A 72,089-nucleotide genomic window follows, 5' to 3' on the forward strand; every position below is an offset into this window, starting at 1 on the left:
ATCTTTTTTCTGTGTTTGCATAGGTTGTTAGCTATGCCTGGAATTCTTTCCCTCCTTGCCTCCATTTCTAGAAACATAAGTACCCATCAAACTATGGTTCTTTTGCCACTTTATTCAAAAAGCAAGTTCCCAGTGCAAATTCCCCATTCCAAATAGTTGTGTATTTATTTTGTATATAATCTATAATTAATCATCTATGACCATGTGTCTCTTCCTGTCCTTATATCATTCAGCCACTAGTGCTATTCCTGATGTGGGCCATGTCACTCCACTGTTTAGTTTCTTATTGCTTCCAGGACCAAATACAAAATGCTCTGTGTGGCATATTTGGCTATTCATAACCTCTTATCTTTCTAGGTCTTCTCGCACTTCATTAAATATAGTCTTATCCAGTAATACCTGTTTCCTGGCTTTTCTATGAAGAAGACACTCTATTTCTCAGCTCCAAGCATTTTTTCTGGCTGTCCCTCATGCCTGGTACACTATCCTAAAAGTGTACCAGCCCTTCATTCCTGGTATAAATTTAAGTTAGCCACAGTGATTTGATTTTGCTAGCATTTTATTTAAAATATTTTTGCACTGATATTCATCAAGGAAGTTGTTTATAAGTTTATTTCTCTGTTTTTGTTCTCCTGGTTTAGGTATCAAAAATATAATTCTGTCACCATCCTACCCTCCTTCTCCTATTCTGAATATGGTAGAAATCTGGTGTTATTTTATCTTGTGCCTATTTCCCTGAAGATTCTTGGGTCATGGCATGTTATTATGAGGAGAGAACTTAAGAACCATCTAGCTTGTGCTCCTATTTTTGAGATGAAAGAATTAAGGCCCAGAGAGGGGTACTTGGCCAAGGTCACAGAATTAGAAGTGTTTGGGTTAAAATTCAAACTAGTGCCCTAGTCTTCCAACTTATAGTTCACTTCATAGGATTACAGGATTTTCAAACTGTGAATGACTTCAGTGGTCATTTAGGCTAACTACCTCATTTTACAAATGAAGAACTGATGTCCTTGCAGCTATAGATGCTTTGATACTTACAATGCTGCTGTGCCATGACACTGTACTTTTGGGGTGACAAAATGAAAAGAATGAGTTTTGGTGCAATTAGATATTTAAGGAAAAGCAACAGAGTATTTGATTAAGGCTGACTACTGGTGTGAGTATGAGTAAGTCATTTAACACAATTGTTTCAATTTCTTCATTTTGAAAGCGAGAGAATTGGACTGTATGGTTTCATAGGTCCTTTCTAATTCTAAACAAATGAATTAAATTATCATTTATTTACATTTATCATATTTATTTTTAAAATTATAATATTTTTCTTTCCATTACAACCTTCAAGACAAACTTTCTTGCTTTTGTGTTCATGTAAAATGATCAAGGAGATGTCAATTGATTTTGTGATTTATTCACTTCCTCTCACCAAGGCAAAATGTTTCTTAAAGATTTCCTACACAAATACTCAACATAGGATATTGCCAACCTACACCTCATTTACCTCACAGCATGCTTCTTTTTATAGGACTTATTTGTGGAAACAAAGTAATTGTAATATATTTTGTCATGGATCCTATGAAGATTTATCATTTTGATGAACTCTATTGAAAATTGCTTTGATTGGAAAAGCTTTACATGATTTATTAGCCACCTTCAATCAGACCTTTATTGCCATAAAGAGAAGACAACCTTAGTTCAAAACCTACGGTATTTTGGAAAATATGCCCACAGATAGGAATGTAATTATTCAATAAGAGGATATTTTGATCCTAATTCAGTTCATTTGACAATTTATAAAGTTGTTGAATCATTGGGAAAATAATAGATTGTACTGCTAGTGGGCAGTTATTTCTCATCAGTGTTAGTTGTAGAAGTACTCAATTGCCCCACATCCTAGGGGTCTCGTGTATGTATTTTTCTGCACACTGACTTATTTGTTGTTTCAATTGTTAAAAATGACATAACCTGCATTCTTCTTAATATCCCATACCAACAAACAAACCTACATATATGCTACGTCAGTCAATGTTGCTTATACATACCTTTAACAGACTTGCAACCTAAATATTTGTGGAATGTGTTATTATTCTAAAGAATGAATAATTAGCTGTTTTAGTTTTGCAAAGGCCACAGAAAAGTCTTAACAATAAGCCAACTCAACAAATAGACCTGAGTATTACTTGTAGTGACAAGTTTGAGTGTCTAACCGGAGGCCATAACTGTCATAGTGTGACAATCTGTTGAAACTATTGATTTTCTTGAGGTAAGTTTAAACTATACATCAATGAGATGCCAAAAGTTGGTCTTTTAAGACAAGTTTCCAAAATATTCTTTTGCAATACAAAATGCTTTCCCATAGAAACATCTCCAACAATTTAAATTATGTGGAACGTTTTATTCCATGAATAAAAATGACCATTTTTCTATTCAATTTTGTCTGGTCAAACAGTCACTAAATATTTACTAGTCACTTGCCATGTTTTAGACACTGTACTAAGAGCTGGCGATATGAAGAAGGGCAGCTGGGTGATGCAGTACAAAGAATATAAGACATGGGATCAGCTGTAACTAAAATTCAAATCCAACCTCAGTCACTAGTTGTGCCACCCTAGTTAATTCTTGAACCCGAGTCTCAGTTTCATCATTTGAAAAATTGTAATAAAAATAAAACTTGCTTCCCAATGTTGTTATGTTGGCATAAAATGAAATAATGTAAAGTATCTTCCAAAACTGCAAAGCTTCAAGTAACGTGTGTGTGCATATATACATATACATACACACACATATATGTGTATATATATATATATAGATATGTGTGTATATACATATATACATATATGTACATATATATACATATCTATGTATATATATGATATGATAGCATCTGTACACTAAGATAGTCATGGTAAAAGATAGACACAGAATAGATGAATGATAACCTCAGGGGAATGTGCTATGAGACTGGTGGAGATGAAGAAAGGCCTTTTATCTAATGTGGGACTTCTATTAATTTTGAAAGAAACAAGGGAAACTAAGAACGGGAGATAAGGAAGGACAGCATTCTAGGCATAGGGCATAGCCAGCCCCTACTACAAAAATAGTAAAATTGAGTATCATGCAACTAGGCTAGTGTAGCTAGATTTGAGAGTGTGTGGAGGGAAGTCAATTATAAAAAAGATTAGAATGGTGGAAGGACACCAGACTTTGAAAATCTTTAAATGCCAAATAAGAACTTGACATTAGATCATGGAAATAATACAGTCACTGGAATTTATTGAGTAAGTAGAGTTGACATAGACAAACTTTTGATTAGAAAAATCACTCTGGCAGCTGAGCAGAGAATGGATTGATATAAAAAGACACTTGAGACAGAGGAGCCAAGAAATAGGTTCTTGCAATTATCCAGCTGAGAGGTGAAGGGACCTGTACTAGGGTGACATGGTAACTGGGTAATTTCAAAGAATCAGATGCAGACAAGTTAGTGTGATATTAGAAAGGATAATATTTGGCAATTGAAATTGTCAAGCACTCACAGATCCATGGAGGTGAGCGAGAGTTATGAATCAAATATGAAGCTGAGTTTTAAAGCCTGAGTTGGTTGTCGTCCTTCATTCTTGAAGAGGACAAAAGTGACATCCCCTTGTTAAAGTCCAGCTACAGTATGTCTCTCTGAGGCTGAGCAGATCACTATGAGCTCAGAATGTTCTACCTCAGGTCAGGCATAGATAGTCCATGTGAATCTTTGGGGTAGATTCTCTAATTTTGCACACCTCACATTTCTCTCGAGCTTCTTCAATTCTGCTTTGCTCATAGACCACAATACCTTCTTTGATGAGGGCACACCATGCTGTGTGATCCTGTGTCAGTGTTTCCCATACAATCAAATCCAAAGTACTTCAGACAGATGTTGAGGGCATCCTTGCATTGCTTTTTCTGACCACCATGACAGAACTGGCTTTGTGTGGGTTCTCCATAAAATTATCTTTTAGATAAGCACATGTTTGGCATTCGAACAATGTGGTGCATGGTAGCTGAGATATTATATGTCTTTGGTCCATGTGTCTTTGGTCCACAAACAGCCTTCAGGGCATCATAAAAGCACTTTGGATTGTTGCTACCAGTGCAAAACTGAATTTCATCTACCTTCTTTCTGAGCCAAAAATCCTGCATCTCTCTAAGTTTTGCTTGTACATGTGATGAACCCTGATAAGGCCAAATAAAAAATTTATGAAACCCTGGAGACCTTCATCATCAATATGCCAAAAGAAGACAAGCTTATAACGATGGGCTATTTTAATTCTAGAATAGGCACAGACTACCAGACATGGCAGGTAATTCTTAGGAGGAATGGAGTTGGAAATAGCAACAACAATGATCACTCACTACTGAAGACTTGTGCATCTCATTACTTCTTCACCAACACTGTCTTCTGTTTACCTAAATAAAATAAAACATTGTGGATGCATTTGCATGGCAAACATTGGCATTTAATAGACCATGTTATTGTAAGGAGAAGAGACAGACAGGATGTGAGAATGCTGAAAGGAATGTGTGGTACAGAGTGCTGTAACAATCATAGACTTATCCTCTCCAAGCCAAATATTCATATTTAACAAAACTGACAGCCCCAAGGCAAGATGATGACCAGAAGATGCAATGACAACAGATTAGAGCACTCCTGTGAGTGGGAACAATTCATTACTAACTTGGAGGGAAAGTTGAGTCAACACATGGTTGGCATCAATGGAACAGAAAAGCAGTGGGTAGGATTCAGAGATTTGGAGTACAGCACTGTATTTACTCATCTGGTCAGAACACTCACAAATATCAAGACTGGTTTGACAAAAATTGAGGAGAAATTCAGAAGCTGCTAAATGAAAAATGAGAACTCCACAGGGTTCATCAGCAGAATAGTTCATCTGTCTCTAAAACAGCAGCATTTAACTCCATCAGAAGTAATGTTCAAGTGAGCTTTAAAGCCTAGGTGACTGGGAAGATGGTGATACCTTCAATAGTAATGAGAAAATTGGTGCAAGGGGAAGGTTTGAGAGAAAGATAATGAGTTGTCTCATGTAAATGTCATCTGTTGAGAAGCCTATGGGAATTCCAGTTCAAAATTTCCAAAAGGTCATTGGTGATGAAGAACTGAGACTCCTAAACATCCCCCTCCATATGTAAATCAGTCCAACACCACAGGAAATTCCATAACAGTCATCCAAAATTATAAAATATTAAAATATTTGACTGATTTCAATATTAAAATATTATATAAAATTATATATTAACATGTTGATATATTAATCATATATTTATATTATGTATCATATATTAAAATACATGATTGTCTTCAATGTAATGTTTCCATTTTTAGCCTCATGTAATTTTAGTGACAATTCAAAGTAGTTGAGTTTTTTTCACCTTCTAATATCATTTAAGATCACTTGCCTTCAGTTAAAAAAAACACAACTAGGGGCAGCTAGAAAGTCACTTAACTCCAATTGTTCTCACAAAACAAACAAACAAACAAAAAACTGTAAATGAATATCCATAATGGGAGATAAATACATTGTCAAGCCCTGCCATTGCATGAGAAAAGATCAAAGATTACATTTTATTATTATTTATAGATATAATCATTGTACTGTTCTTGAGGGGAAATTTTCTAATAAAACGCTAACTCACATTCATGAAACACTTTAGGATGTGCAAAAAACTTACTTATATTACCCCATTTGACTCTTACAACTATCTGTGAGGTAAATGGCATTATCATCCCTCTTTTATAGTGAGGAAAATGCAGTTTAGAGAGGTTATTTATCCAGAAACACACAACTGATAAATGACTGAAGCAAGTATTGAAATTCTGTTTTCTTTGCTCCAAGACCACCATATCATATTTATATCAAGCACACCAACAATTATACCAAACAGTCTCTAATACAAAGACATCCCACTCTGCCATTCATGCAGTGGCTCATTAGTAGGATGTAGAGATGGAGAGCAAAGCTATAAAATTTGTGTTTATTTATTTAGTTGGCATTCCGCACTCCCATCACTGTTTCTCTCACAGCAATTGTCACAGTGCTTTCCATGTAGCTGGCAATTGGGAATTTTTTTTTCAACTGAATAGAATGACCCAAAACAGTGGCTATCAAATCCTACCTCTTTAACACTCTCTTGAGGTGACTCTATATGATTACTAATCCTAGAATATCAGGATATTAGAAGAACTGAAATTACAAAAATATCCAAGAAGGGATGAAAAAAAAAACACATGGGGGTGGGGAAAAGAGTAAGAGCAAATTACAATAAATTGACTTCAAGAGCATTATAAAATACTTTAGAAAATTAAGGATAGGAGTTGGAACTAAGTTGTTGGTTTAGGAATAGCCACTAAGGTTAACTCTCTCAATATTCCCCTATAAACAATTTAAAGAAATACCTCAAATCAAATTTTGTAGTGGCAGAGCCAACAAAAGCTCAGGATAAGAGTTTTTTTCTGGCCTAAGAAAATTTAAGAGGTTGGCAGGAAAAGTCTGTGAGACTCGGGTAGAGGCCTATCTGAAGACAACACACAAACAAGGACACTAGCCACAGAGGCAACCTATACCAACAGCTGTTATTTTGGGAGTGCTCAGCCCAGAGACAGTAAGGAGATAAGACAACTGGTCAGAAGGAGAATACAGGAGACACTTTGTTGGCACTGGATACAACTGGTGTTGATTGGAAACTCTAATATCCAAACACAATTCTGGGGCACAAATGCAAGAAGGAGAGGAGTGCTAGGGGTGAATCACAGGGGACAGGGCCTTAGGGCCAGCCCTTGCAGATGCAGGGGATAAAGGAGTATATGGTGGTAAATAACAGAACACTGACCAGGATAGCAGTTATCACACTTCTTCCAGGATTACACCACCTTGGAAGCACCAAAAACTTGCAGATGCCCAGAAATAGCTCTGAAAAAAGCAGCATGTAAAAGCCTGAAGTTTAGAAGAGTACCTCCCCATGCTTCCATGAGCAGAGAACACCTTTAACTTAAAGCTCAATTTAAAAAAAAAAGCCTGCAAAAATGATCAAAGAACAAAAATGAAGAACGTTACCATTAAAAACTATTATTGTGGCAGAAAACCAAGACATAAACTCAGAAAAAGACAACAATGTGAAAACAGCTATAAAAATGTCTCAAAGAAAAATGCTAGAGGTGGCATAACCAAGATAGCAGAGTGAACGCAGGAACTTGCTTGAGCTCTCTTTCAAAGCCCTCCAAATACTTTTAAGAATGACTATAAACAAATTCTAGAGCAGAAAAACCCACAAAAAGACTGATTGAAACAAATTTTCAGCCCAAGACAACTTGGAAGGTCAGCAGGAAAGGTCTGTTACACAAGAGTCAGAGAAGAGCGCAGTCCAACACAGCACACAGCAGAGCAGACTGGACAGTTGATATCTGCAATTCATGAGACCATTCTTCTTATTAGAGATGTTAGGAGCATATATAGACAGAGGACACATGTGTGAGTTGGGTATGAAGTGATGATATCTAAAAAGCAAAATTCAGGGGTGAGAAAGGAATGTACAGGGAGAAAAAGAAAGGGATACATAGAATGAGGTGAATTATTTCATATAAAAGAAGCAAGAAAAAGCTTTTGCATTGGAAGAGAAGGGGAAGGGGTTGAGGGGGAGTGAGTGAACCTTACTCTTATCAGAAATGGATTAAAGAGGGAATAGCATACACACTCAGTTAGGTATAGAAATTTCTCTTACTTACCCTACAGGAAAGTAAGAGGGGAAGGGGATAAGAGAAGGACAGGGGAGGGAGGATAAAAGAGAAGTCAGATTGGGCAGTAGTTAAAATCAAAACACTCCTGAAGAGGGACAGGGTGAAAGGATAGGGAGAATAGAATGAACAGAAGGAATAGGATGGAGGGAAACACAGTCTGCAATACTAACTGTGAAAAAAATGAAGCACATTTCTCTGATAAAGGTCTCATTTCTAAAACTTATAGAGAATTGAGTCAAATTTATGAAAATAAGAGCCATCCCCCAATTGATGGACATCCCCTCATCTTCTAATTCTTTACCTCCAGAAAAGACCTGCTATAAATATTTTGTACATACATTTTGAGATATAGACCTTGTAATGGTATTACTAGGCCAAAGGGTATGCATGCTTTTATAGCTCTTTGAGCATAGTTCCAAATTCCTCTGGATGAATCAGTTCTCACCTTCACCAATAGTGCATTAAAAGTCTTATTTTTCCCATGTTCCATAAAAAAAATGTCTTTTACCTTTTCCATCATACTAGCCAATGTAATAGGTGTGAGGTAGTATCTCAAAATTATTTTAATCTGCATTACTGCAATCAATAGTGATTTTTTTCATATAGCAATAGATAGCTTTGATTACTTCATTTCTAAATTGGTCATATCTTTTAATCATTTATTAGTTGAAGAATGACTTATTTTTTATAAATTTGACTCAGTTCTCTATATGTTTGAGAAATGAGGCTGTTACCAGAGAAATTTGCTACAATTTTATTTCACAGTTATTGTTGCTAACTGCATTTCGTTCCATCTTATTCCCACACATTTATTTAATTATCTCTCCTTTCATACTGTCCCTCCTCAGGAGAGTATTGCTTTTGACTACTGCTTCCCCAATCTGCCCTCCCTTCTATCACTGCCTCCCTTCTCTTATGTCCTTCCACACCTACTTTCCTGTAAGGTAAGTAAGATAGATTTCTATACCCAACTGAGTGTGTACGTTATTCCCTCTATGAGTCAATTCAGATGAGAGTAAGATTCACTCATTCCCACTCAATTCTCTCCTCTTCCCCTCCACTGTAGAAGTTTTTTCTTGCCTCAATTTTGTGAGATAATTTACCTCATTCTACATATTCCTTTCTCTTTCTCCTGGTACATTCCTCTCTCTCACCCCTTAATTTTATTTTGTAAATATCATCCCTTCATATTCTACCCAAACTTGTGCCCTCTGTCTATATATGCTCTTTCTAAATACCCTAATAATGACAATGGCCTTGTGAGTTACAAATATCATGTCCCCATGTAAGAATGCAAATTATTTAAACTTATTAAGCCCCTTATGTTTACCCTTTCCTGTTAACCTTTATATGGTTCTCTTAAGTCTTGTATTTGAAAATGAAATTTTCCATTCAGCTCTGGTCCTTTCATCAAGTATGCTTGAAAGTCCTCTATTTCACTGAATGACCATTTTTTCCCCTGAAGGATTATACTCAGTTTGGCTGGGTAGGTGATTCTTGGTTGTAATCCTATCTCCTTTGACCTCAAGAATATCATATTCCAAGACCTGTGGTCCCTTAACGTAGAAGCTGATATATCCTATGTTATTCTGATTATGTTTCTACAACACTTGAACTGTTTCTTTCTGGAAGGTTGCAATATTTTCTCCTCAACCTGGGAACTCTGGAATTTATCTTTAATATTCCTAGGAGTTTTCCTTTGGGGATCTCTTTCAGGAGGTGATCAGTGGATTCTTTCCATTTCTATTTTACCTTCTGGTTCTAGAATATCAGGGCAGTTTTCTCTGATAATTTCTTGAAAGATGATATCTAGGCTCTTTTTTTTTTTACCATGGCTTTCAGATAGTCCAATAATTTTAAATTCTCTCTCCTAGATCTATTTTCCAGGTAAGTTGTTTTTCCAGTGAGATTTTTCACATTGCCTTCTATTTTTTGATTTTTTTGATATTGTTTTTTACAATGTCTTGATTTCTCATGAAGCCACTAGTTTCCAATTGCTCCATTCCAATTATTTTAGAAAGCATTTTCTTTATTGAGGTTTTGGACTTCCGTTTCCATCTGGCAAATTCTGCTTTTTAAGGCATTCTTCTCCTCATTGGCTTTTTGGACCTCATTTGCTATTTGGGTTAGGCTATTTTTTTTCCCCTCCATGAGTCCTTTATTTTTTTTAACATATGTTTTTAAAACTTTGGGTTACAAATTTTCTCCCTTCCTCCCTCCCCACCCACCCTCATTGAAAAGGCAAGCATCTCAATACATGTTATAGATGTGTAGTCAGGCAAAACACTCCCACAGTAGTCCTGTTGTGAAAAACTAAGTATATTTCCCTTCATCCTATCCTAACTCCCATTTATTCTGTTCTCTCTTTTGACCCTGTCCCTCCTCAGAAGTATTTGCTTTTGATTATTCCTTCCCCCCAATCTGCCCTCCCCTCTATCAACCCCCTGCTCTCTTGTTTCCTTCCCCCATTATTTTCTTGTAGGATAAGATAGATTTCCATACCCCATTGTGTATGTTATTCCCTCCTTAAGCCAAAATCTATGAGAATAAGATTCACTAATTCCCTCTCACCTTCCCTCATTTCCCCTCCACTGTAAAAGGCTTTTCTTGTCTTTTTTCATATGAGATAATTTACCCCATTCTACTTCTCCCTTTCTCCTTCTCCCAGTATAATCTTCTCTCACCCCTTAATTTTATTTTCCAGATATCACCACTTCATCTTCAGCTCACCCTGTGCCCTCTTTCTATCTATCTGTCTATTCAAACATATAATTTTTTCCCCTAATACTGACAAAGGACCCATGAGTTACAAATATCACCTTTCCCTGAAGGAACGTAAACAGTTCCACCTTAATAAGTCTCTTATGATTTCTCTTTCCTGTTAACCTTTATATGCTTCTCTTAAGTCTTGTATTTGAAAATCAAATTTTCTATTCAACTCTGGTACTTTCATCAAGTATGCTTGAAAGTCCTCTATTTCACTGAATAACTATTTTTTCCCCTGAAGGATTATATTCAGTTTTGCTGGGTAGGTGATTCTTGGTTGTAATCCTATCTCCTTTGACCTCTGAAATATTGTATTCCATGCCTTGCAGTCCTTTAATTTAGAAGCTGCTAAATCTTGTGTTATCCTGGTTGTGTTTCCACAGTATTTGAATTGTTTCCTTCTGGCAGCTTGTAATATTTTCTCCTTCACCTGGGAACTCTGGAATTTGGCTACAATGTTCCTAGGAGTTTTCCTTTGGGCATCTCTTTCAGGAGGAGATTGGTGGATTCTTTCAATTTCTATTTTGCCCTCTGATTATAAAATATTAGGTCTGTTTCCCCTGATGATTTCTTGAAAGATGAAGTCTAGGCTTTTTTTGATCATGGCTTTCAGATAGTCCAATAATTTTTAAGTTCTGTCTCTTGGATGTATTTTCCAGGTTAGTTGTTTTTCCAATAAGACATTTCACATTCTGTTCTATTTTTTCATTCTTTTGGATTAGTGTTACAGTGCCTTGATTTCTCAAATTGTCACTAGCTTCCAATTTCTCCATTCTAATTTTTAAAGAAGTATTTTCTTCAGTAAGCTTTTGGTCTTCCTTTTCTATTTGGCCAATTTTGATTTTTGGGCGTTCTTCTCCACATTGTTTTTATGGACCTCTTTTGCCATTTGGGTTAGGCTATCACTTAAAGTGTTATTTTCTTCAGTATTTTTTGGGACTGCTTTAGCATCACTCTCAGTTTTTCCTCTACTTCTCTTACTTGCTTCTCAAAATCCTTTTTGAGCTCTTCCTTGTTCTGGGATCAATTCATATTTTTCTTGGAGGCTTTGGATGTAGGAGCTTTGGCTTTGTTGTCTTCTTCTGGTTGTATTTTGATCTTTTTCATTACCAAAGTAAGATAATACAGTCTGACTCTTTTTGCCCTGCTTGCTCATGATCCCAGGAAATTACTTGAGTTATAGTCTCTTTGTTAAGGTAGGAGTCTGTTTCCAGTGTGGAGAATGTACTGTCCCAAGTTGTAGGGGTTTTGTGAAAGTGTTTTCAGAGATACTTCTAGGGACCTGTAAATTTTCAGTTCTTCCAAGTTGGTATGATCAAAGGTGAGGTGTTTACTCCTTTCCTTGCCTGTGCTCTACTCTGTGAGTGACCACAAGCACTCTTTTCCATCTTGGAACTGTATTTCCCTACAGCCATTACAAGATCCACTAAGCCAGCGCTCCTCCTTGCCCCAGGATCGCCACACAGAACTGTGACCCAGACCCAAGCACAGGCAATGCATGAGAATCGTGCACCAGTAAAGAGATCCCTACAATGCCCTGTTGATCAGCCACTCAATTCCCCCTCAGTTTGTGGGCAGGAAGCTCAAGAGGTAGCAACCACCCCAGGCCTGAGCTTGGGAACTGTAGCTGAGACCACTTTGCTTCTCTCTCACACCGTAGACACAGAGTTTTCCCACTGACCTTCTAAGTTTTCTGTGATGTTCATGGGTTGAGAAGTCTGGAAACTGCCACAGCTGCCTGTGATTCAGTCCTCTGAGGCCTGCTCCAGGTTCGCTGAGGCCTGTGCACCAGTGCCAAACTGAGCTCCTCACACCCCCAGCATGACATACCTTTCTGATCAACCATCCAGGCTGTCTTTGTCTGGAAATTTGTTTCACTCTGGCTTTTTGTGGGTTCTGCTACTTTGGAATTTGTTTAGAGCCATTTTTATAGGTATTTGGAGGGGTTTGGGGGAGAGCTCAAGCAAGTCACTGCTTTTATGCCACCATCTTGGCTCTGCTCTCCTAGGCTATTTTTTAAGGTGTTATTTTCTTCAGTATTTTTTGGTGTCCACTTTAGCAAAGCTGTTGACTTGTTTTTTCATGATTTTCTTGTATCACTCACATTTCACTTCCCAGTTTTTCCTCTACTTCTCTTACTTGCTTCTCAAAATCCTTTTTGAGCTCTTCATGACCTGGGACTGATTCATACTTTTCTTGGTGGCTTTGGATGTAGTAGCTTTGACTTTGTTGTCTTCTTCTGGTTGTATATTTTGATCTTTGTCACCAAAGAAAGATTCTAAGGCTTGACTTTTTTTCAGTTTAGTCATGTTCCCAGCCAATTACTTGAGTTTTACGCTCTTTGTTAAGGTAGGGGTCTGCTTCCAGTGTGGAGAATGTACTGTCCCAAGCTTCAGGAGTTTTGTGCAGCCGTTTTCAGAGATATTTCTAGGGACCTATAAATTTTCAGTTCTTCAAAGGTGGTATGATCAGAGATGAGGTGTTTACTCCTTTCCTGGCCTGGGCACTAGTCTATGAGTGACTACAAACTCACTTTTCTACCTTGGAACTGTTAGGAGGATTCTCTCTGTACCACCACTACAAGCTACACTATGCCAGTGCTCTTCCTTGCCCCAGGACCGCCACCCTGAACTGCTATCCACATCCAAACATGGGCAAAGCAAGGGAATCCTACCTCTGCACCAGTAAAGAGATCCCTGCAGTCCTCCTCTGATCAGTTACTTGATTACTCCTCTTTCTGTGAGCCCAGAGCTCTGGAAGCAGCTACTGCCATAGGACTGTATCAGGACCATAAAAAAAGGTAAACAGGAAAGGAAAATAAAAACATGTTATTCAAAAAAGGTAAACTGTTTACATCCCTACATAGGAAAATGATACTTATAACTTTTGAGAACTGCATCATCATGATGACATTCAGAAGGTATATACATAGTCAGAGGAGGTGGGTTTAAGCTGACTTTGATATGATGATAAAAACCCTAATGAAGTGGTGAAATGGAACTACAATGAGAGAAGAGGAAAGGAGGAGCCCAAAAAGGATAAATTAGATTACATGGTGAGGTACAACATCATATTATCATAGAGGAAAAGAAGGAAGGGAGATGAGCATTATTTCAAGTTTACTCTCATCAGATTTGGTTCAAGGAGGAAATAACATACTCAGGTGTAGAAATTAAATTGCCATATAGGCAGTAGGAGGGGAAAGGGAAATGAAAAGAGAAGGGGAATAGAAGAGAGGAAAGACATATTTAGGAAAAAGAGAAAGAAAGGGAGGGGGCTGATAAAAGGGAGGGTAGATTAAGGAAGGTGGCAGCCAAAGGCAAAACTCTAGTGAGGAGGGAAAGGGAGAAAAAAAGGAAAAAAGGAAAAAAACAGGGAAGGAAGAAATAGGATAGAGAGAAGGACATAGATAGTAATCATAACCATGAATGTGAATGAGATAAACTGTCCCATGAAATGGAAACAGCAGAATGGATTAAAAACTATAATCCTACAATATATTGTTTAGAAGAAACACATTTGAAACATAGGGTAAAGGTAAAAGGCTGGAATAGAATATATTACGCTTTAGTTGAAGTTAAAAAAAAAGCAGGGGTAATAATCCTGATCTCAGACAAAGCAAAAGCAAAAATAGATCTAATTAAAAGAGATGAGGAAGAAAACCACATCATGCTAAAAGGAACCATACACAATAAAGTAATTTCATTACTAAGCTTGTATACACCAAGTGGTATAGCATCCAGATTCTTAGAGACGAAGTTCAAGGAGATATAGGAAGAAATAGATAGCAAAACTATACTAGTTGAGGACCTCAACCTTCCCCTCTCTGAACTAGATAAACCTAATGACAAAATAAACAAGAAAAAAGTTAAGGATATTAATACAATTTTAGGAAAGTTAGATATGGTATACCTCTGGAGACAACTTAATGGGGATAGAAAGGAACATACTTTTTTTCTCAGTGATAGATAGCACCTTCACAAAAATTGACCATGCACTAGGGCATAAAGCTTCACAATCCTATGCAGAAACTGAGCAATAGTAAATGCATCCTTTTCAGATCACGGTGCAATAAAAATCATATGTAATAAAGGGCCATGGAAAGATAAACTAAAAATTAATTGAAAACTAAATAATCTAATCTTAAGGAATGAGTGGGTCAAAAAACAAATCATAAAAACAATGAATAATTTCATCCAAGAGAATGAAAATAATTAGACAACATAAACCAAAACTTATGGGCTGCAGTGAAAGAACTTCTTAGTTTTATATCTCTTACGTGAATAAAATAGAAAAAGAGGAGATCAGTGAATTGGGCATGCAACTAAAAAAGCTGGAAAAAGAACATATTAAAATTCTCCAATTAAATACCAAATTAGAAATACTGAAAACCAAAGGAAAGATTAATAAAATTCAAATTAAGAAAATGAATGAACTAATAAATGAAACTAAGAGTTGGTTTTATTTAAAAAAATAGATAAACCTTTGGTTAATTTGATTTTAAAAAAGAAGAAAACCAAATTGCCAGCATTAAAAATGAAAAGGATAAATTCATCACAAATGAAGAGGTAATTAAAATAATAATTAAGAACTATTTTGCTTAACTGTATGCCAATAAATTTGACAGACTTAGGAAAATGAATGGATATTTACAAAAGTATAAATTGCCTAGATGAAAAGAAGAGGAAGTAAAATACTTAAATAACCACATCTAAGTAAATTGAGCAAACCATTGATGAACTCCCTAGGAAAATTCTCCAGGGCCAGATGAATTTACAAGCAAATTCTATCCAACATTTAAAGAACAATTAATTCCAATACTATATAGACTATCTGGAAAAAATAGATGAAGAAGGAGTCCTACCAAATTCTTTTTATGAAATAAATATGGTGCTGATACCTAAACCAGAAAGAGGCAAAACATAGAAAAAATTACATGGCAATTTCCCTAATGGAAATAGATGCAAAATTTTTAGATAAAATATTTGCAAATAGATTACAACAACTTATCATGAGAATAATACACTATGACCAGGTCAGATTTATACCACGAATGCAGAGCTGATTCAATATTGGGAAACCTATCAGCATACACGATCATATCAACAATAAAACTAACAGAAACCACATGATTATCTCAATAGATGCAGAAACAGTTTTTGACAAAATACAACACCCATTCCTATTGAAAACATTAGAGGGCATAGAAATTAATGGAGTCTTCCTTAAAATGATAAGTAGCATCTACCTAAAACCTTCAGCAAGCATTATATGTAATGTGTATAAGCTAGAAGCATTTCCAGTAAGATCATGGTGAAACAAGAATGTCCGTTATCACCAGTTTTATTTAGTATGGTACTAGAAACATCAGCTTTAGCAATAGGAAGAAAAAAGAATTCAAGGTATTCGAATACACAAAGAAGAAACAAAGTTATCACTGTTTGCTGATGATATGATGATATAGCTAGAGAATCCTAGAGAATCAAGTAAAAAACTTCTTGAAACAATAAACAACTTTAGCAAAGTTGCAGTGTATAAAATAAACCTACACAAATCATCAGCATTCCTATGTATTACTAGCAAAGCCCAATAGCAAGAGATAGAAAGAAAAATTCCATCTAAAGTAACTGTAGACATTATAAAATATTTAAGAGTCTACCTGCTGAAACAAACCTGGAACTATATGAACACAGTACAAAATATTTTTTCACACTAATAAAGTCAGATCTAAATAATTGGAAAAACATCTATTACTCAAGGTAAGGCCCAGGTAATATAATAAAAATGACAATTCTACCTAAATTAATTTACTCATTCAGTCAAACTACCAAAACTTATTTTATTGAGCTAGAAAAAATAAAAACAAAAATCATCTGGACAAACAAAAGGTCTAGAATATCAAGGGAACTAATGCAAAGCAATGCTAGGGAATGTTGCCTAGCTATACCAGGTCTTATAAAGCAGCAATCATCAAAACTACTTGGTACTGGCTAAGAAATAGAGGGGTGGATCAGTGGAATAGGTTAGGTATGCAAGCCACAGAAGCAGTAATCTACTGTTTGATAAAACCAAAAAACTTATCTTCTGGGATAAGAACTCACTATTTGACAAAAACTGCTGGGAAAACCAGAAAAGGACATGGCAGAAACTAGGCATAGACCAAAATCTTACACCCTATATCAAAATAAAGTCAAAATGGATTCATGATTTAGATATAAAGGCTGATACTGTGAACAAACTGGGAGAGCAAGGAATAGTTAACCTGTCAAATTTATGGAGAACAGAAGAATTTACGACCAAACAAGAGATAGAGAACATTACGAAATGCAAAATGGATAATTTTGATTATATTAAACTGAAAAGTTTTTGCACAAAGCCAAAGTAACCAAGATTAGAAGTGAAGCAGAAAACTAAGAAAGAATTTTTACAACCAGTGTCTCTGATAAAGGCCTCATTTCTAAAATATGTACAGAACAGAGATGAATTTATAAGAATACAAGTCATTGCCCAATTGATACATAGTCAAAGGATATGAGAAGGCAGTTCTCTAATGAAGAAATTAAAGCTATCTGTAGTCATATGAAAAAGGCTCTAAATCACTATTGATTAGAGAAATGCAAATCAAAACAACCATGAAGTATCACATCACACTTATCGCTTGATTAATGTGACAGGACAGGAAAATGATATATACTGGAGAAGTTGTGGGAAAAGTGGAACTCTAATGCATTGTTGGTGGAGTTGTGAGCTGATTCAACCATTATGGAGAGCAAATTGGAACTATTCCCAAAGGCCTATAAAAATATCCATACTCCTTCACCCATCAACACCAGTTCTAGGTCTGTATCAAAAAGAGATCATATAAATGGGGAAAAGAACCCACATGTACAAAAATATTTATAGCAGCTATTTCTGTGGTGGCAAAGAATTGGAAATTGAGGGAATTCCCACCAGTTGGGGAATGGCTGAATAAGTTGTGGTATATGAATGTAATGGAATGCTATTGTGCAATAAGAAATGATGAGCAGGCAGACTTCAGAAAAACCTGGAAAGACTTCTATGTTCTGATGTTGAGTGAAGTGAGCAGAACCAGGAGAATGCTACTGTACACAGTAACAGCCATGTTGTGTGATGACCAATTCTTCTCAGTAATGCAAAGATCTAAGACATTTCCATAAGCTCATGATGGAAAATGCTATACACATCTGGAGAAAGAACTGTGGAGTCAAGCATAGTATTTGATATTTTTTCCTGCTGTTTTGCTTTATTTCTTCTTTCTTGTGGTTCCTTCTATTGGTTCTAATTCTTCCTTATAACATAACTAATGTGAAAATATGTTTAATAGGAATGTGTATGTAAAGTCTATATCAGATTGCACAGTTTCTTGAGGAGGATGGCAAGGAGGGAGGGAGAGAAAATTTAAAACACAAAAGCATATAAAACTGAATGTTGTAAACTAAAATTAAATTAATTGATTAAAAATAAAAGAAGTCATATCAGGATGCTTTAAGAAAAACATGGACTTAAACTGACTGATGCACAGTGAAAGCAGAAGTAGGAGAACACTGAACACAGTATTTTCATTCAGAACATGACTAATACGGAATTATGACTGCTCATGTATAATCTGTGTCAAATTGCTTACCTTCTCAATGAGGGGAAGGGTAGGAAAGGAAAGAATTTGAAAGTAAAAATTTAAAAAAGAATTTTAAATTTTTGTATATAATTGAACAAAATAAAATATTTTTTAAAAATAGCAGTCCAAAAAAAAAAAATAGAGAACCTTGCATTTACTTCCTTTACCTGACAAGTTATACTTTGAGAAGAAACATAATTTTAAACTTTTAAATGTAATATGGAATAAGCCTGATTTTTAAATTCCAGGTGATATAGTTTCTTCTATAGTAATTTTAAGTAGTTTTTAAAAGGCTATCAGATAATTGCTAACTTGTATCTTTTTTTATTTTTATAAAAATATGCATGGTAATCGTTGTTAATGAAGAGATATAAGCAATCTTTTCCTATACGTGTCAGTTCTTTTAAATTTGTTTGTCAATGTATAAATCTAATTTTAATCTCTTTAATCTCATTTCCACTTAAATCCAGACAACATAATGCAAAAATGCTCTTTCATTCTAGTGAAAAGAATGGAGAGAAACAATTTTATGATTTCAAAACTTGATACTTTCATTGAAAGAGTTCACTGTTTGTAGAGTTTGGTGATACAATACAGCTACAGACAGTGGACCAAGAGTTACTTAACATGTCTCCTAGGTCATCATGGTAAGAAAATAAGGAATGAATTTGGAACCCAGCAGGTAACTTAGCTGTTGTGTTATTTTAGTTTTTTCAAAGTTCCGGATCTCTGTTTTATCTTCTTGGCTGGGGAAGATAAAGCATCTCTTTATCTGACTGTATATAGAGAAAATTTGTTTTTAAGAAAAATACAATTTCTTATTCAAAATAACACAACTCAAGCCAACTTGCATACAATGACATTATTTTTAATAAAATAAATAGATATCTTTGCACAAAATGTATGTATTTACTAGAAGACATGAATGTAGGTTTTGAAAGTTGTAGGAATAAACTATATGACCCTCTCTTCCATACTCAAATTTTTTTTTGTTTGGCATGTGACAGTGGAAAAAGGCTACTTTTATGAATTATAGCTAGATCTCAATAACTGCTCAATAATAACAACAATAAAGCTACAAATCCCTCTGTGTCTTTTTATGCCTACATACACTTGGCATATTTAATTTTGGAGAATTGACATTTAAAAGGAAAAAAAAGAACTCTAAATTTGGCCCTTAATAAAAAGATGAAAAAAAAAGAAAAGAAAAATTGAAAATGTTAATTTATAGGTTAGGTTATTTGCCTCCAAGTATCAATGACAATCATAATCATGGTTTAAATGAAATATTTACCAGAGAATGAGTTGGGGCTCCCTCAAAAGCATCTTTAAAAAAAAAAACAATACATCACCTCATATTTAATGCATGAATTTTCCTCACAAAAATATAACTCTTTAATATTACTACTAAAATGAAGTTATATTAATGCCTCATTTTAGTATCTGTGCCAATCTTTACATTAATCAATGAAGTATAATTAATCACCATGTTTTACTAATGCTTTAGTTGCACTGACTTATCCTAATCATGATATAATATACAAACTTAGTATAAAATGTGTGTTTAACTCTTCTTGCCTTAATGTGAATTCCAAACCCTCTTGGGACAGTTATATTACCATGAGCTTAAAGGCCTCTTCTTGTCAAAAGCCCTTTCAGCTTTGTTCTCAGTAGCTTAATGATTGAGTTACATAATTCAACTTAAATAATCATGGCTTCTTTGATTTATCAGGAAACAAAAGGGATAAAGAATAAAGATATAAAGTGCATATTAAGTGGGAAATACACTTCTCTAATTGTTGAATAGTTAATTTCTCTTCTCTTCTGTCTCTCCTACTCTTCAGAAAACTGCTGAATTTGTTTTCATATAATGTTGTTTACTGTAACCTCTCCATTAAATAGCCTGAGCAGAGCTTATTAATTGATTTTTTTTTTTGCAAATTACCTTGTAAGAATAGTTCTTTATTTTTGTTTTCCTTGAGAGTCTACATGCTTTAGGACAGCAGTCATACTTTGTTTTTTTTCACTGTATCCAGAATATTATCACTTGAGTACACAAAGATAATTTTACAAAGGCTACTGAAATACAGTGGTCCAACAGGGCAAAAGAGAAAAAGGGAAGAGCACAAACAGGAAAACCAAAGAAGGAAAGAGTTTTCCAAGTAGTCAACAGCCTAATGTATATTCACTAGTATTCTGTGCATCCTAATCTTGCACCAAAGCCATTAGTAGTAAATGATTTTTAAGTAATACCAGCACAGATTGTTTTTAAAGCTTCACATAATCGTCCCACCCAACTTTGACAAAAAAAAATGGCATAAAATCTCTGACGATTGTTTGGTGAAATGTGGTATGGCCAAAAAGGGATGGTAACAAAAGAAAAAAAAAATTGGAAAAAATAAAATAAAAATAAAATAAGCTGAGTCTCATTCTGCTAAGATCAACAAAGAGGCAATTTTTAAATTTTGTTAAATATAAAGATTTAAAAAGGGATAAGACTGCCTCTTAGAATGCAAAGGATTACTTAGCTCATATTTTGATTTTCTCCCTCCCTCCCACCCCATCCTTAGTGAAATATTACTTGTATAGTAAAGGAAGAAATAAAAATAGCCAAAAGAGAATTGAAAACAGTGGAATGCTGGAGCCAGCTCATATGAGTTGATGAAAGTTGATTGTTAAATTTCTGATGAGCTTTTATTTACACCTCACAAATCAGAAAACACTACAAAATAGTAATTGATTTATTGTTTTATTGATTTTCTCGGCCCATGATTGAAATGAAAGATAATGGAAGATATAACAAGATTTCATGTTAGCTTCCCTTAATTAAATCACAAGGCTCAGAGGAATTCTACACAATAATGTAATTTCTTAATAACCACTGATAATATTTGAACAATTAGAAGAACAGCAGAGGTACTTACTACATGGTTTGAGGACAATTGTTTTCTTTTTTACTTTTAAAATTTTATTTTGACTTTCAAGCATTCTTATATTTTTTTTTCTTCCTCCCAACTCTCCTTCCATCCACTGGGAGGCAAAGACAGAAAGAAATACAGAACCAGTGTTTGTTTTTTGTTTTCCATCTTTGTGAAAAGAAATGCATGGGAGGTGGAGCATACAAATTTTAGAAAAGTGGTATTGAAATGTATTCTTAAAAAGAATGTTGTTAAGAGGATGGCTTATGATTATTTTCGATAAGTAAGCAGTACATGCTAAAGGTAGCATGATCTCACCAAGAATAGATTCCAGATTAACCACATTTCTTTTCTTTTTTTTTTTTTGGACATAGTAGCTTGAATGAATAAACATTGGAATACTATAGACATAGCATAACTAGATTTCAACAAAACATTTTATAACATCTCTTATGTTATCATTGTGGACAATATGACTGCAAAGAATAGTCATCAATGATTCAATGTCAACTGGAGTAATGACTATAGTTAGTTTCCATATATATGTATATATAGATCTACAGTATCAAATTCAAATGGAAATAAGGGGCCACTAAGCCATACATAAGAATCCCATGGGCTGCATGTTGACTTAGAAACTTTTGCAAATAAGTCATTTTGACAATTATAAACACCCAAATTAACTACAAAGGACATATGAAGGAAGATACTGTCTACATCCAGAGAAAAAAACAATGCACTATAAAGAGATAAAAAAGAAAATCACATTTTGCCATTATCTATGTTTTATGTATTTTTATTTTTCTTGTTAAATATTTCCCAATAAAATTATAATCTGGTTCAATCTGCATAAGAGTGGCCATGTGTTTGACCCTTCTGATTTTGATGATGCCTTAGAAGGTATACTAATTAAAATGGGAGGGGTGACAGAATCAGGATCTGAAAAGGTCTTATCAGGTTAAGACAATAGGACAGCACTAATATGATTAATTTTAATAGAGACAAATGCAAGCACCTTTTGTATTTGGGATCAAAGAGTCATTTTCACAATTACAGGATGGGGAAGGTATGGCTTAGCAGCAGTATATCTTGTAATTACTAGAGTATAAATTCAACATTATGCAAGAGTGTGATATGGCAGCCATAATGTTAGTGGTTAGTGACATTTTAGCATCATCTATGTTTTATGTACTTTTATTTATTTAGTTAAATATTTCCCAATTACATTATAATCTGGTTCAAACTGTGCAAGAGTGGCCACGTGTTTGACCCTTCTGATTTTGATGATGTCTTAGAAATGTTTCAGTGGTGTGTGTGATTTTTTTACCATAAGTTCCCTTGGACAGACAACATTTGGAGTACTGTGTTCAGTTTTGTCTGACATATTTTAGAAAAGACATAGAGAAACTGAGGTACATTCTGAGGATGGTGATAAGGATCATTAGAGGATGAGATACAATGTCAAAAAAAAGGATCTATGAATGGAACTATTGTTTCACTTGTGGAAGAGAAGACTTGGGAATGGAAGAGCAAACAGCAGTTTATAAATATATGAAGGGCTGTTGTGTGGGAAAAGGATTAAATTTGTGCTTCTTATGCTTAGAAGGCAGAACGGAGAACAAAGGCTGAACATTAAAAAAGGTATGTTTGATGTGATTTGATATTATTTATGCTTGATATTAAAATGTCGCAGCAATTTACTTCCACAGGAAGTCACATTTCCCTCCTTGAGGTCCACTAACAAAAATTGCAAAACTATTTGTCGGTGATGTTGAAGAGGGAATTATTTGTAAAGTTCAGGTCTCTGGGTTTCCTTCCAACTTTTTGACTCTGTGATTCTGCAAATACCTTTTCTTCAGGGGGCTATTGTGGAGAGAAACTCAGAATAATAGAGTTAACAATTTAGTGGAGTATGATTGTTTTATGTGTGTATTTGGTAATAGAGGCCTAATGGAGTATGGACAGTTTGATGGGCAAAATGCTTTCAAAACTCATCTCATTTGATCATTACAAGTAGCCTCTGATATTAGATTCTATGAGGTATAGTTGGTATTGTTACCCCATCTTACAGAGAAGCAAAATGAGGCAAATACAGTTTAAATGTCTTGCCTTTAGGAACACAGTAAGAGGTGGAGGTAGGCTTTGAGACTGGGTGTTTTTCACTCCAAATATCATGCCTTTGCCATTTTCCATGCTAACCAGTAACAGGGGAGAAACGATGGACAGAGAAAATATATTACATTTTGGAGAGCAGAGAACAGTCATTGTTCTCAGGATCCAGACTACCTGAGACTATTAGGAATATATGACCCTAAGGTAGCCCTCTGGGAAACCTGAAATTAAATTGAATGCCCTTTTCTTGGCTGGAGTTTGAACTACTGTACTATCAACACATCTGGGAGCATATAACTGAAGCAAACACAATTCCAACATTCAGCAGAAAAGTTATTAGGGTGAATAAATAGAAAGTCAAGGGTGTGTGTGTGTGTGTGTGTGTGTGTGTGTGTGTGTGTGTGTATGTGTGTGTGTATGTATGTGTGTGAAAATGTGTTTCCTGCCAATACTACAATGAATATTTTTATGGTGGGACCTTGACTGATAACATGTTAGATTTCAGAGCAATCTCCTGGAATCAATTTCAAAAAAAAGGACACAGGTGTCAAGGTTCAACATTCGAGGTAAAATGAGGTAAAATTTCACTAGAGTGACTCCTTTCTTTGAAGTCTGATTAAGTACATTTCAAATCACAGATAAATTAAAAATCAATATAAGTTACATTCCAGGATTAGAAAAGGGGTTAAGTTTAAATAAAACAACCAGGTTTGGAAGGAATGTTTAAAGACAGTTCAATTAAGGAAGCCAAGTAATAGTTTTGATTACTTAGTCTAGTTCGTCTTCCCAATTATGGAATAAAACTTCTCAAACATACACCAGAGCAATTGGAAATCCAGACCAATAAACTAATTATATCAATAATAATTAGTCAAGAATCTTATGTGGAATAACCCCCACAAAACAGCAATGACAATAAGAAAACAAAATAAAATCATACCACAGGTATAATACTATTTTAAGATCATTGATATTTTTGTTTTGTTTTGTTTTTAATATTATGTTCTCCATACTCAAACAGTGAACTGTCTAAGGTTATTTAAGGAACAGAAAAAAAAAGTGGTCTTCCAGCTAGGATCATAGAGTTAGAAGGGATTTGACTGTTATGTCAATTCATCAATTCAACAAATATTTCTTAAGTATCTGTTACTCACCAAACTCTATGATAGGCAAAGGGGATACATATATTAAAAAAACAACAACAACAACAACAATCTTTGTGCTCTAGTTGCTTACATTATATTGAGGAGACAGGGTACATGAAAAAAGTATATGGTGTATACCAAGGAGATACAAAGTGATTTTGGGAATGGTGCCATAAGCAAACGGAATAATCAGGTTTAGCTCCCTATAGGAAGTGGTAATTGAGTTGATCCTTAAAGGAAGCTTGTGATTCTGTGAAGCGGAGATGAGGAGGAAATATGTTCCAGATATGGGGACTATTTGTGCTTAGGCCTGGAAAAAGGAGATAGAATACTTTGTATAGGAAATGGAAAGCAGAGCAAGTTTAACTGGATCAGTAAGTGAAGGTACACAGTGTGTGATAAGGCTGGAAAAGTAAAATTATGTATTAATTTAAAAGCCAAACAAAAGAGTATGCATTTTATGCTAGAAGCAAAATGGAGCCATTGAAGCCTCTGGGCAGAGGAATGACATGGTTGACATGAGTTTTAGGTCACTGTGGTGGTGGCAGAGTGGAGAATGAATTAGAGTGGAGGGATGAATCAGGGAGAACAGTTAGGAAGCCATTGAAATTGTCCTGGTGAAAGGTAACAAAAGTCTGGACTTGAATAGTGGCCATCTTTACAGAAAAGAGGAAAGATTCAGGATGCATCATGAAAATATAACTGACATCACTGGGTAACTGAAGGGATGATATGAGAAGGTGAAGGAGAAAGAATTAAATTGTGAACCTAGATAAGTGGACGGATGGTACAATAAGGACTGGGGAGTGGTTCAATGCTTTTCTTTCATATAATCTGTGGCTACAACAGAATAGCATCTGGTTTGAAGAGGATTTTTAACCATTATTTTTTAAGTTCTTCTGATGATATCCAGAGGAGCTTTTTATAATAAGACATTATGCACATTTTTGTCTGGATGTTATTCTGCAACAATTTCTTCTATCATTCAATATGTGCACAATATTATGGAGTGATAAAGCATTGAATTTGAAATCAAAGGGCATGGGATTGAAACAGCTGATTTATTTTTCTGTGTGTGAGCTTGGATAAGATATCTAATTATACCCAACCAATACTTTCACCAAGAAAACCCCTAGTGGGGTCACAAAACTGAACAATAACAACAACGTATGTTAGACACTAAAGATACACAGTTCAATAGAAAAAACATTACATTTAGATTTTTATTTTTTCTACCTCAGTAATTTCTTTTTCTATTAAATTGTTTTGATTTATCAACAATCACTTCCATAAGCTTTTGAATTTTAAATTTTTCTCCCACTCCCTTTCCTCCTCCTCCCCAAGAAGGCACCCAATCTGATTTAGGCTATACATATACATTCTTAATAAACATATTTTCACATTAGTCATGTTGTAAGGAAGAATTAGAACCAATAGGAGGAACCACCAGAAAGAGGAAACAAAACAAAACAGAAGAAAAAAAATAGCAAATAATATGCTACGATATGCACTCAAATCTATAGGCTTTTCTTTGGATATGGATAACATTTTCCATCATGAGACCTTTGGAGATGTCTAAATCCTTGTATTGCTGAGAAGAGCTAAGTCTATCAAAGTTAGTCATCACACAACATGGCTATTACTATGTACAACGTTCTCCTGGTTCTGCTCACTTCACTCAGCATCATTCCATACAGGTCTTTCCAGGTTTTTCTGAAGTCCACCTGTTCATCATTTCTTATAGCACAATAGTAGTCCATCACATTTATATATCACAATTTGTTTAGCCATTCTTCAATTGATTGGCATCCCCTCAATTTCCGATTCTTTGTCACCACAGAAAGAGCTGCTATAAATGTTTGTACATGTGGATCCTTTTCCCATTTTTATTATCTCTTTGGGATATGGCCTTAGAAGGGCTATTGCTAGGTCAAAGGGTATGCACATTTTTATAGCCCTTTGGGCATAGTACCAAATTGCTCTCCAAAATGGTTGGATCATTTCACAACTCCACCAGCAATGCATTAATGTTCCAATTTTCCCACATCTTCTCCAACATTTATCATTTTCCTGTTTTGTCATGTTGGCCAATCTGATAGGTACACTTAGATTTTTAAACTTGGTTTAAATCCTAACTCTGTTACTTACAACCTATATGACTTTATGTGAGTATCTTGATTTCCATGGTCCTCACTTTCCTCATCTTTAAAAGGACTAGATATTCTCTAAGGATCTATGATGATATGATCCCTAATTTCTTATTCTTTATATGGTGGTGCAGGTGAACAAATACAAATTTATAGAAGGGAGCAGATGAAGTCAGGGAACAGTTAGATGTATAGTATGGTGGCAACAGTCAACGCATTAAGGGGAGTAATGTGAAATAAAAGTGGAAAAGGAGATTGGAGCCACACTTTGAAGAGCTTTGAATTCCAGAGAAGAGAGTACTGTAGATAATGGGAGTCCATTCAATATTTATGAGCTGAGGAATGGCATGATATTATCTGTTCAACAACAACAACAAAAAAAGTTCTGATCTGAGATTTCACTTTGACCCATTAAATTAACAAAAATGAGAAAAGATGGGATTAGTGAATATTGGAGGGACTATGAATAATAGTCATGGTAAGATATTGTTGATGGAGCTGTGGATCAGTCCAACTTCCTGAAAAGTAGCTTGGAATTCTATTAAGCAACTAAAATGTCCATACTTTTAGACTTAGAGATCCCACTGTTAGACATATACTCCGAGGAAGTTAGAGACAGAAAGAAAAGTCCCAAATACATCAAAATATTCGTAGCAACACTTTTCATAGTAGCAAAAAACTTAAAAAATATACATTGGTTATTTCTGGTATGGCTAAACAAATTGTGTTGCCTGAATGTAATAGAACTTTACTATCCCATAAGAAATTATTATTATGAAGAACAGCAGCAGACATAGGAAGAGATATATCAACTAACATAAACTGAAGTAAAAAGAACTAAGGAGTCAATATAAACAATGAACACAACAACACACATGGAAAGCACAAAAACAATAATAAAATTATTACTATATAATTCTAATGATGAAGCTTGACCCTAAAGAAACTATGCAAAATATGGGTGGGAGGTGGGGTATTCAGTCGATGCAGTACATTGAATATAAAGTCAGATTTGGTTGTGTTGGTTAGTTTTGCTGAACTTTGTACTCTCATTTTTTTAAAAAAATATATATTATTTGTAACATGGAATAGTTTTCTGGTTATACACACACATACACACACACGTATATGTTTTTCAAAAAAGAGAAAGATTTTGGAGGCAGTTTTGTGAAGAATGGCCTGGACAGAAAAGACACTAATATCAGGACGGCATACTAATTAGATAATGTTTCCAATAATTCTAGGAAGACTTAATCAGGACCTAAATTAGGGTGGTAGCAGAGGGAACAGAAAGAAATGGACAAGTTTCAGAACTATTAGGATTTGGAAAGTAATTATGCATATGTAATGAGTGAAAAGGAAGAGTCAAAAATGAAATGAAGGCTGATAGAGAGTTGTAGGGCCATCAACAGAAGTAAAAATAAGAATTTGGGAGGAGGAACAGGGTTTCAGCATAAGTTGATTTGATATAAAAAGGTCAGATTTTCCAATCAAGTTCCTTTCGTTTCCCTGAAATCTTTTTCTTTGTAATGCTACCTTAACCCATCACCTTTTTTTAAGTTGATAAACCCATGTATGAATCTTTTCTTCCAAACGTTGCCAAGATTAGAGTCTCATATAAAATTTTCCTGTACACAGCTATAACTATTCCTTTTCTTACTGTGAAACCTTAATAACAACAGATATTTTTCTTTCATTCATTTATTTCTTTTCCTCTTCAATTAATAACATCCATTTGTGACATAACATCTAAAACAAGCATAACTCTTTATAAATGAATATTATCCATTCAATCAACAGAATCTCAGAGGTTCTTAATCTTTTAGGTGTTGTGGACCCATTCAATATACTGTTAAAGGCTGTGGACACTTCAGCAGAATATTTTTAAATACATAATATAAAATGCAAAGGATTAAAAAGGAAAATAATTATATTAAATGTAGTTACCAAAATATTAAATAAAAATAAGTTTACAAATTCCTGGTTAAGAAAAAATTATTTTCTATGTGAATTCTTACGCATCAGGTATCCCTTCCTGGAGGTAATGTCTCTCTCTCTCTCTCTCTCTCTCTCTCTCTCTCTCTCTCTCTCTCTCTCTCTCTCTCTCTTTCTCTCTCTCTTTATATATATATATATATACATATATATATATATACACATATATATGTACATACACATCACATATATAATGTATTTTATAATATATACATATATGTATATATATATATTTTTTTAACTTAGGGAGCATCTGACTACTGTCTAGTAAATGCATTAATCCCATAAAGAGTTTATTTTGCCTCTTTTTATTTGTTGCCTATTTGTTGCCCAGTTCAAATATATATATATATGTCTTCCAACTTAAAGTCTAGTTTTATAACTTGCTTCTGAGTTGTGGGAAAGAAAGTGATGCACTTCACCTGTGTGATTTGTCAACTAATAAGCCAAAATAAATCTCTGTCTCCTTCTGGGTTTGAATGCTTCATTTTCTGTATCTAATAGATTTCCTAAGGGCTGTGTTTGTCCTATAATTCTTCTTACAAAGCTTTAATCTTCCAGTTGTTGATTCTATCCAGACTGGATTCAGTCAGTTTCCATTTTGGTGAATTGTTTTCTTTAAATTATAATTCATTCCACTTCCTGTTTTTTCCTTTCCCTTCACATGGTTTCTTTGCTTTCTTTTCCTTCCTATCTATAGCAGAATGAAAACTATATGCTAATGCCTCTATACTTGTCTCCAACTGACTTTTCTTGGTCCTTACTTCTAACAATAACCTTTGGCACTCAGCCTCAGAACGTAACTTTGAACCTTGGTCTGTTTCAGAATTTCCTGTGCTGCTTACATCTCACAGTACATGGTTTCATTGATTTGCTGTTATTTCCCCACATTGACAATTTCTCCTGATATTTCCTTCCACATGCTTTTCTTTACTACATGAAGGATCTGTAATATTTTCAATATGGACATTTTCTCCATTGACACATATTACAACATGGATATAACTTAGTAGAGATTTTTAGAAAGTCAATGTGGCCAAAAAATTGTGAGTGATAAGTCTCTGCCAACTTAGGTAGGTTAGTTCTTAGACAAAACATGTTCGTTCTGTGACTACCTTCTTTAGTCTACTGTTTTAAACTTCTGTGCTAAATTAGGAAAATAATCAGTTGATTGACAAACTTTCTGCCTCTCTTTCAATCAATCAAGAAATGTTATCTCAGGCAAAACCAGGTTTGAGTATAATTGATGTACGTTATTCTAGGAAAAATAGAAGCTCTTAGAGGTCAAAGACTTCTTTGTGTCTTTGTATTCCAAATTCTTATAGAGGCAGCATGGTACAATGCAAGTGACAGTGTTGGGGGGAGTGGAGTGGAAGGAGTTGTACATGTGATATATCCATTTGGTAGTCTGGTGAACCTTGTGGTATACTTCTCAGAATAATTTTTTTTTAATTCATAGTTGAAAGAAATACTAAATTTCAGTTGACAACAGCTGACATCTATATAGTGCTTTAATGTTCACAGGACATTTTGCAATGATAATCTCACTTTATTCTGGCAACAACCCCACAATGTAGCAGCAATTATTAGCTCTATTTTACATGTGGTGAAACTGAGCTAGATAGAAATTAAGTGATATGCCAAGGGTTGCACAGCTAGTAGGTTTCTGTGGTCAGATTTGAACTCAGGTCTTCCTCATTACAAGTCTGGTTCTTTCTCCACTGAATGACCTAGGTACTTCTGCTAAGTGGAAAAAAATGCATACACACATATGTGTGTATATATATATATATATATATTATATATATATATATATATATATATATATATATATATATATATATTTCTCATCGCAGTTTATGGAATCTTTGAAATTCGTCCACTGAACTTCATGTTTAAGAAGCCTTGGTATGCTGGATGGGGCCTAGATTTGGAGTTAGGAAGATGTGGGTTCAAGTTATGCTTTTGATACATTCTGTCTATATAAGTTTGTCTGTATATGTCAATTAACCTCTTAATACTCTAAGCAACTCAGACTACAGTTATACAAGTTTCTTATCAATAAGATTGCTTCATTTATTGTGTTTGTATCTTCAGTGCCTAACACAGTGACTAGCTCAGTAAGTGCTTAATAAATGCTCTTTGATTGAATTAATTGCTGATATGCTTCATTGGAGGGAGTTTCCACAACAGAATTTCATCCATATTAGTGAAATAATTAATTTTACTCCCTCCCTACAAATACAACAAATTTTCTAGTGTCGTATATAAATGTTTGTTTTATTCAATTTAGTTTAAACCCTACTCCTTCTCATTTGTCCACCTAATTTACTTGTATTTTGATAGATCCTTTCAAACACATTTCTTCAGATTACAAATTTTTTTTTTAAAGATTAGGGTTACTTTCTCCATAGCCAAAAACATCCACTTATAAGGAGCTCTCTTAATATATGGGTATTTTTCTAGTCTTTCTGTGGTAGTCTGGTTTAGCTCCTAGGGAAAAAAGACATCACTGGAACATAGTTTATTCATCTTACAATTCTTAGCTAATATTTTTCAAATAATGTTAAAATGAAAGGGTACTTAGAGATTATATAATTTAATGTTCTTGTTTTATAGATATGAGTACCAGAGGTTAAGTGACTTACTCAAGGTCACAGAGCGAGTTAGTGGGAGCCCTGGGTCTTATATTCAGGTCTCCTAATTCTCAGTCTGATGCTCTTTACAGATCATCTTCCCTGTCTCTGAAGCACATTATCTTTGATTTGTAAGAATTAAGCCACATATCTGTAGTTTCTATGGTAACCATTCTATTTCAGAGTAAGATGTGCACATTTTAGCTTTGACTTTGATTGTGATATCACTGTAAGGTCAAAACATTTCGTTAAAAATTCCCTCCCCTTCTTTCTTTGAAAATTATAACCAGAAATCCCTAAGAATTGTACTAGATTTTTATATGCCTTTAATCATCATTACTACAGAATTTTTAAAAATCCAGTACACCTTGTATTTGAAGTCTTCCTAATTTTTCCACTGAATTTGGTTCTGATAATAATTAAGATTTAATTATTCAGTATTAATTTTCATCCCTGCAAAGAAAATGGAGAATTTTCATTCAGATAATTTCCATTTTCTCTCCTCAGAACACAAAGGGAAATAAGAGATGCTATGACAATTCCTGAAAAATAATTTCTCTTTCTACCAAACTGTTCATCTTTCCTTATACATCAGTCTTTCTTTTTTTCACCTTCCTCTTAGTTGCTCCTTTTCTGTTCCATATCCCAAGCCTATAATCACCAGGAGAAAACCATTACTCATTTTCTTTCACCATTCTCCAACCTGGTCTTGAATTTCTCCTTTACTTTGTTCTATCATAGTTCATTTGCTACGTATGAGTGCTCAAGGGATGTATCAGGCTATTTTACTCCAAAATCAAAAGTTGACAAGTACTACAGCTTTCTCTGGTAGACAAAAAGCCAAGTCATTTTTCCTGTGTTCAATGAATACTAATCTTTTTATTTAAATTTTTTAAATTTTTTCTTAGTTACATGTAAACAAAATTTTTAATATCCATTTTTCTTTAAAATTTTGAGTTCCAAATATCTCCCTTCCTCCCCGATTCCCACTTCATGAGAAGTCTAGCAATTTGATATAGATTATGAATATGTAGTCATGCAAAATATTTCCATATAGCCATATTGCAAAAAAAAAAAATGAAGACCAACAAAAAAAGAATAATGGAGAAAGTTTAAAAAATGTGATTCAATCTGCATTCAGATTCCATCTGTTCTTTCTCTGGAGCTAGATAGTAATTTTAATCATAAGTCCTTCAAAATAGTTTTTGATCATTATATTGCTGAGAATAGCTAAGCCATTCACAGTTAATTATCATACAGCATTGTTGTTAATGTGTGCAATATACTCCTTGTTCTGCTCATTTCACTTTGCATCAGTTCATGTAAGTCTTTCCAGTTTTTTTTTCTCTAAAGCATCCTGTTCTTCATTTCTTATACCACAATAATATTCCATCACAATTATATATGACATTTTTTTCAATCATTCACCAGTTCACAGGCACACCTTCAATTTCCAGTTCTGTCCCACTACAAAAAATAATAGCTATAAACATTTTTTGTATATAAAGATCTTTTTCCTCTTTCTTTGATCTCTTTGGGATATATACCTAATACTGGCAAATGATAGTCAAAGTGGATGTATAGTTTTACAGCCCTTTGGGCATAGTTCCAAATTACTCTCTAGAATGGTTGGATCAGTTCACAAACCTACATACAAGGGATTAGTTTCCCAATTTTTTGACATCCTCTCCAACATTTGTCATTTTCCTTTTCTGTCATATTATCCAATCTGATAGGTACCTCAGAGTTGTTTAATTTGAATTTCTCTAATCAATAGTAGTTTTAGCATATTTTTTCATTATGACTATAGATAGCTTCTATTTCTTCTTTTTGAAAACTCCCTGCTCGTATTCCTTGACCATTTATCAATTAGAGAATGACTCATATTCTTATAAATTTGACTTAGTTTTCTATGCATTGGAGAAATGACTTCTTTATCAGAGAAACTTGCTGTTATTTTTTTCCCCCAGTTTTTCTGCTTCCCTTCTAATCTTGGCTACATTGGTTTTGTTTGTGCAAAACCTTTTTATTTGATATAATGAAAATTATCCATTTTACATCCTATAATGTTCTTTTTTCTTTTTCTTTTTTTTTTTTAGGCAACTGGGGTTAAGTGACTTGCCCACAGTCATACAGCTAGTAAGTGTCAAGTGTTTGGTGTGAAGCCAGATTTGAACTCAGGTCCTCCTGACTTCAGAGCTGGTGCCTTATCCACTGCGCCATGTAGCTGCCCCTTATAATGTTCTTTATCTTTTATTTTGTCACAAATTCTTCCCTTATCCATAAATCTGACAGGTGAAATATTCCATGACCCCCTAATTTGTGACATCACCCTTTATGTCTAAATTGTGCATCCATTTTGACTTTAACTTGGTATACTGGGTGAGATGTTGCTCCAGAAAATTTTGTTATACAATAATTTCTTGTTCCAAAATCTTAAATCTTTGAGTTTGTCAAAAACTTGATTATTGTGGTCATTTACTACTATGTATTTTGTACCTAATTTATTCCACTGATCCACCACTCTATTCCTAGGCTTGCACGAGATTGTTTTGATGATTACCACTTTGTAATATACTTTGAAACCTGGTACTGCTAGGCCACCTTCCTTCACATTTTGCTTCATTGATTCCCTTTATATTCTTGATCTTTAATCCAAAGAAAGAACTATGGAATTTGAATGCAGATCGAAGCATACTATTGTTGTTTTTTTTTTCTCTTCTGTTGAGTTTTGTTTCTTCCTTCTGGTGGTTCTTCCTATTGGTTCTAATTTTTACTTTCAACATCACTAATTTGCAAATATGTTTAATGGGAATGTATACGTATAGCCTGTATCAGATTCTGCACTGTCTTGTTGGGGAGGAAGGGGGAGAAAAATTTTAAACTCAAAAGCATATGAAAGTGATTGTTGATAAATCAAAATAAATTAATAAAAAATGTCAAAAATATTCTTGATCTTTTGTTTTCTAGATGAATTTTTTAATCTCAATAACATTCGCTATTTTCTAATTTTGTAATTTGATTAGCATGACACTGGATCAGTAAATTGAATTAGGCAGAATAGTCATTTTTCACTATATTGACTCAGCATAGCCATGAAAAAATTATTATATTTCTCTAATTGTTAAGATCGGACATTTTTGTGTGAAAAGCATTTTGGAATTATATTCATATAGTTCCTGGGTTTGTCTTGGCAGATAGATCCCAAGTATCTTATATTGTCTGCAGTTATTTTAAAAGGAATCAATGAATACTTACTGAGCACCTAAAACATGCAAGGAACCATGGTAGGCATTGTGGGGATACAATAAAAATATATAGTCTCTGTCATCAAGGGACATTTTGTTAGATATAGAGAATATGTATAAATACATATAAATTACATATGTGTGTATGTATACATAACAAAATAAATGTTTAGTCACAGTTCCCCTGTGTATAAACAAAGATTAGGGAAGGGTTGTAGAAGAAAACATAGCATAAAAGTTCATTAAAATAACTATACATATTTAAAATGACAATATGAACTCAGTTTTCTGGCAAATACACTTAGATTAGTCTTCAGTTGGGATAGTAGGACAAAACAAATTATACAGATCATATAATGTTATGCAAATTTGTCCTCTCTGATCCAATTTCTACATTACCCATTGAATTCTTATTCCTGAAGCACAGGTTGAACCCTTTTACTCTCTGTATCAAGAAGCTTTTGTGCTTCCCCATTCCTTCTAGGAAAAAAAAAAATACAAGCAGCTCTGACATTTAAAGTCTTTCACAATCTGGCCCTAGTTTATCTTTCCAGCCTGGTTTTACATTATTTACATGGGTAGACTTAGAACTTTTACTTAGGGCATGAAAGATGGCCTGTTACATATTGGGATTTTTAGGCCTTTCTTCCTAGAAAATGAAGTGTGTGAAGGTAAGTATTCATAGGTATACATAGAACAAGCTCAGTGTACCCTGGCACACTCTAGGAGTAGCATTACCGTTCATTTTCTTTGAGGAAATACAGTGGCAGATGTCCTGTCTCCCTTCACTATCTCAATATCCCAGTCAAATTGGCTGCTAGTTCTTCCTCAAATATGATTTGCTCTTACCTATCACCGGCTATATAACCTGCCTCCCTTGACTGTAACTCTCTTTCCTCACCTCAACACCTCAGAATTCCTAAGTCCTTTATTCAACTCTGTTGTTAGCTGCTATTCAAAAGTCTCTTGACATCCCCAGATTTGTTTCCCCAGCCCCAACCCCTAATACATGTGTGTAGATATATCATACGTATGTATGTATATACATATATATGTCTATATATACGATATACATCAATGTGTATATGTATACATATACATTTGTTTCTATTTATTCCCTTTTAATCCCTCCTTTATGGGACTCATTGAGGTACTGGCAACTAAGAAGCAGATTAGGACAGCACTCATAAAGACAGTGGTGCTTGAGATGATTCTTGAAGAAACCACGAAGTGGATGGAAAAAGGTAGAACATTCCAGGAAAGGGGAATAGTCAAAGCAAAGGTAGAGAGGAAGAAGATGGAATGTCACACATGTATGAGGAACAGTGAGTAGATTAGTATGGCTGTACTCTAGAGTGGATGCAAGGGAGTAATGTGTTAGAAAGCTGGAAAAGTAGGATGAAGTAAGTTTGTAATGAGCTATAGATGCCAAATGAAGGACTGTAGACTTTATCCTGAAAAAACTGATGAACCAGTGAAGTTTATTAAATAGGTGAGTGAGATAGTTATACCTGTGCTTTAGGAAAATCACTTCGGTGGCTACTTGGAATACTGAATTAGAATGGGGAGATACTTGAGGAAAAGAAGCCAGTCAAGAGACTACTGTAACAGTCTAGGTGAGAGGGTTATGGCTGTGTGAATAAAATGAAGGAGTATATATAACAGATACAGAGATAGTCAAGATAAAAGTCAATATTTAGTAACTGATTAAATACATGGGGTGAGTAGGAGAGAAGAGTTGAGGATGACAGCACCCAGAGAGGTACTGTTCTATTTACAGTAATAAGGAAATTAAGACAAGGAGAAAGTTTTTGGGGAAAGACAAGTTCAGTTTTAGTCATACTGAGCATGACATAATGGCAGGACATCTAGATGAAAATGTTCAATAGGTGATGTGAGACTGGAAATCAGGAGAAAGATTAGGGCTAGAATATTCCAGGCACTTTTGTTGTTGTTCAGTCATTCAGTCATGTCTGGCCCTTTGTGACCCTGTGGACCATAACACTTCAGGCCCCACTGTCCATCGGATTTTATTGGCAAAGATATTGGAGTAGTTTGCAATTTTCTTTTCCAGGGGATCACCTTTTGTCAGAAGTCTCCACTATGACCTAGACAGGTAATGCTGCCTTGGGTAACCCTGCAGAGCATAGCTCATAGTTTCACTGAGCTACACAAGCACCTCCACCATAAGGCAGTGATCTAGCAGGGTCAAGACACATGGGAGATATTTTAAAATGTTTGTTGAATTAAATTAAATGAGTTTATATCACCTTATTTTGTATAGCTTAAGTTCTATTAAAATTATAAGGATTGGCAGAGAAACTAGAAAGCAAAGTGCACTTTGTTACAAGACTTAAATTTGAACTCTGACAATTAGTAGCTGTGTGACTACTGTACAAGAGTTATTCAAACTCAGTTTTGATCTGTAAAATTGAAATAATAATATTAGCATAACCTTCCTCAAGGAGTTATGAATGAAACACTTTTCCTCATTTAAATAGTTATTATTCTTAGTTTAATAATGTGATCTTTGAATTTCAAAATACAATTAATGACCTCTCAGTTAGTGAATTTTTGACTACCTTAGAAAAAAGACAAAACCTTACTTGACTTCTCTTTCCCTCCTTAAAATTTTCTGTTAGTACTGCCCTTTACCTCCATTTCAAGATCTTTTGCTCTTGTCATTAATCTGTGATATGGAAACTTGTCGACTCTTTAAAAGGAAAAAGAGTACTTCTACAAAAAAAAAAATTGAATTTCCCTTATCAGACATGACTGCTATGTCTTCAAAGACTCCAGCACACTATTTAAGGTATGTGACATGCTTTGACCCCAATCCCTTTTCTCAATCATGTTTTTTATCGTACTAATTTGGTGCCCCATTGAGAAGTTGTCCACGCTTTGCTTGCAGGCTTGGGCTCACATTAAAGAATGTTCTTACACTGTGTGGAACTTGGATGCAATGTTAATTAACCTAGACTGGGCTTTTCAGGACAATCTCTAATCTTTTTGAACAAGAAGAATAAATAGCAAAGATTAGCCTTGTAAGTTGTCAGCTACGCTCAGTGCCTTACCCAAGTCTTTGTTTTCAAAGCACAGTGCATGTCCTCTAAGATTAAGGAGAGTACCAGAGCTGTAGTATGAACTAATTTCAAACTGTGACTTGAAAAAGAGGAAAGGAAAGATTTTTAACAATTTAGAAATAGCTATGGGATTTAGAGATATCAGGAACCATTGAAAATGTCTTTTTCTCAAGGGGAGGTTACAATTAAATTTATGTAACACTGTTAACAATCATGTTTATAGAACTGATCTCTACCACCATTTTTGCTTAATAATTCAATTAAAAGTTGAAGTCAAGCTCATTAGTTTATGATTCTCAGATTTGGCTCACTTCCCTGAATTTGAAAATCCAGGTACTTGACTTTCTCTATCAGCTGTTTCATTTTTCATAGCATTTTGAAGATCCCTGAAAGCAACTTGGCAATAAAATGTCTGCAAATTCTTCCAGTAATACCGTTGGTGTAGACTATTGGGATTTTAAGCATTCCCTATTTAAGTCTTCTTTTTCTCCATCATAAATTCAAAGAAAGAGTAGTCACTACCCTCCAAGGTTTTCCTCACTTGTACTTTACTGATAGATTCCTCCTTACTGATGAGAGTCACTACCAGAAAGACTTGTTAAGCCTTCTTCAGCCTTGAATGATTGACATGATTGTGAAGGAAAATCAGGACATGATAGTGTCAAAAAAGGAGTTTAATAGTAGTGTCTTGCTTTTGAAAGAATGGTGGATTTAGAATCTAGAAGATCTGGGTTCAAATCACATCTCTACTTTTTTGTTTGTTTGTTTGTTTTTGTTTTTGTTTTTCACCTGTGTGGTAGTGGGCAACTTACTTAACTTCTCTGGGCCTTAATTTGCTCATTGGGAATGCTGTTCTGGTAATTGCTTAATGACTGTCTCTAGGATACACTTAAGTTTAATCTTCATTATTGATGCTTTGTCTATCACTTTTGACGTCTTAACAATCAAGAAATTAACCCCTAATTTGTAGTATTTCTCTATTTCTGAGATGGAAATGCTCACACTGAAAATTTAACAATCAGATCTCATAGGGTCAAGCTGGCTCCCAGTCACCCTTTTCTTTGGGACATGCAATTTCATGTTGTTGTTTTTTCATACTGCTAGTGAGAAAACTCCCTGTACCAATATAGTCCAATACCTACTCTGCAACAAATAATCTTAATCAGTTGTTCTCAAAGTATGGATCCTCAGGCCAAAAAGCTTAAGTACTTCTCATCTGAAATTCTCTAGGAACAATGAGAATGTATTGCTCAGCTTTACACAATCACTCTGTATGAGAGGTAGGATTTGAATGGAAACCTTTCTGGCTTTGGCATCAGTTCCCTACCAAGTATGCTACCCTGCTTCTTAATGAGATTTGTAGTTTCCACCAGTTTGAGAAAATTAATAGGAGATAAGTCTTCCAACAAGGTAAAGCAGAAATTCTTCATGTACAACTACTAGAGGAAGTTTTGGGAGGAGGCCAAGAGAGAGGTAGTGATACTTCCACAGTGGCAATGCTACTGTGGCAGTAGCTCCTGGAATCTGCCACAACTTCAGGACCCTTATTTACGTTATGAAAATGGATTTCTAAGTGTACAAGCTGGAATGTGTGAACTTGTGAGTTTTTTTTTTTATCATAAACACTCAGTCCTAGAATAAGAACACTGAAAAAAGAAATAAAAGCAAAAACAAGTCAGCTGAGAAAATGCAAGGTTCTACCCTGCCTTACTTTCTGCTTAACTGTATCTTTATATTTTTAATGCATTCTGCTAATGAATACACTTGCTGAATTTAACCTTATTTCTCATAAACACCCATGGCTAAAGCCATCCTCACGTTTCTTAGGGTCTCTTTGTGGCAGAAAGGTACAATAAGGAACACACAGGAAGGAGGTCAATTCCCCTGCCAGAGACTTTTGTTTTCTAACTGGGGCATTTTATGATCAGCCTTCTAAGTGAAGTATAATGATGTATGTAGGCCCATTTCTATAAATATGCCTCATACACATGAGTCAAGGTTACACTGGTGTGTCTTAAATACAAAAAATAGTAATTTTCTCCCTCCATATCTGCCTTCCTTGTTTTTGGCACTTAACAAAAAAGATCCAAACCCAGAAATTGGTACCTTATTGTCTTAATTAGATAATGTTGAACTATGAAAGTCTTTTTCCCCCTTTTGGAGAAAAAGAAGACCTAAGTAGGGAATGCTTAAAATCCCAATAGTCTACACCAAGGGTATACTGGAAGAACTTGCAAATGTTTTATTGCCAAGTTGCTTTCAGGGATCTTCAAAATGCTATTCTGAAATATGGTATTCAGGATATTTTAATCTTTTTTTTCTGGAAGCCAATTATATTTACATTATCTCCTTATATTGTTTTATAAGTCTGTGTTCTTTGTATTGACATTTTTCATACGTTCTCCCTTTGCTGACTTTGACTTTGGTCTACTAAACATATGATTACTAAACAAATGACTTCCCTCTCTTCTGTTTATCTTTGTATGTTAATTTTATTGATATCTTTGGTTTTATATTGCCAACATTTCTCCCAGTGTCCTTTCCTCTTAAGCCTGCCAGAGACCCATGCCATGCAACAAAGAATACCTTAAAGACAAAAACAAAAGGAAAACGAAACAGAAAAAAATCAGAAAAACTTATCAATATGTTGATGAAATATGAAAACATGTGCAGTGTTCCACAACCTTGGCCTTCCACCTCTACAAAGGAGTGGGATAAGGATGTATTCTTATATTTCTTATTTGGGCCCATGTTTGTTCTTGGTACTTTTGCAAAATTTTGATTGTTTTGTGGTTCTTTCCATTTATAATGTTGTAGTCATTGTACATGTTATTTTCTTGGCTCTGTTTAGTTCACTCTGCATCATTTCATATGAGTCTTCCCATACTTCTCTGTATTCTTTATGTTCATCATATCTTTTGGCACATTAACATTATATTACATCTTTTATTCTTTTTTTTTTCAAAATGGTCATTGCTTTGTTAAGGTTTTTCAGGTTTTCTCAATGAAAAGTGATCATTTGTAAAACATTTTTAAATGAATATCACATAGAAGGAAATGGAGAGTCATATGGTGGGCACGAACAGATTGTGGCATGTAACCATTTGGAATACTAAAAGGAGATTAGGAGTAAAAGAATGGTATGATAAGAAGAAAACATGGGTTGGTCATGTGGTTAGAGTAAGGAATGACAGGTGGACGACCAGAAGGGTCTGCTGCTGCCCAAATGATGGCAGGAGAAAGTAAGGAATGCTTCCAGCATGTCGAATAGACCACCACTGGGATAAACCTATGGGAAGGTATTGGAAAGAGTTACTCAGACTGATAAGTCATGGATGGACTATCTTTAAAATTTCTGGGACTATAGATTCATTTAAGCATATCACTATGGAGCTCTGAGACAGGAATTCTTCTTTGGAAAACATGAGAGATATGCCCTCTGCATATGAGGCCTGGATGGGACAGTATATAAAGAAAGTTATTTTTAAAATAATATAAAAATTAACAAGCTATGGAAAGATACAGATGGACAGAGTTGCAGCCCAGGTAGCACAGTGAATAGAGGTCTAAAGTTAGAGAGACCTTAGTTCAATTCCAGACTCAGACATTTACTTTTTGTGTAATGCTGGGGAAGTCAATTAACCTCTGTTTTCCTCAGTTTCCCCAACTATAAAATGTGCATAATAATAACACCTACTTCACAGGGTGGTGAGAATCAAATGAGATAATATTTCTAAATATTTTAGTATAGTGCCTAACATATAATAAGTACTCTTGAAATGCTTAATCCCTTCCCCATTAAGCATTTTATTGTTGCTATTTATTTCATCCTTTTGCCTTCCAAACATTTTTTGAACATTCATAGCTATTCTACATTTTTAGTTGACATGTTAATTGTACTGATTACAAATTAGATTGTGGAGCTTATAGAAAGACAATCTGATTCTGCAGTGGGTTTTTTCATAGTGGAATATAGTGAGTTTCATCCCATCCGAATCCAAGTAGCATTTATAGGAATAAGACGCTGAGCCATTCATAGCATAAAGGGAGAATGAGCACAGCCCAGGACACATTGAGATCCATATGGGGATTCTTGAGGCTACGCTATCCTGGAGGCCTGAAGATACCAAAAGTTAGCCCAACAACTGTGCATTATAGGCAGGAACTGACATTTTCACTATGTGCAGAAACTTTAGAGATTATCTAGAATTTGAAGATGGTTGGTTTACATACCTGACCTTGGTAGACAGCTGAATATAGAGTAATCACTACACTGTACTACAACCAGAAATAAGACAAGAAGAGGATCTCCCTTATTACAGATATTATAATGATAAATAATTGCTATATAATTCTTCTAGATTTTTCCCCTGACATTTTTAGTATTTTATTTTTCCCCAGTTACATGTAAAAATAAATTTAACATTCATTTTTAAAACTTTGAGTTCCAAATTCTCCCTTCCTTCCTTTCTACTCAATCAATTCAGTATAGATTATACATATGTAGTCATGCAAAACACTTCCATAACAGTGATATTGTGAAAGACTTACTATATTTCTCTCCATTCTATACCCCCATGTATTATATTTTCTCTCTCCTTTCATCCTGTCCATCCTCAAAAGTGTTTTGCTTCTGACTGTCCCTCCCCAAGTCTGTCTTCCCTTCTATCACCACTACTTCCTTTATCCTCTTTCCTCCCAACTTTCTTGTAGGGTAAGATAGATTTCTATACCCAATGAAGTATGCATGTTATTCCCTCTTTGAGCCAATTCTGATGAGTAAGGTTCACTCACTCCTCACTTCTCCTCTCACCCCCTCCATTGTGAAAATTTTTTCTTGCCTCTTCTATGTGAGATAATTTACACCATTCTACCTCTCCCTTTCTCTTTCTCCCCATACATTCCTCTTTCACCCTTTTTTTTTTAAATATATCATCCATTCATGTTTAACTCATACCTGTGCCCAATGTCTATATATGCTCCTAACTACCCTAATAATGAGAAAGGTCTTACAAATTACAAATATCATCTTTCCATGTAGGAATGTAAACAGTTTAATTTTAATAAGTCTGTTATGATTTCTATTTCCTGTTTACCTTTTCTAGCTTCTCTTGAGTCTTGTATTTGAAAGTCAGATTTTCTTTTTAGTTCTTGTCTTTTCTCACTGAATATCCATTTTTCCCTTATGGGTTATACTCAATTTTGCTGGATAGGTGATTGTTAGCTGTAATCTGAGCTCCTTTGCCCTCTGGAATATCATATTCCAAGCCCTCTGATCCTTTAGTGTAGAAGCTGCTAAATCTCATGTTATTCTCACTCAAGCTCCATGATATTTAAATCGTTTTTTTTTTTTTTTACCATTTTTTGGGCTACTTGCAGTATTTCCTCCCTGATCTGGGAACTCTGGAATTTGGCTATAATATTCCTGGGAGTTTTTATTTAAGTCAGTAGATTCTTTAAATTTTTATTTTACCTTCTGGTTCTAGAATATCAGGGCAGTTTTCCTCAATAATTTCTTGAAAGATGATGTATAAGCTCTTTTTTATCATGGCTTTCAGGTAGTCCAATAATTTTAAAATTATCTCTCAGGGATCTATTTTCCAGGTCAGTTGTTTTTCCAATGAGATATTTCACATTGTCTTCTATTTTTTTTTCATTCTTTTAGTTTTGTTTTGATTTCTTGATTTCTCATAGGGTCATTAGCTTCCATTGCTCCATTCTAATTTTTAGGGAATTATTTTCTTCAGTAAGCTTTTGGACCTCCTTTTCCATTTGACCAATTCTGCTTTTTAAGGCATTCTTCTCCTCACTGGCTTTGTGGATCTCTTTTACCATTTGGCCTAGTCTATTTTTAAAAGTGTTATTTTCTTCAGTATTTTTTGGGTCTTCTTTGCCAAAATGTTGACTCATTTTTCATGATTCTCTTGCGTCATTCTCATTTCTCTTCCCAATTTTTCCTCCACTTCTTTTACTTGATTTTTAAAATCCTCTTTGATGTCTTCCATGGACTGAGACCAATTCATATTTTTCTTAGAGGCTTTGGATCTAGCTTTGACTTTGTTCTCTTCTTCTGAGTGTGTGTTTTGATTTTCCTTGTCACCAAAGTAAGTTTCTATAGTCAGAGTTTTTTTCCCCATTGTTTGCTCATTTTCCCAGCTGATTACTTGACTTTTTAACTCTTTGTTAACATAGCACTTTGATTCTAGTATGGAGGGAGAGCTTTCCCAAGGTTTAGGGGTTTTGTTCAGCTGTTTTCAAAGACACTTCTAGTTCTCCATTCTTTTAAGGTGGTATGATCTAAGGAGAGGTGTTTTACTCCTCTCTTGACCTGTGCTCTGGTTTGTGAGAGACCACAAGCACTCTTTTCTTCCCTGGAACTGTGAGTAGGGTGCCCTCCCTACTGATACCACAGGCTCTACTATGCTAATGCTCCTACTCACCCCAGACTGTCACCAAGGACTTTGACTCAGATCAAAGTATTGTCAAAGCACCAGAGTCCTGCCTCAGTGCTAGCAAAGAGACCTGTGTAATCATCTTACAAGTTGTTTGATCTCCTTACCATCTGTAGGCTAAGAGCTACAAAAGCAGACACTGCCATTGCTGATTCAGTCACTCCCAAGGTGCACTGGACTTTGCTCCTCTCTCACTCAGGTCTGACAGACCTTTCCTGCTGATCTACAAAGTTGTCTTTGGTGTCTGTGGTCTGAGAGGTCTAGAAATCACCACTGCTGTCAGTGATTCAGTCCCCAGTGCCTGCTCTGGGTTTGCTGGAGAGTAGCGTGCACTGACACAGCCTGCAGTGGACTATGCTCCTCTTTCAGTCTGGTGCAACAGACCTTTCATGTCGACCTTCCAGACTGTCTTAGGGTGGAAATTTGTTTCACTCTGTCTTTTTGTTGTTTCTCCTGCTCTAGAATTTGTTTAGTTATTTTTTGGGTGGAGCTAGGCAGTGGGGTCAAGTGACTTGCCCAGGGTCACACAGCTAAAAAGTGTCAAGTGTCCAAGGCCAGATTTGAGCTCAGGTTTTCCTAACTCCAGGGCTAGTGCTCTATCCACTGCACCACTTAGGTGCCCCTATTTAGAGTCATTTCGAGGGGTTTACAGAGAGCTCAGGCACGTCCCTGCCTCTATTCCTCCATCTTGGCTCTGCTTCCTCCACCCCTGTCATTATCTTGAGCATTATTTTTTTTTCATTAAATATGGAACTTTTCTTTATTTGGTCATTTCCTCAGTGCCTTTGCTTTTTTTTTTCTTTCTGAAAGGATTTCTTATTTTCCTTTTCATCATTTTTATTTTTCTTAATTTATTTGGTATATTTCCCAGGAGATTTTGAAACTGGTACCATTTCAAGTTTACAGAAGCAATGAGGGCCACTTAGTTAACACTGATCTGGCCCTTGGGTTGATCTTTTAAAGCACACAGACAAATGGAACTGGCGACTTACCTAGAATTTGAAAATGGTTGGCTTGCATCCTTGAACTCGGTAGATGGCTTCATGAAAACAATCACTAGGATATTCCACAATTAAAAACGAGTCAACATTCCATTGTCAGTCATGTAACAAGGTATGATCTCCTATAACCAGAGGTGAGACAAGGCACTTACACACTATAGCCAAAATTTTACAATTGTTCTCCTTGGCCATTCTATTCACCTACAAAATCTGAGTTTGTCCCTGAGATCTAAGATTGAAATTATCACTCAGTACATAGCTTCATGTCATACATACATTAAGTGGAATCTAGAATCCCTAATCCCCAATCTCACAATGTAAAAAAAGTATCAGATTTTAATTATACAATTATGCCAGTATATAGCTGTGACAATATAATTGCTCTATATCAATCCTGTTAGAATGGAATATGCCTGTGAAACTATTTCTTCCAATGGATTTCCTATAGCACTTAATGCCGGGGCCACAGGATTTTGCCATTAATTATCTAGTGATTTGGGTTGTTCAGTACTGTTTTCTGTGTATGTTTTTCCTCATTAACTGCATTGGTAAGCTTCTTAAGAAGAATAGTGGTTTCAGGGTTTGAAACAATCTTTACATACATTTGATCCTCAGAACAATCTTATGAGATAAGCATTATAGGCATAATTATTCCCATTTTACAGATGAGGAAATGGAAGTGCAGAAAGGTGATGTGGCTTGACCATGGTTACACAACTAGGAAGGTTCAGAAAGCCAATATTGACTCCAGGATTATATCTATTCCATGATACCATACTATGCCTTAACAGGAACTATGTTTTAGGTGACTCTGGTATATACCTACCATGAATAGAACATAGATGAGCAATGTCAAATATTTAGTATAATTTGATTGAGTGATTGATGTGTTAGAGTGGAAAGAGTGGAAACATTTGCTATGGAAACAGAGAATCTAGGTTCAAACTCTTTCTCATTCTTACCAGGTGTTTACCTTAGATAAATCGTTTAACTTGTCTGGGCCTCAGTTTCTTCATCTGTAAAATCAGATGGCTGGACTTGATAATCTCAGAAATCCCTTCCATTTCTATCTAAATCATATTCACTATACCCATGTGAATAAAATACTGTATCAAATATCTACCTTGCAAGGGTTTTGCAACAAGGTGTCTTAGATTACTCCTTTAAAACCATTAAAGATTTCTTGAAAGATATAAAAATAGAAATAACCCCATCTGATGAACCTCTGATAAAACAGGGAGATGTATGCTCACCAAACGTATCTACCACTATGTTGAGGGATCTACACTTTGTTTCTTCTTCCCTTTCTGTTGTTGTTGGGGTTTGTTTGTTTTGTTTTTCAGCTCCATGGAACAAGATGCTTCTCCTCTTTAAGGTCATCCCTCCAATCTCGTCACCATACTGCTGATTCAAGTCTTAACTTAACCATATCATTCATCCTCTCTCCCCTCTGACTAGGGGACTAGAGGGGTAGAGGGCAGACACTAGATTTTCAGCCTCACTACATTTTGCATCTGTTGCCTTATCTGGTTCTTTCAACTCTACAGAACAAGATGCACTTATGCTGGGTACCCTCTGATGTTCCTCCCCTACTCCTGCTTCTCTGCCTCCATTTCTGTGTTGTTTTTCATTATTAGATGGTAAGCTCCTTGAAGGTAGGGACTATCTTTTTATTAACTGTATTCTCAGCACAGTGCCTGGGACTTAGTGGATGCTTAATAAATATTTACTGGATTGGAGATCCAGTGCAGAGTGAATGATTCCTTGTGGATGATGTTGTCCTCAAGATGTTCCAATTTATGGATGGCATTGTGTTAATTACTTCAAGATTTCGGAATATCACAAAGACTCTGGGAAAAGACATGTAATCATTTCAAGGAGTTTGGCCTGACCATTTTACACAGGAAAGACCAAGATAAAGAATTTCCATTATTCAGATTACAGCATGCAATTGTCCATCAGTATGTATATCTTGGACAGAAAGTGCAATCGTAGTACATTTTGAGGCCAGATGTGAAGAGACTCAGGAGAGAGGGCTAGATTGCCTTCAGGAAATTGCAAAATGCCTTTAATGGCCCAATCCTTCCCATGAAATCAAAGGTCAGTCTTCAACACTAACATTCTCTGAAGAATTATAAAAAATAGTACTACCCAGACAATGTAGGAAAGATGCACATTAAGCATGAGCAGGGTGCAATATTGACCAATGAGGAACTTCAAAGATGGATAAGAACAAAAGATCTTCAAGAAATTATAGTATTGACAGAGAAGATAGGTTTATCAAGTGATAAGGAAGCAGAGCATGCAGGCAGCTAATGTTGTGCTGGTACTCTCCTGATGTCAGCAGAAAATGGGAATGGCTTCAAACACTTCATACTTGTCTTTTGTGGCAATTAAAGAGAAATAGATGAGAATTACACACTATAGGATAATATCGGTGTATAATTAGTCACTGAAGGAATATTACAAATATGTGAGATCTCAGAATCATTTTAGTATTGGAGTAGAAAAATAGTATTTATATGGGATATCAGTAAGGATATGACAATAGTTATTTTGAGAATTATGTAATAGAATAGAAAGAACTCTGGATTTGGATACAGAGGACATGGGTTCAAATCACCATGATGCTATTTATTGTCTGTATGACCTTGGGAAAGCCACTATAGTTTTTGGACTTCAGTTTCTTAATCTGCAAAATGAGAGGCTTAGATTAGAAAAAGTTGTACATCCCTTCCATCTCTAAATCTATGATTCTATGAGCATGATGGTACAATGCAACTTAATATAACAAAATTTCATTTGTATTTCTCAGAGAAGATACAGTTTGAAGTGTTTGTCCCATGTCTCCAAGATCAGAAGGAAAAAGAAACTGAAGAATGACATAGACTTTGCCATCCTGGACCACAGTGGGGATCTCAAGGTCTATGTGCCAAGAATTCATCCCCTACAGAAATCCCCTGTTGAGTAGACTGTCTGTTAAGGGGGAGATTTGAGCTCTGTGATGCATAAGTTAATTTCCTTGCTACTGAACACTAATTAGTTCGTTAAAACTAGAACACAACACTGGGCTGCTACCTATAATTAAATCTGACTAATGAAAGTAGTTGAACAAAAACATCCCTGAGCAGTTCCAAAAAATTAAACCTTTGCTGCCTTCCAAACTTGACTTTGGCATTGTTGTGTGTGGGAGGGGGGGGAAATGGGGGACAAGGCATGTAGCTGCAACACAGTTACATTAGATATGTTTGTTCTTTGATCTACCCCTGCTTATTGTTTGGTATCAGATAACTTGTGTTTTGGAGGCTTCAGATGACTTGCTGATGAATAGTTTACAAGGTCTCATTATTTTTTAAGGGAAAAAATAGGACACTGATTTTCTTCTGTTTGAAGTGGGAGGTACAGGTTAGAAAAGATAATGTCTGAATATCCTCCCATCTTTAATATTCTGTCCTGCATTGGGTGTTTCACTTTCTAGTTTAGAGCTAGAATATTACTGAAACTGCTAAAAAACAATACCCTTTTATCAAGCCAATAAAAATGTCTTTTTTTTTAATCCAGCAGTACCTAAAGTAATACTAATGCAGTATTAAGAATCAAGAGCATAGTTTATGCTATGATTATTTTTGTTAAAAAAAATGCATTTGAATAATCATTTAATCTTGTGTTGGTATTTTGGTCATTTTTATACTATGATATACCTCCATAAATGTGGTAATTCTATTTATCATTTGTTTATTCAATAATTCACTTATGTTACAATTAATATACATCTAGTCCTGAACTCTCATCTTATCACTATGAGAAATGTCAGAGCATGTTCTAGAAGAGACATTGGTACTGGATCTGTGATTTCAGTACTATGGGAAGGCCACAGAGGACTTTGCATAACAATCCAGATTGGAACCTTCCTTAAATCAAATAGTCTTAGAGAATTTCTTATTGTACTGAACAATTTGGTAATTTGTCCAGAGTCACACAATCAGTATATGTCAGAGACTGGACTTGAACTCCAGTCTTCCTGTGGCATAGAATGACTCAATCCACCATGCCACTTAATTTTTCTATTTATATTTAAATTTAATATTTCTAAAGTGCAACTTATCAAGACTGTAAACTACTAACCCATTTCAAATTCCTCATTTCTTTGAATGGGGATCCCAACATGTCTAAAATATGAATCATCATCTTTCCATCTATGTTCAGTCCTCTAAACTTTCTTATTTCTGTCTAAATGTCTTATTTATGCCTATTCCATTCTTCCAGTCACCTAGATTATTAACCTTGAAGTCATCCCTGACACTCACTTTCATATTGTCTAACATATCTAATTTACCAGTTATCAAGAGTTAATTCCATCTTCTTTTCTATCTTTCTGATCTTAAAGCCAAAACCTTAATTCAGACTCTATCATCTCTTAAAGGCACCCTAATTGTTCCTCCTTTTTTTTGTACCTCCCTTCTCTAATCCTGAGTTCAAATGCAACATTGGACATTTAATAGCTATATTACTGTGGGGGAGGCACTTAACCTCTCCCTGCATTGGTTTTCTCAAAAGAAAAATGAGATTAATAAAGGTACCTAATTCACAGGGTTATTGTGAACAAATGAAATAATATTTGTAAAGCTTTTCATAATTCCATTCTTTCTAAAACATTTTTCATATTACTAACTCACTAAACTTTCTAAAGTACCATTTCAACAAATCAATTCAATTCTATTTAAGCAACAAGGACTTCTCACCTTTCTACTTTGTGCCAAACCTTTCATTTTTTTTTAAGTATTTATTCACTTATTTAAAAAAAATTCTCCAGTTGCAAGTAAAAACAATTTTTAACATTCATTTTTTTAAATCTTTGAGTTCCAGATTTTTTCCTGTGCTCATTTAGAAGGCAAGCAGTTTGATATAAGTTATACATGTATAGTCTTGCAAAATATATCCAAAATAATCATGTTGTGAAAGAAAACAGACAAAAAACCCTCAAAAAAATGAAGTTTTAAAAAACATGCTTCAATCTCTATTCAGACACCACCAGTTCTTTCTCTGGGGATAGATAACATTTTTCATCACAAGTCCTTCAGAGCTGTTTTGGATCATAGTATTAGTGAGAGTAGCTAAGTCATTCATAGCTGATCATCTTATAATATTGCTGTTACTTTGACACAGTATATTTCACTTTAAATCAGTCCATGAAAGTCTTTCCAGGTTTTTCTGAGAGCATCCTGCTTACCATTTCTTGTAGTACAATAGTATTCTATTATAATCACATACCATAACTTGTTCACTTGTTCAGCAGTCTCCCAATTGATAAGCATCCCCTTGATTTCTAATTATTTGTCACAAGAAAAAAACTGCTTTAAATATTTTTGTGCATATAACTCCTTTTTCTTTTTGTTTTTCCCCCTCTTTTGGGATACAGATATAGTAGTGGTATTGCTAAGTCAAAGGGTATGCATAGTTTTATAGCCCTTTGGGCATGGTTCCAAATTGCTCCGTAGAAAGGTTGAACCTGTTTACATCTCCACCAACAGTGTATTAATGTCTCATTTTTCCCACATCCATTCCTATATTTCTCAATTGCCTCTTCTGTCCGGTTAGGCAATCTAATAGATATGAGATAGTACCTAAGAATTGTTTTAATTTCCATTTCTCCAGTCAATAGTGAATTAAAGAATTTTTTTTATGTTGCTATAGATAGCTTTGATTACTTCACCTGAAAACTGATTGTATCTTTTGATTATTTATCAATTGGAGGATGGTTCTTATTTTTGTAAATTTGACTCAGTTTTCTATATGCTTCAGAAAAAAAGGTCATTATCAGAGACTTGTCTCAATTTTTTTTCATATTTATTATTGCTAATTGCATTTCGATACATCCTATTCCTCCCCATCCCGCCCTGGTATTCTGTTCTCTCTCTCTCTCCTTTCACCCTGTTCCTCCCTAAAAGTGTTTTGCTTCTGACTACCCCCTCCTCCAATATGCTGTCCCTTCTATCACCCTCACTTCTCTCATCCCCTTCCCCTCCTACTTTCCTATAGGGTAAGAGATTTTTTTCCAAATGGCATGTATATATTATTCCCTCTGAACCAATTTTGATAAGAGTAAGGTTCACTCACTCTCCCTCACCTTCCCTTTCTTCCCCTCAACTGTAAAAACACTTTCCTTCCTCTTTTCTGTGAAATAATTTACCACATTTCACCTCTTTTTCTTTCTCCCAGTACATTCTTCTCTCACCCTTTCATTTTATTTTTAATATATCATCCCTTCATAGTCAACTCACACCTGTACCTTCAGTCTATATATACTCCTAAATACTCCAAAAAATGAGAAAGGTCTTATGAGTTACTAATGTCATCTTCCCATGTAGGAATATCAACAGTATAACCTTATTAAGTTCGTTATGGCTTCCCTTTCCTGTTTACTTTTTTTATAATCCTCTTGAGCATTGTATTTGAAAGCCAAATTTTCATTCAGCTTTGGTCTTTTCATTAAGAATGCTTAAAAGTGGGGGGTGGAGCCAAGATGGCTGAGTGAAAGCAGTGACTTGCTTGAACTCTCGCCCAAACCCCTCCAAATGCTCATAAAAATGGCTCTAAACAAATTCTGAAGCAGCAGAACCCACAAAAAGACAGAGTGAAACAAATTTCCAGCCCAAGACAACCTGAATGATAGATCACAAAGGTGTATCGCGCCGGGCTGGGAGCTCAGCACAGCACAGCGTGGGCCCGCAAGCTGCAGCAAACCTGGAGCAGGCCTCAGAGGACTGAATCACGGGCAGCTGTGGAGGTTTCCAGACTCCTCAATCCACCAATGCCAAAGACAGCTTAGAAGGTCACTGGGAAAAGTCTGTTTCTGTCGGTGCTCAGAGAGGAAGGCGGGGTCTCAGCTCCATTCCCCAAGGGCCTGGTCCTGGAGGGGCAGCTGCTTCCCGAGCTTCCAGCCCATAGGCTGAGGGGGAATCCAGTGGCTGATCAGAGAGGGATTGCAGGGATCTCTTTGCCAGTGCTGAGGCAGGAATCTCTTGCTTTGCCGGTGGATCTGGGTCATAGTTCTGGGCGGCAGTGCTGGGGTGAGGAAGAGCGCTGGCATGGTGGAGCTTGTAGTGACTGTGGAGAGAAACCCCTCCTCACAGTTACAGGACAGAAAGGAGTACCTGTTCTCACAGGCCAGGAAAGGAGTAAACACCTCGCCCCTTATCATACTACCTTGGAACAACTGAAAATATACAGGTCCCTACAAGTATCTCTGAAAACAGCTACACAAACCCCTGAAGCTTGGGAAAATACACTCTCCACATTAGAAGCAGACTTTTACCTTAACAAGGAGTTTAAAACTCAAGTAATCGGCTGGGATCATGAGCAAGCAGTGCAAAAAGAGTCAGACTGTATTATCTTACTTTGGTGAAAAAGAAATCAAAATATACAACACAAGAAGACAACAAATCAAAGCTCCTACATCCAAAGCCTCCAAGAAAAATATGAATCAGTCCCAGGCCTTGGAAGAGCTCAAAAGGGATTTTGAGAAGCAAGTAAGGGAAGTAGAGGAAAAACTGGGAAGAGAACTGAGAGTGATGCAAGAAAATCATGAAAAACAAGTCAACAGCTTGCTAAAGGAGACCCAGAAAAATGCTGAAGAAAATAACACCTTAAAAAACAGCCTAACCCAAATGGCAAAAGAGGTCCAAAAAGCCAATGAGGAGAAAAATGCCCAAAAAGAAAAATTGGCCAAATGGAAAAGGACGTCCAAAAGATTACTGAAGAAAATACTTCCTTAAAAATTAGAATAGAGCAATTGGAAGACAGTGACTTTATGAGAAATCAAGACACTGTAAAACAAATCCAAAAGAATGAAAAATTAGAAAACAATGTGAAATATCTCTGGAAAAACAACTGACCTGGAAAATAGATCCAGGAGAGAGAATTTAAAAATTATTGGACTATCTGAAAGCCATGATGAAAAAAAGAGCCTAGACATCATCTTTCAAGAAATTATCAAGGAAAACTGCCCTGATATTTTAGAACCAGAGGGCAAAATAGAAATTGAAAGAATCCACAGATCTCCTCCTGAAAGAGATCCCCAAAGGAAAACTCCTAGGAATATTGTAGCCAAATTCCAGAGTTCCCAGGTCAAGGAAAAATATTACAAGCTGCCAGAAGGAAACAATTCAAGTACTGTGGAAACACAATCAGGATAACACAAGATTTAGCAGCTTCTACATTAAAGGACCGCAGGGCATGGAATATAATATTCGGAGGGCAAAGGAGATAGGATTACAACCAAGAATCACTACCCAGCAAAACTGAGTATAATCCTTCAGGGGAAAAAATGGTCATTCAGTGAAATAGAGGACTTTCAAGCATTCCTGATGAAAAGACCAGAGCTAAACAGAAAATTTGACTTTCAAATACAGACTCCAGTGGAACATGAAGAGGTAAAAGGAAAGAGAAATCATAAGAGACTTATTGATTGAACTGTTTACATTCCTGCATGGAAAGATGATATTTGTAACTCATGAGACTTTGTCAGTATTAGGGTAGTTGAAGGAAAAATTGTATGTATGTATAGATAGATAGATAGATAGATAGATAGATAGATAGATAGATAGAGGGCACAGGGTGAGTTGAAGATTAAGGGGTCATATCTGGAGAATAAAATTAAGGGATGAGAGAGGATATACTCGGAGAAGAAAGGGAGAGGTAGAATGGGGTAAATTATCTCACAAAAAAAAACAGAAGAAAAGTCTCTCACAGTGGAGGGGAAACAGGGGAAGGTGAGAGGAATGAGGAATCTTATTCTCATAGGATTTGGCTTAAGGAGAGAATAACATACACATTCAATTGGGTATGGAAATCTGTCTTACCCTACAGGAAAATAGGGGGAGAAGGGGACAAGAGAGCAGGGGGATGATAGAGAGGAGGGCAGATTGGGAAAGAGGGTAATCAGAAGCAAATACTTCTGAGGAGGGACAGGGTCAAAAGAAAGAATAGAATAAATGGGAGGGCAGGATAGGATTAAGGGAAATAGAGCTAGTTTTTCACAACATGTCTACTAGGCAAGTGTTTTGCATAATTGCACATATACAACCTATATTGAGTTGCTTGCCTTTTCAATGAGGGTGGGTGGGGAGGGAGGAAGGGAGAAAATTTGGAACTCAAAGTTTTAAAAACACATGTTTTAAAAAAAAGGTTTCACATGCAACTGGGAAATAAGAAATCCAGGAAATGGGGTACAGAAGTCTATCCTGCTGTACAGGAAAATAGAAGGGGAAGGGGATAAGAGAAGGGAGGGGAGAGATAGAAGAGAAAGCAAACCAGGGGAAGGGGTATTCAGAATGCATGCCATCTTGGGGTGGGGGGAGAAATTTGGTACTCAAAAACTTGTGGAAGTGAATATTGAAAGCTAAAAATAAATAAATGTATATTAAAAAATAACAAAAATTAAAATAAAAAAAAGAATGCTTAAAAGTCCTGTATCTATTGAGTGTCTATTTTCCCCTCAAAGGATTATATTTAGTTTTGTTGGGTAAGTGATTCTTGATTGAAATCCTAGCTCCTTTGCCCTCCAGAATATCATTCCAAGCCCTTAAGTTCTTTAATGTAGAAGGTGCTAAATCTTGCATTATCCTGACTATGACTCCATGATACTTGAATTGTTTCTTTCTGGCTGCTTGCAATATTTTCTCCTTAATCTGGGTACTCTGGAATTTGTCTACAATATTCCTTGAAGTTCATTTTGGAATCTCTTTCAGGAAGTGATCATTGTATTATTTTGATTTCTATTTACTCTCTGGTTCTAGAATATCAGGGCAGTTTTCCTTGATAATTTGTTGGAAGATGATGTTTGTGCTCTTTTTTTTTTTTTATCATGGCTTTCAAGTAGTCCAATAGGTTGTTTTTTTAATTATCTCTCCTGGATCTATTTTCCAAGTCAATTGTTTTTTCCAAAGGAATATTTCACACTGTTTTTTTTCTCATTATTTTGTTTTTGTTTTATTGTTTCTTGATTTCTCATGAAGTCTTTAGCTTCCATTAGTTCCATTCTAATATTTAAGGAATTATTTTCTTCAGTGAGCTTTTGGACTTCCTTTTCCATTTGGCCAGTTGTGCTTTTTTAAAGCATTCTTCTCCTCGTTGGCTATTTGTACCTCTTTTGCCGTTTGGGTTGGTTTATTTTTATGGTGTTATTTTCTTCAGTATTTTTTGGGTCTGCTTTAGCAAGCTATTGACTCGATTTTCTTGATTTTTGTGCATCTGTTTCATTTCTCTTCCCAAATTTTCCTCTACTTCTCTTACTTGTTTTTTAAAATCTGTTTTGAGCTCTTCCATGGCCTGAGACCAATTAGCATTTTTCTCAGAGACTTTGGACGTAGAAGCTTTGATTTTCTGTCTTCTGACTTACAATTGAGTCAATGATCCATCAAGAAACAACTCCTTCCCTTTCCTGTGGGCTCCCCACTTTCTATTGACCCATATGGTCTTTCAGACTTACATTACTGCTCTTGGTGGTAACCCCTGGAAAGACGAAATAATTCAATGTTTCTAGCAAGTTAAATAACTAGTCTTTAACATCTGTGTGTATTTTAAGATAAAAGATGGAATGGAGGAGTAGTTCAGGTATGGGAAATGGCAGCACTGACTGAAGTCAGAGGACCTGGGTTCAAATATTACTTCTGAAGATTACAGCCAGTATAACCATGGGGAAGTTATTTAATCTCTACAGGGTCAAACTTTACTCAACTCTAAAATAAGTGGGTTGGACAGAATATCATATAAATTTCCTGGCAGTTCTTTATTATATGATCCTATGAACTAGCTGTGTGACTAAACTGCCACTGATATGTCTTCATAAACATAGTGTCAAAAAGGTGATAAGTACAAAAAAATCAAGCAATGCACTGGACAAATGTTAGACATTTTAGAGAGTTTTGCTTTGAAACTGTTTAACATTGTTTACAGCAATCTCTTGATTATACAGTAGAATGAAGTATTACTTTTATAATTAGTTTAGCAATGCTACTATATCTCAATGCATCATTAATATTGTTTTGTGGAAACACTTTTCACCATTCATATTTCATTTAAATTTATGCAGATAAAACTTCCAAGAACAAACTTAATTTAATGAAGTATTGTCATTGCCCTTTTCTCTTTTGCTAAAACGTTAGCTTTTGATAAGTTGGCAAACTACTATTGGGAAAAATCTCTACAATTAGTAATAAAAACAAATGGAAAAAGGTAAATCAATGTAGTACTTGTATAATGATATCCTAATTATTGGGGTCTAAGTATAGTCAATATAGTGAATAAATATATCCAAGTGATATAATCTTGTTTAGAGTCAATAAATAGACATTTCCCACTATTTCTAATTTCCTATGCCATCTAGAAAGTCATAATTTTGACATATAAAAGTAAGTGGGGAAATAGTCATATAAATATACATATAATATAGAGGCACTACTCAGCTATGAGTCATCAGATACGGCTACTTGCACTGTTCCATGTTGTGTACGCAGAAATTTTAGTTTATGCTCCAAGTTCAATGCTGGAGACATCTGCCCTTTAATTAGGGAGATTAAACACATAATTCTTATATTCTTTGGCTCAATAATAAACTTCTACCTGAGCACATCATAGAAAATTGCTAATCATAGTAATGTTATGGTTCAAAAATCTAAGTAGTTCCACCAGAGGGAAAAGTAAAACAATATTTAGATTCATAAACTTGAATTAGATATAACGCAGATAATTTATTCATACAGAGAAAGAAAAAACAACCTTAAGATGAATCACATTTTACACTGACAAAATGGTTAGAAGAACATTCAATAAGAAATTATAGTTGCATATACAGTAACTATAGTTGCAATCAATTGGGAGACTAATATTTTAAACTTCAAGAGAAGACCTAGTTGTTTTTTATGCTAATTGTTTATTTTACAAACACACACACAGAGGAATACACACATATAAATAGGCTTTTCACATTTTACCTTGGTACTGAGTACTGTTTATTTAAACAGTCAAGCCTCATCCACAGACACCATTCAGATCTAATTATCAATAAAACTTACAATGGGACCTCTGGATCTTTTAGCTTTATAAGATTCTCAAAGCATATCTCAAGATTCTTAACGCACGTATTTGCCTAAAATCAGTAAAAAGCAGCCACCAAAGGGACAATTGTAGCCACTGTCACTGGTCATGAAATTTCTAGTTAAGTTCTTGATTTACTCAGGGGAACAGTAGCCAGATTGCCAAGATGTAGTTATAAACAACTATCAGCTTTCTCTCTCCTTCACCGTAGTTATCTTGTCCCTTAGAGAGTCCAAGCCAAAAGGGTGGTGCCAGTTGGAAACTCTCTTCCTTTAAATAATCTATCGAATCATAACCCCTTCAAGTTTAGCAACCAATTAAAGGGCTCTTCATTTTCTAGAGAGCAAGTCAGTTCACAATAAGTCATATATTGCTGGAGGTAGGACCCGTATGGATCCCATGTGGTTTACTAGATACGGTCAAAGAACACTTTTCATACTTCATACAGATCCATGTTACACACACACACATGCACACACACACACACACACACACACACACACACACACACACACACAGCTCATAAATGAGCATTGTAATCCATTTTTTAGGACTCCAAGTCCTATGCTCCTTCCACTATGCTATTATTCCTCTCCAAATAGTATGAAAAAATTTCGATGCATTATGTGCCAGCTCTCAAGGAGTTTGTATCCTAGAATTATTCCAGTGAATTTTATTGAGATGACAAAGCACAGCTATCTAAAATCCATTATTATAAGCATGAACAATTTCATGTCTCAGTTAAGCAAAGTACTGTTACTCAAGTTTCTTCACTGTATTACTCTTATTTCTAAGAAAAGGAAAATCAGTTGTGAGGCAGTCTGAGTACTCAAAGCCTTTGTAAAAAAAATACTCTAAACAGCAATCTATTGGAAAAATCATTGGATTTTGAGTCCAAGGAACCAGGTTCTAATTCTGAACTTGTTCATACCACATTATCTTTCTAAGCCTCAATTTACTCATCTGTAAGATGTTTGTTTCTATTATTCTTTCCATTTCTGATATTTGGTAATAGAATACAAAATGTAAGTCAGAATACATCCTTAGAAAGGGTAATTACTGAATCACTCCTTGGGCCCAGAAAAAATTATTGTGGTACATATCTGGCATTTTGGAAACTTTGTGAATGAGAAAAATTTGACATTGAATTCACAACAATGCCTCATTGAAAAAAAATATTTCATTTATGTGAACATATTCTTCACCATTTTTCTTTGTTCCACTGTCATTGAACTTAGACCTATAGCTTCATGGAGAAATTCCTTTTCCCTTCAACCCAAATGTCTCATTTAAATATCAAGTTCCCTCCCCACCTCCTAACTTATAATGGAAAATTTTAAAAATAAATCTTAAAGAATACTTGCTATATTTTATTTCTTTGAATTGTAAGTCATTGTTGCATTTGTATGTCCCGTATTTTGTAATAGTTGGCATAGGACTTGGGATTGGGACAAATCTCCAGATCTCTTACTTTGGACTCTTTGGCCCTGTGCAGAAGGAGAGATAAATGGGAAATGGTAGCATTTGTGGTATTTATATACTGCTTTAAGACTTATGAATCCTTTTATAAATATTATCTCATTCCATCCTTGCAACAATCCTGAGAGGCACTAGCTATTAGTATCATCTCCATTTTACAGATGAAGAAACTGAGACAGATAGTGATTAAGTGACTTTCCTAGGGTCACATAGGTAATAGGTTTCTTAGTCATGTTTTGAACTTAGCTCTTCTTGACTCCAAATTCATGGCTTCTCCTAGCTACCCCTAAGAAATAAGCCTGCAATAAAGCACATTTCATTCACTTTTGTAGTAATGGATTAGAGAATGGGAGTTTCGGAAGGGAATTTAGTGGTCATTCCAACTCATACCAGAAAAGGAACATATACTGTAACATAAGTGATGTGTGATCATCCATCCTGTGCTTAAAGACCTCTACGGGAGGGACCCATTGTCTTTTGGGGCAGCCCATTCTAATCTGGGTTAGTTCTGATTTCTAATAACATTTCTTTTCTGACATCAAGCTTAAAATAGTATTTAGGCAAAGTTGCATTTTACAGGTTTCACATTCTTGTTTCTTGTCTTTGGAACCCAACAAATCAAGACAAATCTAATCTCTTTCTGCTATGAGATATTCTAGACATACTTGAATAGAGCTGTCATGCCACCTTTTTTTATTCTCTTTCAAGATAAACATTTCCATTTCCTTTAACATATCTTCCTATCCATAGACTGAAGATTCTCCACCATCTGGGTTGCCCTCCTCAAGATGTTATTCAGATGACCAGTGTTTTTCTTAAAATGTGATATGCAAAACTGAATATAATATTACAGATGAGGGAGTAAAAGCAGTGACTTCCTTGAGCTCTCTCCCAAATACCTCCAAAAACCTGTAACAATGACTCCAAACAAATTCTAGAACAGGAGAACTCACAAAAAGTGAACAGTGAAACAAATTTCCAGCCCAAGACAACCTGGATGGTTGATGGGAAAGGTCTGTTGCTCTGGGCTGGAAGAGGAGCACAATTATATGTTGGCCATGCAGGCAAAGACAGGGATGCAGCAAACCCGAAGCAAGTCTTAGGGGAATGAATCACTGGAAACAGTGGCAATTTCCAGACTTCTCAACCCACAAACAACAGAGACAACTTAGAAGGTCAGTAGTATAGTTCTTTCAGAGCTAGGTGAGGGAGGAGTGTGGTCTGGCCACAGCTCTGGCGCAACACACCAGGTGGTGGCAAAGGTGGCTGCTTCTGCAGCTCTCAGCCCACAGATGGGAAGTTCAAGTGGCTGATTAGAGGGGGATTGCAGGGATCACTTTGCTGGTATGGAGGCAGGATTTTCTTGCTTTGCCTGGGCTTGGATCTGGGTTGCATGCCTGGGTGGAGGTCTTGGCTTAAGGAGGAGCACTGCCTGGAAGAGCTTGTGGCAATGGTGCGGAAAGAAAACTCCTCACAGTTCCAAGGCAGAAAAGAGTGTTTGTGGTCACTCATAGACTAGAGCACAGGCCAGGAAAGGAGTAAACAACTCTCCTTTTATCATACCACCTTGGAAGAACTGAAAATTTACAAGTCCCTAAAAGCACCTCTTAAAACAGCTTCACAAAACCCCTGAAGCTTGAGACAATACACCTTCCACATTGGAAGCAGAGCCCTATTGTAACAAAGAGTTAAAAAGTCAAGAAATTGGCTGGGAACATGAGCAAATGGAAAAACACTCAGACTGTAGAATCTTACTTTGGTCCAAAGAAAATCAAACCACAGAATCAAAATAAGAAAACAAAGTCAAAACACCTACATCCAAAGCTTCCAAGAAAAATATGAATTGCTCCTAGGCTATGGAAGACCGCAAAAAGATTTTGAAATGCAAGTAAGAGAAGTAGAGGAAAAATGGGGAAGAGAAATAAGAGTGATGCAAGAAAATCATGAAAAACAAGTCAAAAGCTTGCTAAAACAGACCCAAAAATTAATGAAGAAAATAATACCTTAAAAATAGACTGACCCAAATGGCAAGAGGGGTCCAAAAGCCAACGTGAAGAAGAATTGGCCAAATGTAAAAGGAGGTCCAAAAGCTCACTAAAAAAAAAATTTCTTAACAGTTAGAATGGAGTAAATGGAAGTTAGTGACTCTATAAAACAAAAACAAAAGATTTTTTAAAAATGAAGACAATGTGAAATATCTCATTGGAAAAACAACTGACCTGGAAAATAGATCTAGGAGAGATAATTTAAAAATCACTAAACTACCTGAAAGCCATGATCAAGAAAACAACTTATATATCATCTTTCAAATTATTGGAGCCAAGATGGCAGAGAAAAGCAGTGACTTGCTTGAGCTCTCCCTCAAACCCCTCCAAATACCTATAAAAAATGGCTCTAAATAAATTCTAAAGCAACAGAATCCACAAAAAGACAGAGTGAAACAAATTTCCAGCCCAAGACAGCTTGGATGGTTGATCAGAAAGGTCTATACCACCAGGTGGGGAGAGAAACACAGTTTGGCATGGGCACTCAGGGAAAGACCAGGCCTCAGCAAAGCTAGAGCAGCCCTCAGAGGACTAAATCAGAGGCAGCTGTGGCAATTTCCAGAATTCTCAACCTATGAACACCAAAGATAACTTAGAAGGTCTGTAGGAAAAGTCTGTGACTGTGGTGAGAGAGAAGCTCTGTCCCAGCCCTAGTCCACGCACTCGGCCCTGGGGCGGCAGCTCTTCCTGAGCTCCTGGACCACAGACTGAGGAGGATTCAAGTGGCTTATCACAGGGGGATTGCAAGGATCTCTTTGTTGGTGCAGGAGTCTCTTGCTTTGCTTGTGATTGGATCCAGGTAACTGTCCTGGGTGGCGGTACTGGGGCGATGAGCAGTGCTGGGGTGATAGACTTGTAGTGGTGGTAAAAAGAAAATCCTCTTCAAAGTTCCAAGACAGAAAAGAGTGCTTGTGGTCACTCATAAACCAGAGCACAGGCCAGGAAAGGAGTAAACACCTCCCACGTTGGAAAAACTGAAAATTTAAAGGTCCCTAGAAGTATCTCTGAAAAAAGTTGCACAAAACCCATGAAGCTTGAGACAGTACATTCTACTCACTGGAAGCAGACCCTTATCTTAGCAAAGTGTTTAAAACTCAAGTAACTGGCTGGGAACATGAACAAACTGCACAAAAAAAGGCAGACCATAGAATCTTTCTTTGGTGACAAAGAAGATCAAACCATACAACCAGAAGAAGACAACAAAGTCAAAGGTCCTACATCCAAAGCCTCCAAGAAAAATACAAATTAGTCCCAGACCATGGAAGAGCTCAAAAAGGATTTTGAGAAGCAAGTAAGAGAAGTAGAGGAAAAACTGGGAAGAGAAATGAGAGTGATGCAAGAAAATTATGAAAAACAAGTCAACAGCTTGCTAAAGGAGACCCAAAAAAATACTGAAGAAAATAACAGCTTAAAAAATAGCCTAACCCAAATGGCAAAAGAGGTCCAAAAAGCCAATGAGGAGAAGAATGCCTTAAAAAGCAAAATTGGCCAAATGGAAAATGAAGTCCAAAAACTTACTGACATTAATAAAACTGAAAGTAAGGAAACTATTTAACTAGTAAATAAAACTAAGAGCTTATTTTACAAAAAATAAAATTAAGTACATAAACCTTTCATTAATTTGTTTAAAAAAAAAAAGAATACCAAATTATCAGTATCAAAAATGAAAATGGTGACTTCACCACCAATGAAAAGGAAATTAAAACAATAATTGGGAACCATTTTGCCCAACTGCACGCCAATAAATTTGACAATATTAGTGAAATGGAGGAATATTTACAAAAATATAAATTGCCCAGATTGACAGAAGAGAAAGTAAAATACTTAAATAACCCCATCTCAGAAAAACAAATTGAACAAGCCATCAATGAACTCACTAGGAAAAAATCTCCAGGACCAAAAGGAATTACAGGAGAATTCTATTAAAGTTTCAAAGAAAAATAAATTTCAAAACTTTCTAGACTATTTGGGAAAACAGGTGAAGAAGAAGTCTTACTAAATTATTTTTATGATACAAATATGTGCTGATACCTAAACTGAGAATAGTTAAAACAGAGAAAGAAAATTATAGACCAATTTCCTTAGTGAATATAGATGCAAAAAAATTTAAACAAAATATTTACAAATACATTACAGCTACTTATTATGAAAATAATACACTATGACCAAGTAGTATTTATACCAGGAATCCAGGGCTCGTTCAATATTATGAAAACTATCAACATAACTGATCATACCAACCAAAAAAACTAACAGAAACCACATGATCATCTCAATAGATGCAGAAAAAAGCTTTTGACAAATACAATACCCATTCCTATTCAAAACACTAGAAAGCATAGAAATAAATGGAATCTTCCTAAAAATAATAAGTAGCATCTACCTTAAACCTTCAGCAAGCGTTATATGTATTTGGGATAAGTTAGAAGCATTTCCAATAAGATCAGGGATAAAACAAGAATATGCATTATCTCCACTGCTGTTCTATATGGTACTAGAAATACCAGCTTTAGTGATAAGAGAAGAAAAATAAATTGAAGGTATTAGAATAGGCAAAGAAGAAACAAAGCTATCATTCTCTGCAGATGATATGATGATATATGAGAATCCTAGAGAACCAAGTAAAATGCTACTTGAAATGATAAACAACTTTAACAAAGTTGCAGGCTATAAAATAAATCCACATAAATCATCAGCATTTCTATACATTACCAACAAAGCCCAATGGCAAGAGATAGGAAGAGAATTCCATTTAAAGTTACTGCAGACATCATAAAATATTTAGGAGTCTACCACCTGAAACAAATCCAGGAACTAACTACATGAACACAATTACAAAACACTTCTCACACAAATAAAATCAGATCTAAATAACTGGAAAAACATCAGTTGCACATGGATAATATAATAAAAATTACAATTCTACCTGTTAATTTATTTATTCAGTACCATACCAATCAAACCACCAAAAAATTATTTTATACAGGTAGAAAAAATAATAACAAGATTCCTTTGGAAGAAAAAAAGGTCCAGAATATCAAGGGAACTAATGAAAAGAAATGCTAGGAAAGGGGGCCTAGGCATTCCAGGTCTTGGATTGTACTATAAAGCAGCAATAATCAAAACTGCTTGCTACTGGCTAAGAAACAGAGTGGTCAATCAGTGGAATAGGTTAGATATGGAAGGCACAATAGTCATGACTTCGGAAATCTACTGTTTGATAAACCCAAAGACCCTAGCTTATGGGGTAAGAACTCACTAATTGACAAAAACTACTGGGAAAACTCGAAAAAGAATATGCCAGAAACTAGGCATAGACCAAAATCTTACACCACATACCAAAATAAAGTCAAAATGGGTTCACAATTTAGATATAAAGGATGATACTGTAAGTAAGCTGGGAGAGTAAGGAATAGTGTATCTGTCTGATTTATGAAAAACAGAAGAACTTATGACCAAACAAAAGATAGAGAACATCATGAAATGCAAAATGTATATTTTTGCTTACATTAAATAGAAAAGTTTTTTGCACAAACAAAGCCAATGCAACCAAGATTAGGAGGGAAGCAGAAAACTGGGAAAAAGTTTTTACAACCAGTGACTCTGATATGGGCCTCATATGTAAAATATATAGAGAACTAAGTCAAATTTATAAGAATATAAGTCTATCCCCAATTGGTAAATGGTCAAAGGTTATGAATAGGCAATTTTCAGATGAAGAAATTAAAGCTATCTGTAGTCATATGAAAAAAATACTCTTAATCATTACTGATTAGAGAAATACAAATTAAAGTGACTCTGAGGTACCACATCACACCTATCAAATTGGCCAACATGACAAAACAGGAAAATGATAAATGTTGGAGAAGATGTGGGAAAATTAGAATGCTGATGCGTTGTGGGTGGAGTTGTGAACTGATCCAACCATTTTGGAGAGCAATTTGCAACTATGCCCAAAGGGCTATAAAATTGTGCATACCCTTTGATCTAGCAATAGCAGTTCTAGGGTTGTATCGCAAAGAGATCATATAAATAGGAAATGGACCCACATGTACAAAAATATTTATAGCAGCTCTTTCTGTGGTGGCAAACATTTGGAAATTGAGGGGATGCCCATCAATCAGGGAATGGCTGAGCAAGTTGCAGTGTATGAATATAACGGAATACTGTTGTGCTATGAGAAATGATGAGCAAATGAACTTCAGAAAATCCCAGAAAGACTTGTATGGACTGATGCTGAGTGAAGTGAGCAGAACAGGAGAACGTTGTACACAGTACCATCCACATTGTGTGATGACTAACTTTATTAGACTTAGCTCTTCTCAGTAATGCAAGCATCTAAGACATCTCCAAGAGTTTCATGATGGAAATGTTATCCATATCCAGAGAAAGAATTATGGAGTTTGAATGAAGATTGAAGCATACTATTTTCTCTTTTTTTCTTCTGTTTTGTTTTGCTTCTTCTTTGTTGTGGTTTCACCTAGTGTCTCTAATTTTTCTTTACAACATGACTGGTGTGAAAATATGTTTAATAGGAATGTATATCTAGAGCCTCTATCAGATTGTGTACTCTCTTGAGAAGGGGAGTTGGAAGGGAGGGGGATAAAATTTAAAACTCAAAACCTTATGGAAGTGATTATTGCAAAATAAAAATAAATTTATTAGTTAAAAATAAGACCTGAATTAGAAAACACAAACAATCTGTATATTTTCATTTTCACTGTTAAAATTATTATCACTGACATTGCTAATTCTATTTCAGTTGTGAAATCTTGCCATGGGGGTGAAAGTCATATTCTTGTCATTTTAACTAGTGAAATATAATGACCAATGCTCCAATGAAGATTTAAAATATTTTGAATAAATTTTATTGACAATTAAATTACATTTTCATTTTTTAGCATATTACTTTTCTTTGGCAGTTCAATTAAAAAAAAATTCTTTCTCTATGCTTCCTCATTTTTGGAGCCAATTCCACCATTCTATTTTGGAACTAGCACCTGTGGTGTGAAGGCTTGTTGAGCCCTTTTCAGGGCTGCTCATCTACCTTTGGTGTTCACTTTCACTAAATTCTCATCTGCCACACCCCAATAAAATAATCTCATCAGACAGGCTGCACCAGGTTGAAGATAACTGACAGGCCTCAAACCTATTGGTGAGTTAGGGAGATGTCTTCTCCAAGCAGGTGAAGACTTCCTTTGGTAGAATTGGTGGATGAGAACAGTTTTTCTAATGGCCAAGAAGGAAGCAGAAGCAGGCTCTGTGGAGCAATTAGAACTCAATGAGACATTGAAGATGCCAAGTCCAGTACATCCCAGGCCATCGCCTGAGTTTTGTCTTTCCACTGGACTTTGATGACTTTGGGAGAGAGAGTAAGGATAATGTCTTGTGCTACTCTGTTTCACTTTAATCCAATACATGACAGTCAAGACATCACCATGTTATATCATTGGCCTTCTTCAAAACAAAAGACAAACAAAAGTTTTCAGGTTACTCAGAAGATTCTAGTTACATGAAGGCAAACGTGTATGTATATGTATATGTATATGTATATGTATATGTATATGTATATGTATATGTATATGTATATGTATATGTATCTGTATCTGTATATGTATATGTATATGTATATGTATATATAAAATTTCCGTTCGAGTTCAGACTCAGTGAAATCTATCCAAAGACTCAAGGTTAAGAATTTCTGTTATAGACTATTTGACCTGGAAGGGACCATAGAAATTATCTATTTAACTCCTTCTTTTCAAAGATTAAAACACCAAGGCCAAGAAGTTTTATGTGACTTTCATTAGAATATAACTTCCTTGAAAGCAGTGATTCTTTCCTTCTTCACATAGGTATCTTGAATACCTAGCATAACCACCAGCATATAGTGTTTAATAAATGCTCATTGATTGACGAAGATCATACAACAGAGCTGGAAGTGTGCAGACCTGACTCCTAGTTCTCTATTCTTGACAATTAAAAACTGAATATGAATTTTATCCAGTAGGCTTTAATTAGTTCATGCTGATATACATGAGCATAAACACACACAAACACACACACACATGTGTATGTACGTATATAACTTCAAACCAAATGACTAAGAATTAACGACTTTTTATCTACCCTGTATATTCTGCAAAAACTCAATAGAAATGATTAAAAGTCAAATATCAAAACATCTCTTCAACCGTATTCTGAATTTACCTTCCCTATGTTCTTCAAATGCTTTGGGAAAGTTATTTAAACACTATTTAAGGACTTCCCTTTTTGACTTATTCCCTATTGCTAAAGTTTGCCTTGTCTCTTTGGCTAAACTGAATGTACTTATATTTGGAGATATGGCCCTTTCAAATTCAGGCACTACTTTTTGACAAACTGAAAATATAAATTGTCCCACCTACTTTGAGATCTAACGTGACTTGTCAGACTCTCTTTTTTTTAACCACGGTTGATTCAGAGGTCAAATATCTACAACAAGAAGAGGCCCTTTTCATTTTATAGACAGGAAACACAGCGCCGATATAATGGATTTTTTTTTAATTGAAGTCAACTGTGATTTAGTCTTCATATCACAGACACCCACACAGGCACACACACACACACACACACACACACACACACACACACACACACACACACACACACAATTCAGGCACAAAGACATTTATTTGCATTTTGTTGTTATTGTTGAGTCCATTTTCAGTAGTGTTCAACTGTGACCTCATTTGGGATTTTCTTGGCAGGTCTGCTGGGATGGTTTGCTATATCTTTCTCCAGTTCATTTTACAGACAAAGAAACTGAGGCAAAGAGTTTTAAGTGACTGCCCAAGGTCGCACAGCACTTAAGTATCTGAAGCAGGATTTGAACTCACCTAAATGACTCTTCCTGACTCCAGGCCCTCACTCTATCCACTGTACTACCTAGCCTGCCTTTTCATATGAATATTTACCTATAACTGCTTAGATGGCTTACAGTGTAGAAACCCTCTCCAGGAATATTGATCAGCAACTCAACTATAGATTTTCCTTACAGATGCCGTTGTGGTGAAGTGAATAAAGGCCATGTTTTGAAGTTAGAAATATCTGGGTTCATTTTGCCTGTGACAAATGTGGACAGTGTGATAAAGGGCAGGTTAAATTCACTTCTAAGATCCCTAGGCAGCTCTCTAAAATTAAATAAGCATAAATGATGTTTTTTTTTCCTAATAAATGGGCTAGTGGCCCCAAATCTGGATATTTTTTATCCCCCTCCCAATTTCCCAATAATTAGAAGCAGTTTGACCGTATCTCATGAATTAACTGTCCAGTTCAGTCAAAACCCCCAGACAGGCAGAAAAAAAAAAGTGATTTTGTTGGAATTTGGGCTTAATTAGTCAGTTATTTGATTTAATGGCCAAATTTAATTAAATGTTCACAAATAACATCAGATACGCTCCTAGGACATGAATAAAGGAAAGCAAAGAAATGGAAAAAAAAAAAGAAATACTACAGCCTTGAAGTTAAACTTTTTTATTTATTGCAAAGAATCAATATATTCATTTGAGCTAGAACATTTGAAATTATCTAATATTTTGGTGTCAATGCCAAACATGCATAGATGAGGACAATGGAGATGCCTAAACATATACAAGATTCTTATATTCTATAGCCAGTGCCCTTCAGAAATTTAAGGAATTAATGGTAGAATTTCACTTGCTAAGAATGTTGGCAGTAATAAGCTCATTATTCATGTGGTTATAATACAAGATTAAAACAAGAAAATATGTATTCATTTACTCATGGTCTAAGTAGTCAATTAAGTAATTATTCACACATATGTGAATTCCAAATTTACATTTAAATAAAAAAGAGGAGGAAGGAAGAAAAAGGAAAGTGCCAACTGTCAGGTGCTGTGCTAAATACTAGGGATACAAACAAAGGCAAAAAAAAATAAACAGTCCCTGCTCTCAAGGATCACACAGACTAATGGGAGAGACAACATGAAAACAACCATGTACTAAGAAATTAAATGAAGGATAAACTGGAAATAAAAAATAGAAGGAAGATGCTGGATCTAAGGGGGATAAAGATTCATTGAAGAAGGTCAGATTTTTTTTTTATTTTTTAAATTATTTATTTTTAGCTTTCAACATTTACTTCCACAAGATTTTGAGTTCCAAATTTTCTCCCCATCCCATGCCTCCTTTCTTGGTCTGTACTTTTGTCTATGCGTGACAACAAGTACTCTTTTCTACCTTGGAACTGTGAGGACGGTTTTCTCTACACTACCACTACAAACTCCACCACCCCAGCACTCCTCATAGACCCAGGATCACCTCCCAGAGCTGTGACCTAGATCCAATCACAGCAAAGCAAGAGAATCCTTCACCAGCAAAGAGACCCCTGCAATCCCCTTCTGATCAACCAACTGATTCCCCCTCAGTCTGTTGGCCAGAAGCTCGGGAATCAGCTGCTGCCCCAGGGCCGCATGCACGGACCAGGGCTGGGACCAAGCCTCTCTCTCAGCACAGTCACAGACTTTTCCCACTGACCTTGTAAGCTGTCTTTGGTGTTCATGGGTTGAGAAGTCTGGAAATCACCACTGCTGCCCGTGACTCAATCCTCTGAGGACTGCTCTAGCGTTGCTGAGGCCTGGTCTTTCCCTGAGTGCCCGTGCCAAACTGTGTTTCTCTCCCCACCTGGTGTGATAGACCTTTCTGATCAACCATCCAAGCTGTCTTAGGCTGGAAATTTGTTTCACTCTCTCCTTTTGTAGGTTTTGCTTCTTTAGAATTTGTTTAGGGCCATTTTTACAGGTTTTTGTAGGGGTTTGGGAGAGAGCTCAAGTAAGTCACTCAGAAGGTCAGATTTTAAATATTTCTTGAAAGATACCAGGGAAGCCAAGAGGTAGAGAGGAAGATGAAGAGAGAAAATATTTCAGGCATGAGGAAAAGTCAGTGAAAGAGGTCTTAGCCAGGAGATGACTCTATCAGAAACAGAAATGAGGCTTTTGTCAATGGATGAAGGCATGTAAGAAGGCTGGATTTGGGAGCAAGTGTGAGGTGTAGAAGAATGGAAAGGTAAGAGAATGCCAGGTTTTGAAGAGCTTTAGATCCCAAATAGGATTTTGTATTTGATCTTAGAGGTTATAGGGATTTGTTGAGTAGGGAAAAGGTACCTCCTCCCCGACTCCTTGTATCTTACTTTAGGCAGCTGCTTGCCTTATCTATCCCTAGTGCAGATATGTGTTTGACTATTATTTGGAGTAAGTCTCTTCACATCTTTGTTTTAAAGTTACATATTCATAGAATAAAGATAGAGGTGATTAGTTAACAGTACTGTTATAAGAATAAGTACATATATTCTTGCAAGGTCAGTAACCTGATTTTCATCCTGGAAAAATCAGATATGAAAACTAGGAGTTTTTTGATGTTCTAACAGAAGAAAAAAACACTTGTTACTTGAATTTTTAGTTGCAGAAAATTAATAAGTATAAGTTAGAGAGAAGAAGTGTCAGAGAAAGCCTACATTTGTTCATTCTCCTCAAATTAGAAACTGATTTTTGTTACTTCTGGGCAAACAATCACCTGTTTAACATGCTACATAAGGTTTTTTTTTAATCCTAATGTTTATTAAATAATTTATTTTATTACTTTCTTTAGTTTTTGCCAAAAGTGCTTAAAATTACACCCTGCCCCAATTCCATACTTGAGTTGATTAACATACATCAACTCTCACTTCCCCTGACCCAAATACTTTGCTTTTCCCACACTCTAGACATACCTTCCACCTATCAAAAATGAGACATGGAGTAAAGAAATATAATTTTACCAGGATTGTTGTGAAGATCAAAAGGGATAGCATATAGAACATATATGTGTATTTTGCAAACCTTAAATGCTGGCTATCATTATTATTATTAATTTGGTTATAATCCACATTGTACACTAAGGCCTCAAAATTCCTAATTCTTAATAACAGAGAAGAAAATGTGATTTTTATTGTCTGGATATACAATTATTAAATCTTATATAGGATACACAAAATTCCTTGCCATGTTCTGGTCATCAAGTGGATAGAAATACACAATTTTTAAAAAATCAATCTTCCTTTTATTAACTGTTGTGATAAATTGCATAGTTTTTGTATCATTAACTTTTATTCTGAAAAGTAAAACCAATATGAGATTAACTCATAACATTTTCCCTGAAGGAAAATTATTGGACAGACAGACCTTATTAAATAGGACAAATCACACAGTTGTAGACTGGAACATAATAGAAATAAATTAAAGGTTGATAGAAATAGTGGTCCAAGGTATATTAGAATATAGTTTTAGGGCCAATCTTTACCACATTTTACTGGAGCATAACTAAATTTAGCAGAATTTGCTGCTCTACCTGAAGCACAATTTAGGTTTGGAGTTGTAGGATCTGTTATTTTTTTCGGAGTAGATGAACCCTCAAATCTCTCTTCAGCTTAATATGTGGTTATTGAAAGTTGCTGAGGCAAAACAATCCCAACAGCCAAACTGAGGATTAGCCCTCCAAGCTGATCTGGCTGCAACCAGGCCCACTGTTAATCATTATAATCAAAATAACGTATTTGTCTAAAGTTCAGTCTTGGGTCTTTGAAGCATTGTCTTTTCATATTTCTGTTAGTTGGATGTGAAAAACAGAACCAACTAAGAAATATACAATGAAGGAATTTATCTGGAATAAATTCAGTGTTTCATACACTGTCAGACGTGCTTGATGGCCAACAGTTAGGTTCATTCAACTATTGTCATTATTTTCTGCCTGCTGCTGCAATTTAAGAAGCTAATTCACACAGTAGATAGAATGCTGGACCTGGAGTCAGAAAGACCTGAGTTTAAAGTCAGGTTCTAACATTTAATAGCCATGCAACCTGTGTAACAAGTCACTTAGCTGCAGCCTGTCTCAATTTCTTCAAGTGTAAAATGATGATAATAATAGCACCAACTTCCCACAGGTGTTTTGAGGATCAAATGAGATATTGTTTGTAAATCACTTTACCATCCTTAAGGCACTATATAAATGCTAGTTAATATTTATTATTGTCATTGCTATTATTATTATTATTATTATCATTATTATTAAGAAAGGGAGGCACCAGGAGACAAAGGAAAGAGTACTGAATTTGGATTCCAAAAGTGGGTTCAAATTCCATCTGAAATTTCTGTCATTTCAAATTACTACAACCCCCTGGATTGTTCCAGTGACTCCCACCCCAAGGGTGGTATTGCCCACTTTGGGAAACCATGCAGCATTCATAGAGCTAAGCCTGTGAATATGTGGGTTATTTTTGGCTATATTGGGGGGATCTTGCTTGGATGAGAACTGAACAATTTGGACTTTGGGGATAATTCAGCAAATTCTGGGTGGCCCTTTTCCCCCAACTCTGCCTTCTCCCCTTTTGATGGCTTGCAGGGCTTTATCAGTTTAAAAAAGAGAGGTTATCTTCTTCTCTGTCTCTCCTTTCTCATTTACTGAGTAGTAGAACTTTCACAGGCTATTCCTGTTTTCCAAATGCATGGCAGCCATGGAC

This window comes from Phascolarctos cinereus, unplaced genomic scaffold (genome assembly GCF_003287225.1).
Source record: "Phascolarctos cinereus isolate Bilbo 61053 unplaced genomic scaffold, phaCin_HiC Scaffold_9;HRSCAF=440, whole genome shotgun sequence".
NCBI classification, from domain to species: Eukaryota; Metazoa; Chordata; class Mammalia; order Diprotodontia; family Phascolarctidae; genus Phascolarctos; species Phascolarctos cinereus.